The sequence below is a fragment of the Henckelia pumila genome, chromosome 3 (assembly GCF_033568475.1).
Source record: "Henckelia pumila isolate YLH828 chromosome 3, ASM3356847v2, whole genome shotgun sequence".
In the NCBI taxonomy this organism is placed as follows: Eukaryota; Viridiplantae; Streptophyta; class Magnoliopsida; order Lamiales; family Gesneriaceae; genus Henckelia; species Henckelia pumila.
Genome location: NC_133122.1, coordinates 179,399,094 through 179,469,558, shown reverse-complemented (window position 1 = coordinate 179,469,558; position 70,465 = coordinate 179,399,094). Strand labels below are relative to the sequence as shown.

The 70,465-nt window shown below is 36.6% G+C and overlaps 9 protein-coding genes across 13 annotated transcripts in view; 5 read left to right on the top strand and 4 right to left on the bottom strand.

The window, feature by feature from the left end:
- The window catches only part of LOC140887624 (reticulon-like protein B8), a 4,533-nt gene extending 4,513 nt beyond the window's left edge, over positions 1 to 20 (top strand). For both annotated transcript variants that reach the window (XM_073295008.1, XM_073295007.1), the window contains one exon: positions 1 to 20. This exon is cut by the window's left edge and continues 339 nt beyond it. The gene's annotated coding sequence lies outside the window, so the exon portion shown is untranslated.
- Positions 21 to 12,173: 12,153 nt separating this feature from the next.
- On the bottom strand, positions 12,174 to 21,293 carry LOC140891065 (uncharacterized). Of its 2 annotated transcripts, XM_073299320.1 has the most exons (8): positions 20,803 to 21,293; positions 20,690 to 20,713; positions 19,651 to 20,398; positions 17,673 to 19,006; positions 13,674 to 13,738; positions 13,521 to 13,544; positions 13,158 to 13,230; positions 12,174 to 12,553 (listed from the first exon to the last, which is right to left on the bottom strand). In XM_073299320.1, exons 4-7 carry the CDS (start codon positions 19,003 to 19,005, stop codon positions 13,174 to 13,176), a joined length of 1,479 nt encoding a protein of 492 aa, XP_073155421.1. In that variant the 5' UTR covers position 19,006; positions 19,651 to 20,398; positions 20,690 to 20,713; positions 20,803 to 21,293; the 3' UTR covers positions 12,174 to 12,553; positions 13,158 to 13,173. The 2 variants fall into 2 exon arrangements, with proteins under 2 accessions (XP_073155421.1, XP_073155422.1); XM_073299321.1 differs by having other exon boundaries at positions 12,174 to 13,230; positions 13,634 to 13,738.
- Positions 21,294 to 24,917: 3,624 nt separating this feature from the next.
- Positions 24,918 to 28,916, top strand: LOC140887380 (DEAD-box ATP-dependent RNA helicase 53, mitochondrial-like). The gene is made up of 8 exons (XM_073294601.1): positions 24,918 to 25,374; positions 25,774 to 25,901; positions 26,007 to 26,418; positions 26,572 to 26,670; positions 26,822 to 27,046; positions 27,629 to 27,790; positions 27,949 to 28,451; positions 28,692 to 28,916. Exons 1-7 carry the CDS (start codon positions 25,024 to 25,026, stop codon positions 28,438 to 28,440), a joined length of 1,869 nt encoding a protein of 622 aa, XP_073150702.1. The 5' UTR covers positions 24,918 to 25,023; the 3' UTR covers positions 28,441 to 28,451; positions 28,692 to 28,916.
- A 6-nt stretch (positions 28,917 to 28,922) lies between these two features.
- Positions 28,923 to 30,474, bottom strand: LOC140887382 (F-box/kelch-repeat protein At3g23880-like). Its single transcript, XM_073294602.1, has one exon. The coding sequence runs from the start codon at positions 30,472 to 30,474 to the stop codon at positions 29,374 to 29,376; it is 1,101 nt and encodes a 366-aa protein (XP_073150703.1). The 3' UTR covers positions 28,923 to 29,373.
- A 1,429-nt stretch (positions 30,475 to 31,903) lies between these two features.
- LOC140887379 (auxin response factor 6-like) lies at positions 31,904 to 39,825 on the top strand. The gene is made up of 14 exons (XM_073294600.1): positions 31,904 to 32,003; positions 32,103 to 32,215; positions 33,545 to 33,643; positions 33,721 to 33,777; positions 33,859 to 34,017; positions 34,110 to 34,194; positions 34,748 to 34,838; positions 35,294 to 35,458; positions 35,526 to 35,648; positions 36,345 to 36,420; positions 37,008 to 37,155; positions 37,256 to 38,391; positions 38,979 to 39,169; positions 39,337 to 39,825. Exons 1-14 carry the CDS (start codon positions 31,949 to 31,951, stop codon positions 39,539 to 39,541), a joined length of 2,703 nt encoding a protein of 900 aa, XP_073150701.1. The 5' UTR covers positions 31,904 to 31,948; the 3' UTR covers positions 39,542 to 39,825.
- Positions 39,826 to 42,045: 2,220 nt separating this feature from the next.
- On the top strand, positions 42,046 to 44,450 carry LOC140891207 (protein DETOXIFICATION 41). 2 transcript variants are annotated; one of them, XM_073299578.1, is made up of 9 exons: positions 42,046 to 42,269; positions 42,342 to 42,409; positions 42,542 to 43,086; positions 43,166 to 43,252; positions 43,327 to 43,383; positions 43,465 to 43,703; positions 43,784 to 43,902; positions 43,988 to 44,074; positions 44,312 to 44,450. In XM_073299578.1, the coding sequence occupies exons 1-9, from the start codon at positions 42,101 to 42,103 to the stop codon at positions 44,378 to 44,380; spliced, it is 1,440 nt and encodes a 479-aa protein (XP_073155679.1). In that variant the 5' UTR covers positions 42,046 to 42,100; the 3' UTR covers positions 44,381 to 44,450. The 2 variants fall into 2 exon arrangements, with proteins under 2 accessions (XP_073155679.1, XP_073155678.1); XM_073299577.1 differs by having other exon boundaries at positions 42,046 to 42,409.
- Positions 44,451 to 44,490: 40 nt separating this feature from the next.
- Positions 44,491 to 49,955, bottom strand: LOC140891206 (pentatricopeptide repeat-containing protein At3g59040). The gene is made up of 7 exons (XM_073299576.1): positions 49,732 to 49,955; positions 49,128 to 49,440; positions 48,388 to 48,678; positions 47,425 to 47,673; positions 46,586 to 46,710; positions 46,029 to 46,127; positions 44,491 to 45,217 (listed from the first exon to the last, which is right to left on the bottom strand). Exons 1-7 carry the CDS (start codon positions 49,794 to 49,796, stop codon positions 44,638 to 44,640), a joined length of 1,722 nt encoding a protein of 573 aa, XP_073155677.1. The 5' UTR covers positions 49,797 to 49,955; the 3' UTR covers positions 44,491 to 44,637.
- A 3,034-nt stretch (positions 49,956 to 52,989) lies between these two features.
- Positions 52,990 to 55,689, bottom strand: LOC140891556 (transcription factor PIF5-like). Of its 2 annotated transcripts, none has more exons than XM_073300109.1 (7): positions 55,179 to 55,689; positions 54,317 to 55,076; positions 54,140 to 54,238; positions 53,989 to 54,054; positions 53,772 to 53,837; positions 53,392 to 53,703; positions 52,990 to 53,298 (listed from the first exon to the last, which is right to left on the bottom strand). In XM_073300109.1, the coding sequence occupies exons 1-7, from the start codon at positions 55,256 to 55,258 to the stop codon at positions 53,206 to 53,208; spliced, it is 1,476 nt and encodes a 491-aa protein (XP_073156210.1). In that variant the 5' UTR covers positions 55,259 to 55,689; the 3' UTR covers positions 52,990 to 53,205. The 2 variants fall into 2 exon arrangements, with proteins under 2 accessions (XP_073156210.1, XP_073156211.1); XM_073300110.1 differs by having other exon boundaries at positions 52,991 to 53,298; positions 53,392 to 53,694.
- A 10,124-nt stretch (positions 55,690 to 65,813) lies between these two features.
- On the top strand, positions 65,814 to 66,257 carry LOC140890066 (uncharacterized). Its single transcript, XM_073297822.1, has one exon. The coding sequence runs from the start codon at positions 65,814 to 65,816 to the stop codon at positions 66,255 to 66,257; it is 444 nt and encodes a 147-aa protein (XP_073153923.1).
- Positions 66,258 to 70,465: the final 4,208 nt, after the last annotated feature.

The following is a 70,465-nucleotide window of genomic DNA, read 5'->3' as shown; positions in this document are numbered from 1 at the left end:
ACCTAGAAATTCTATTACTATCCGCAAACGATGCAAGAACACATCTGTAAAACATAACAAAAAATTATATTTAAAATTTAGAAATATAAGAATGCTAAAATTATAATTCGCAAGTTCAGTAACATCTATTATATGTAACTAGTGTATGGACGCAGGAACGTAGCCAGAAAAAAATTTAACCCGGAGCTGGCTGTTTCGGTAAAAAGTTCAAATAATATAAATTAAATATTTTTAAAATAAAATATAATAAAAAAAACTAACGTATAATTAAAGAATACTTGCAAAACATTTATAATGGTAAAAATATAAGCTGTTAAAATATGATGTTTCAAATGAACTGACTCATAAAATTTTTTGGTGATTGTAAAAGATATAAGTTTCACATATATAACATACTAAATTCTCCTCTTCAATATCAATATTTTTACAATATACTAAAAAAATGATGTTTTAAGTAATATAGATTAGATCATATATACCATGAAAAAAAAATCACATGTGAACGACTCAAAAAAATCTAATCAGTTATAATAAAAAAATGAGAAATTTTTTTGTAAAAAAAAAAAAAGAATGAAGAAATTAAAATGCAAAAATATTTTATTTCAAATGAAAAAAATGCAAAAATGAAATAAAAAATTATATAAACTAAATCATTTAAAAAATATATATATCAGCAAATCTGATCACAATTATTTTCTAGAAACCCATGGTTTTACACATCAATTAATTTAAGCGGTTAAAAAACAAAATCTAATTTAAAGAAACACAAAAGTCCAGATAAAAATTGAACGTTCGGAGTGAGTGAGAAAAAATTTGAATGGAAAAAATAAATGAAGAAGAAGAATGCGTTTCATATGCTTAATTCACTTTTTTTTGAAAAATAATTTTATAAATCAATTAGCGCAGATCCCACAAATATATTTCAGAAAAATAAGCTTTACCAAGTCTACACAAATATGTTTTAGAAAATAAATTGAACTAAGTATTGGGCTAACCAAAAAATTTAAGATGGGCTAATATTACAATTTTAAACTTAAATAATTAAATATACAATATAACTAATAATTTTTTATTTTTTAGCATGGGTTGGAGCACATCCCAGCCTTTGGAGTGGCTCCGTTCATGTATGGACGCACACGTTACGTGCTTGTACAGTTTTTTTTATAATTAATTTTATTTATATTCAAATAATAATGATATTATATATGTAAAAATTATCGAAAAACTGTAATTTGAAATATCGAAATATGAAAAACAAAAAACATAAACAAATCATATAAGGGTAATTATGACACAAAAGATGGTGTCATCTTTTCTATAATCCACGGATTACTTGTATCTTATTATTATTTTATATATTACTAGCTACACACACGCACTGTAGTGACCCAGCATGGAATCACATACTAACTGATAACTAATAGCATGCATTAAACTTAATAAAGCAAAAATGTTTAACAGAGTAAAACGTGTGGAAACATAATCCATAATTTACATATCAGCTTAGTAAAACAAATCAAGACTTAATACTGTAGTGATACAACCATATCGAAAAGCTTAAAAGTAAACATTATACAGCTATATCGAATCCCGCTGTATAAAATATCCCATGTAGGCTCCTGCTCCCTAGTCCTCCCTCGAACTACCAGCTCCGTCCATCCTGCGACCTGCCACGTGGAATGGGGTGTCCAAGATAATAACTAGGACGTGAGCGCTAACGTCCAGTACATAAACATGAGTAAACATATGTATATAATGCATGCAATATGATGACTGATAAAGAGTCATCTGAAAAGTCATGCTCAGTACCGGTGCCACATGAGTGCTGCCACCGCACGGATCAACCTCTGGGTGCAACCACACTCGTCTAGTACACAAGAGTAGTCAGACATACATGTCCCCGCCGTCGCGGTACTCTCAGTGACATACTATCGAGTATAGAGCTGAGCGACTCTATAATCAGGTATATCAAGGTATATGCTCAACGTGTATGTGCACATGATATATGAGTATAGAAAACGGTAAAACATACATCATGCCACATAATAATGTCAAATAAATGCAACATATAAACATGTATACTCGTTGGCAATCTCAGTCAATGTGTGCGTACATCTAGGCTAGTTCAAGTATAGTAGGTCATAGGTTCCAAACCTATATTCAAAGTTCATCGTATCACTACACAAATTCTATAAGTCTTAACTAAGCTAATAAGTACTCCCAAAACTTCAATAGATTCCCGGACCATACCTTCGTTCGTAGTAAGCCCTTTGGAGTCGCTTGTCCTGAATGACTATAACCATACCTTGGTTATTTCAGAACTTCTTATAATAACCGATAGGGCCCTCAAGTGTATAACCCACACTATAAAACTGATCGAAGAAGGAACTCATGAATTAGTAATCAAAAATGAATCTGAAGACCCCTATTTATAGGAAAAAATCCGCCAGAGATCGGAACCTCTGTTCTCGAGATCGGAGCTTCCAATCCGTGCATGTGTGACACGTGGCGATCGAAACTTCCGATCCGGCGATCGGAGCTTCCGATCTGCTCTACGTCCAACACTTGTCAAAACCTGTGGCTGAGTCATCGGTCATTGCCGGCAGCTGGAGATCGGAACTTCCGTTCTTGGATCGGAGCTTCCGATCGTACCTTAGTTCCGAAGTAAACAAACCCTTTCCGGTGCTTCTGATCAGCAGAGTTCGGAACTTCCGATCTTGGTTCGGAGCTTCCGATCCTGTCCATGCTTGGAAGTCCAATTCTTAATTCTGAAGTCTGATTGAACCCTGAAATTGGTTAATTACTAATCCTTAATCATGTTTAACATATTATTATCTTAAAATGGGTTCTAGGTTACTACATTCTCCCCACCTTTAGATATTTCGTCCGCGAAATAAATTCTAAAGACAAATTAAGATAACAATATGATACATCAAACCATGTTTTATTACAACAACTGTAATTACATTGTTACATGGTAATCAAAAGTACAAAGCAAATAAATCAGGATATTCCGCTCGCATACGGCTCTCGGTTTCTCAAGTTGCTTCTTCAACACCTCGACGCTGCCACTGTACCATCACTAGTGGTATAGTCTTGTTCCGAAGAACTTTTTCTTTCTTGTCTAGGATACAGAGTGTTCGTTCAACATATGACAGATCTGGTTCTAGCTGAACGTCAGTAGGCTGGATAATATGTGACTCATCAGCTATATACTGTCGAAGTAACGACACATGAAAAACATCATGTATACTGGAAAGATATGACGGTAACGCCAAATGATACGCAATATCTCCGATCTTATCCAGTATCTGGAAAGGCCCAATGAACGAGGTGACAACTTGCATTTCACACCGAATCTCATCACCTTCCTGAAAGGTGATACTCGCAAGAACACATATTCACCAGACTCGAACTGAAGTGGCCTGTGGTGAATATTAGCATAACTGGCTTGCCGATCTTGAGAAGCTTTGATCCTCCGCTTGATCAAATCTACCTTGTCTACAATCTGCTGCACCAACTCAGGACCCTCGACTTGTCGTTCTCCTATCTCATCCCAAAATAACGGAGTACGACATCGTTGACCATACAATGTCTCGAAAGGTGTCATATCAATACTACGATGATAACTGTTATTGTAGGCAAATTCGATCAAAGGTAATTGATCCTGCCAAGATAACCCAAAGTCCATGATAAAAGAATGTAACATATCCTCCAGCGTACGAATAGTGCGCTCTGACTGCCCATCAGTCTCCGGATGATATGCAGTGATCAAACTCAAAGTGGTACCCAACGCCTGCTGAAAACTACCCCAGAAACGTGAGGTAAATCGCGGGTCTCTATCACTGACTATGCTCACTAGAATCTCATGTAATCGCACTATATCCGGGATGTATAAGCGTGTCATGCGATCATAAAAATACTCCTGGTTGTAAGGAATAAAGTGTGCTGATTTCGTCAAACGGTCAACAACGACCCAGATAGCATCACACTGACGTGAAGTAATAGGCAAGTGGGTGACAAAATCCATAGTCACGTGCTACCACTTCCATTCGGGAATATCAAGATTCTGCAGTAATCCACCTGGTCGTCGGTGTTCAGCCTTGACCTGTTGACAAACCAAACATCGAGAAATAAATTGATATACACTCCACTTCATTCCTTTCCACCAGAATCTAGTTCGCAATTCCTTATACATTTTCATGCTTCCAGGATGAACTGGCAATCGACTCTTGTGAGCTTGAGAAATAATATCATTCCCGAGCTCCGCAACATCAGGTACAACCACCCGATTCGATAAGCATAGTACATCATCTGATTGATAATGGAATCCAGATGTATTAACTCCATTGGCTAGACGTGCCAAACGCTGAGTCTTAACATCAGATATCTGAGTGTCTCTAATCCGAGAATACAATGACGGCTCAGATAAAATAGTATACAAACGAATTCCATTTCTTCCTTTCTTGTGCTTGAGTGTAAAACTCAATGAACAGCACTCCTGAACCATATGAGATATTTCACTAGTCTGAAGTGCAGAAAGTCTCACCTGTCGACTAAAGGCATCAACGGTAAGATTAGCAGAACGTGGATGATATTTGATTTCACAATCATAATCCTTCAGGAGAACCATCCAGCGTCTCTGTCGCATATTCAACTCCGCCTGAGTGAATAAATATTTCAGACTCTTGTGATCCGTGAATATCTCAAATTTCTCGTTATAAAGATAATGCCTAGAAATCTTGAGTGCAAATACAATGACGACTAACTCGAGATCATGCACTGGATAATTATTCTCAAGCGTCTTCAACTGTCGAGAAGCATATGCGATAACATGTCCATGCTGTGTCAGAACACATCCTAACCCCTGACCAGAGGCATCAGTGTAGACAACATAACCTCCCGATCCAGAAGGTAGAGCTAGCACAGGTGCAGTTGTAAGACGTTTAAGCAGCTCGTGAAATGACTCCTCACAATCCGAGGACCATATGAAGGCAACATCTTTTCGTGTAAGCTGAGTCAAAGGCCTAGTCAACTGTGCAAAATTCTCGATGAACCGACGGTAATAACCCGCTAGACCCAAGAAACTTCGAATCTCAGCAACCGTCGTCGGATGAGACCAGTTCAACACTGCCTCTATCTTACTTGGATCAACATATATTCCTTCACTAGAAATCACATGACCGAGAAACACTACTCGATCAAGACAAAATTCACACTTGCTCAATTTCGCATACAACTGCTCGTAACGTCTGCAAAACAATCCTCAGATGTTGTGCATGCTCATTATTGTCATGAGAATAGACAAGAATATCATCAATGAAGACGATGACGAATCTATCCAGATATTCTCGAAATATCTGATTCATCAGATTCATAAAGACTGTCGGTGCATTCGTCAAACCGAATGGCATTACCAGAAATTCATAATGCCCGTATCTGGTTCTAAAAGTAGTCGTAAAAAAACATAAGTACCCTGTAATTGATCGAACATATCATCAATCCACGGCAAAGGATACTTATTCTTGATGGTGACACGATTCAACTGCATGTAATCAATACATAATCGCACCGATTTATCCTTCTTCTTGACGAACAAAACAGGTGCTCCCCACGGAGAAACACTCGAACGAATATATCCCTTATTAAGCAGATCCTGCAACTGCTATTTCAATTCCCTCATCTCTGACGGTGCCAGACGATAAGGTGCTCGGGATATAGGCGTTGTTCCTGGTACTAGATCAATACCAAATTCAACCTCTCGAACCGGAGGAAAACCAGGAATCTCATCTGGGAATACATCAGAAAACTTGCTGACCACCGCTAGCTAATCAATACTCGAACTACTCGTGGACATATCAACTGCATAAATGAGGTAGCCCTTCCCACCTGACTCCAAGACATGACATGCCTTCAGAGCCGAAACAAGTGGCATCGGAGGTCGCACACCCTCACCATAAAAGTACAAGTTATCACCTTCATCCGGATGAAACTGTACCAGACGCTGATAACAATCCACAGTAGCATGATACAAAGTCAGCATATCTATTCCCAAAATACAATCAAAATCTGCCATCGCTAAAATCATCAGATTAGCCGATAACACATGACCAATGACCCTCAAACTCTAGAAGGCAACTCATCACTAGACGTTTAGTTACTACCTCCTGCTCCAGCGGAGTAGATACAACTAAATCCAGGTCTAATGATACATAAGGCAATCTATGCTTCTTAACAAAGCGACTAGAAATACAGGAATGCGATGCTCCAGTATCAATTAAAACAACTGCAGGAATACCACATAACAGAAAGGTACCTGCCAACATGCGATCGATTCCCTCAGTAGCCTGCTCCTGAGACAGAGCAAATATCTGCCCTTGTGACTGTGGACGATAACCAGAAGAACTCTGTGGTGTTGGCTGCTGACGTGGAAAAGTAGAAGCCTGAGATCCCACCTGTGATTCCGATCCACTAGCAGAACCCATACGCTGAGGACAATCTCTCCGCAGATATCCCTGCTCACCACAAATATAACAAGCACCAGTAGTCTTCTGACACGAAGCTGCAGGATGCTTCCCACCACAGTGACTGTAAAACTCCTCCTTCTTTTTCTTATTCCCAAAACGGAACGTACCTCATGAACCACGAGAACCAGACGAAGTAGTAGTAGAAGAAGACATAGGTCCAGATTACACAACAGATTGAGCCCTAGGCCCAAGAGATCCACTAGGCTGTCCTGGCATCATCAACTGTGCCCGCCTATTGCTGTTCTCCACTTGACGACAATGGTTCACCAAAGTCTCATAAGATGTCGGATCATCACAGACGACAACTTGTGAATAGATATCTTTATTCAAGCCTTGCAGAAAGATATCATACTTGGACGCATCACTGTCATTGATATGAGGATTGAAAGGTAACATATCAAGAAATAGTTGCTGATATTGATCAATAGTCATTGATCATTGCCTCAGAGTCATCAACTCCATAGATCGTGCTTGACGAATAGCTGGAGGAAAATATAACTTCTGAAACTGCTGATAGAAATCCCCCCAAGTCAAATGTCCTCTCTCCGTACGTGCCTGAGTAGCCTTGGCATCCCACCATAAGCGTGCTCGATCTTCTAGAACAAATTCTAGAACTTCCAGTTTTTGTTCTTCAGTGCAATCGAAAGCTCGAAAAGCACTTCGAGTTTAGACATCCAACCTCTTGCTTGTTCAGGATTCTCGCCTCCCACCAAGGGTTTCGGTCCTACTTGTATGAACTTATTGATAGAGGAGCGACGTCTACCCTCATGAGGATGATGTCGATCCTCATGATGATGGCGATGGTGACGATGATGATCACTTTCCTGACCAACACTACCATGGCTCTCATCACCTCTCGCGGCCATATCCTGAAAAGATTTGCACATTTAAAATCCCAAATGCGCAATAATTACTCAAGACTAGACTAAATCCCAAGTACTAATTTTCCAAAATCTAAGTATGCTCTAATACAAAAAATGTAGTGACCCTGCATAGAATCATCTACTAACTGGCAACTAATAGCATGTATTAAACTTAATAAAGCAAAAATGCTTAACAGAGTAAAACGTGCAGAAACATAATCTATAATTTACATATCAGCTTAGTAAAACAAATCCAGGCTTAATACTGTAGTGATACAACCATATCGAAAAGCTTAAAAGTAAACATTATAAAGCTATATCGAATCTTGCTGTATAAAATATCCCATGTAGGCTCCTGCTCCCTAGTCCTGCCACGAACTACCAGCTCCGTCTATCCTGCGACCTGCCCCGTGAAATGGGGTGTCCAAGATAATAACTAGGACGTGAGTGCTAACGCCCAGTACATAAACATGAGTAAACATATGTATATAATGCATGCAACATGATGACTAGTAAAGGGTCATCTGAAAAGTCATGCTCAGTACCGGCGCCACATGAGTGCTGACACCGCACAGATCAACCTCTGGGTGCAACCACACTCGTCTAGTACACCAAAGTAGTCAGACATACATGTCTCCGCCGTCGCGGTACTCTCAGTGACAGACTATCGAGTATAGAGCTGAGCTGCTCTATAATCAGGTATATCAAGGTATAGGCTCAACGTGTATGTGCACATGATATATGAGTATAAAAAGCGGTAAAACATACATCATGCCAAATAAATGCAACATATAAACATGTATACTCGCTGTCAATCTCAGTCAATGTGTACGTACCTCTAGGTTAGTTCAAGTATAGTAGGATCCTAGGTTCCAAGCCTATATTCAAAAATTCATCGTATCACTACACAAATTCTATAAGCCTTAACTAAGCTAATAAGTACTCCCAAAACTTCAATAGATTCCCGGACCATACCTTCGTTCGTAGTAAGCCCTTTGGAGTCGCTTGTCCTGAATGACTATAACCACACCTTGGTTATTTCAGAACTTCTTATAATAACCGATAGGGCTCTCAAGTGTATAACTCACACTATAAAACTGATCGAAGAAGGAACTCAGGAATTAGTAATCAGAAATGAATCTGAAGACCCCTATTTATAGAGAAAAATCCGCCAGAGATCGGAACCTCCGTTCTCGGGATCGGAGCTTCCGATCCGTGCATGAGTGACACGTGGCGATCGGAACTTCCGATCCGGCGATCGGAGATTCCGATCTGCTCTACGTCCAACACTTGTCAAAACTCGTGGCTGAGTCATCGATCATTGCTGGCAGCTGGAGATCGGAACTTCCGTTCCTGGATCGGAGCTTCCAATTGTACCTTAGTTCCGAAGTAAACAAACCCTTTCTGGCGCTTCCGATCAGCAGAGTTCGGAACTTCTGATCTTGGTTCGGAGCTTCCGATCATGTCCATGCTTGGAAGTTGTTACGCCTTAAACGCATACAAATCTCGTGTTATGAGATTAATGTTTTTAATGCATTAACAAATCTCATATTATTATGTTTTGATGATTACAAAACTCGGTTAATTGTTACTAACCATTTAAAGTGAGACTTTGCAGATTAGATCATATTAACAATCAAATTCTTGGAAGTTACTTTGAAGTTGTAAAAGAAATGGACAAGGACAAGCCAATATTATAAAGCAGAAACTTGCAAAATTCACCGGGCACTTTCCAGTCATTCAAATCAGATCTCCAACAGTGAAAATCCAGATCAGGATGTTCTCAAGCTTCTCTCCAAATTTCATAGCAATCCAACGGCTGGATATGGAGATATGATTTTTTTAACAAAGCTGCACAGTACTTACTTCTGCAAGGAATGAACTATGAAGACTCAACTTCAGAAAATACTTGGGAATGCTTCGGTTATTAAAATCCGATCTCCACCGATCACATGGATTTACATGATGTTTTAAAGTCTGTATCCAAATTTCAAATCAATCCAACGGCTGGATATGGAGTTATGATTTTTGCAAATATGTTGAACAGTAGCTATTTCTGCAAGGAGCTAACTGCTGAAGTATCGGATTCAGAAGACTACTGGAATCGATGGAGGCATCCAAATCCAATCTCCACCAATCACTATCAATATCAGGATGTTACAAAGATTGTGTGTTAATTTAAGGCCAATCCAACGGATGGATTGTGAGATTAGAATTTTTGAAAAGTAATGCTCAGAACAAAAGCGAGAACGTGATTTTGCGACTTCCGAGATTTACTGGACGTGTTTGATTCTTTCAAATTCAATCTCCACCGTTCAGATTTAATATTGAGATGTTTTCAAGCGACTGTCCAAATTTGAGCTCAATCCAACGGTTAGATTGAGAGATATGATTTTTCCACAAAATCTGCTCAGTGCTGAAAAAAGAAGGCAGCGGCGCCTACACTTTGTCTCTACTCCTTGGCTTCCCAATAAACGCTCCAAGCACACAAATTCAAATTCAAATCTTTGCCAACTATAAATAGAGGCTTGCCAAGACCATTTAGAGATATCCCAACTCATTTCTTCTCTCATTTGCAAGCAATATTCTCTCTACCAAAGTGCTCAATCAATATTTGAGAGTTATTTGTGAAAATAGTTTGTGAGTTGGTTGTGCTATTGTTGTAAACACTTAGTGTGAAGCCAAGTGTATTGTGAGATTGTTGTAAACACTTGAGTGTGAAGCCAAGTGTTTGTGTTGAGGCTATCCTTGGAGCCATTAAGGCCAAGTATTCGAGTTGTATCGGCGCGGTGATCGTGTTGAGTTGTAAAGGCTATCCTTGGAGCCATCAAGGCCAAGTGTTCGAGTGCTAGTGGATCCTTGGTTAATCGTACTTAACCAAGAAGGGGAGACGTAGACGATTTATCGTCGAACTTCCATAAACAATTATTATCTCTCTTTTACTGCTTTATTTACTTTACGCATTTATTTACCGCTTTATATTTGATTGCTTTACTAGTCTTCCGCTTGAGTTTAGTATAATCGCTTTAAATTGCTAAAGTTGCCAAAGAACCTAATCCCCCCCCCCCATTAGGTTCTAACAGAAGTCCAATTCTTAATTCTGAAGTCTGATTGAACCCTGAAATTGGTTAATTACTAACCTGAAACGACCCTAACCTCTAAACTTAAATTTAAATAATAAAAAAAATACGGATTTATAAAAAAATTTGCCATGACTTGTTTGAAAGTAAACAAAGCCACTCTGTCACACACAACAATTCTAACAAAATGAAATAAACGACTGGTAAAAATCCTAACTGCGATAATCATAAATCACGAAAGGAAAAAGGCAACCCCACACGGTTGCAATAATAGCAATAACAATTTGAAAGACTAAAATTTAAGCACAGGGAGAACACATCCTGGCTAAACTGAAAGTACTCAAACTAAAATTCTTTACTACAATCATAGTCTTATGCAGAACATAAAAGTAGCGACGGTCATAGGTCCTTGCACCACCGGCGGCTTCAACCCCGAGGATCCTGCCCCTCAGTCCCTAGGAACTCTTCCTCACCTGGCAAACAAACAAGTATAGTGAGTCTAATGACTCGGCAAGTATAAACAGTGTAATAACAAGGGTTTAAAATAACTGCAGTAATACTCAAAATACTGTACATAATATACTTGAAACTTAAGCTGTAAAAATGCGCATGCTACAAGAGAATGAGACAACATGTAAATGATGAACACACGCCAACTCACGCTATGCAACTCTTAAACTTTCTTAACTTATCTGAAACTCATGCATGACTGAAAACTGAATGCAATAAGACGAGTCAATTGATATTTAAACTGAAACTGAGAACTTAGATCCTTGAATTGTGACCATGTGGTTTCTATCATGATCATGGCTGCAGTGCACTATGCCGCAAGGAAGTCAGGATATCTCCCAAACTCGTCTTGCCCTGTGATTGGTAAGGGAGGCCAAGATTTCTCTTAACCCCACACATACACGTCTATATTTGATAAGGTAGGCCAAGACGTCTCTCAACCCCACACATACACATCCTTTGGTAAAGTAGGTCACAACGTCTCCCAACCCCACACATACACGTCATTTCTATAGTCACAATCATCTCATTTCGTTCATAAAAATATTTCTTTCATACTTTATTTCTTGCCTTGATATAAAAACTCAGCATGCATATGTAGATGTAATGTACTTGAAAATATTTACTCAATGATCAAGCAAGAGACTCAAACATACAAACATGCAAATTTAGGAGATGAGAATCAACACAAAGTTGTGGACATAGGATGGGAGAGTGGCTGCCCCTAGGTGCTAAGACCCATACTTAACTCTATTGCTCACAACCAAGGCATAACCCGAGCAATCGCACCCAAAAGCCCATATCTCATTCTTACCTTAACCGAATTCGACCTCGCTCGAACCAACACTTTCCATACACTACAAACAACCCCTAGGACCAGATTGTATCCTCATTTGACACCTCAAGCAATGCATACACAACTCAACTTTGGACAGCCCCTTATTTCTTCCAAAAATTCTGCACCGACACCTCAACTTCAAAGACCCATAATTCATTGAATACTTAACTGAAACGAGCCCATTTTATACCGACGCGACCACACCATCATAACCTAGACTTAGGACCAATCCTAACCACGCCCAGATCTCGTTCAGTTCCTCCCCTGCCCCAAAAACAGAATTGGCCTGAAAGGGCCCGTGTCCTGATTTAATATTTAATGATCAAACAACCAGGATTAATTAATGTAAACAGCGAAAACGAGTTAAAAATTTGCGTTTGGGCCTACAGAAATTTCGGCATGACCTATTCGTAAATAGGACATCCCAAAAACTTGTACAACACAACCAACAATATATACTCGAAAATAGAGTCACAACTCCAATTTACACACCTATAGCCGCACTGGCCAGGACTAAACACATGCAGAGCCGGCAAGGCTCGATCATACAAATAACAATTCAAAACAAAGTCCAAAACTATTTATACAGATACACAGGGCATCACCCCGGCAAATATAAAACTCGCTAAAATGATATATATACATATATATCTGGGAACTCAACTCCACGCTCGCCTCACTGGGTACCACTAGATGACGCTCCACCAGATGCGTCAAATCCCCCTGGATAACCTGCTATGGAATCACAAACAACCACAGCATAAAAAGAAAACAGGGGTCGGACCCCAGTACGACGAACTATAAAAATTACGACAAATATAACTGACATGAATAAAATCAAGTACAATGCAATGAAATGCAATGTAATGCGTGACAGGTATCAATGAAATAGGAATACCAAAAGGAGTCCAAATAATCGTATCACAATAAACTCAGTGGCCACCCGTGCCAGGAACGCAGCAGACCTCGAATCATCACTGCTAATCCATACACGTAGCATCGGAGGGTGACAGGAGCGACCCGTCCAGCCTCATGCTGTCATCAGGAGTGTCGTACGTAGCATCAGAGGGCGACAGGAGCTACCTGTCCGTGCCTCATACTATCTCAGGAGTGCACTAAAATAATGTCACTCGCTCCATGATGACTCAATACATCTCAAGAGATCAATATCAATAGTAATCAAAGGAGTCAAGGCTCAACGTGCTATGTAAATTTATAAATTAGTGAATGCAATCATATAATCCACGTAAGCACATAAAACACATTATCACTCATTACAAAATATTTAATATCATTACATGTCATTATAGACGTCGTAATATAAACAGCTCATACGTACCTCAACCGACACTTAATTACCACAGAAATATCTCAAGTATTTCTCGGATATTCCAATCCCAAATTTTCAGAATCTGTAATTCCAGAAAAATTGCTCATAAATCCTAAAATTTATATTTAATATTAAAACATCCTATCAATAACCAAATATCGAATTTACGACTCTAAAAGTCGAAATACCAAAAATATCATAATCTGAATTTTTCCAGAAAATTCCCAAAAATTCTGAAATTTATATATTAATTTCTAGCACATCTAGAAATCCAAACAGTGATTTAAATAGCTCTAAACTTCAAAAATCCCAATTTAAATAATCTGGAAATTCGAAATAATGCCCCAATAATTTCTGAAAAATAGTCAATACCTCCAATCGAGTCCGGTATAATACCTACAACCAATAATAAATCAAATATCAATTATCGGATGTCAATTGAATCGAAATACCCAAAATTCAAAACCCTAAATTCAACATTATACCTCAAAGCTTGGAATTAAAGGGTTAAACAACTAACACAACCCCTAAACTCCGGCGACGATCGGCGGCGGCGAACGGCGGCGGACGGCGGCAGCGAACGGCGGCAGCTGTGCGACGGGTTTTTCGGAAACTTCACTAAAAATATGAAATATGGGTACCAAAAGATAGCTCTCGTCGCGAGGATTCCGGAACTATATTTACTTTTGAAATCCGGCCAAAAACGAAGGAGATACGGAGATTTGAAGCGATAGGAAGATTTTGAAATTGAAAAGAAACGGAAAAGAACAGACGGGCGAAGGCGGTGGAAAAACAAATGGAGGAGAAAGATTATGCGTTATATATATTATGTATTAGTTTAATGTGTGTCTTATTTTATTCATTCGGGGTTCAAACTGGACCCGGTTCGAGTTATTTCAACTCCTGTGTGCTCTATAAATAACATATTCATTTAATATCGTCTATAAACCGATATTTAAAAATCAATATTTTTAACACACAAATAAATTAATAGAGTAAAATCGGGTCCTTACATTTCTCTCCCTCTAAAAAGAAGATTTCGTCCTCGAAATTAAACACACATCAAACTTATATACAAAGTGGTTAAACATCTACCACTGATAGTACATAGGGAAATCAGAGTACAAGGCATAATTCATAACATTGTCAAACAAATGAGGCCATTCTTGACGCATTCGAGACTCCAATTCCCATGTAGCTTCTTCTCTTCCATGTCTACTCCATTCTACCATAACCAAAGGAATCGTCTTGTTCCTCAGTTGCTTTTCTTTACGATCAAGAATCTGCACTGGATACTCAACATAGCTAAGGGAACTATCCAACTCCACATCATCAGCCCTCAAGATATGAGAAGGATCTGGTTCATACTTCCGCAGCATAGATACGTGAAATACATCATGTATCGCAGACAAACTCTGCGGCAAGTTCAAACGATACGCTAAAATACCAATTTTCTCAACAATCTCGTATGGACCGATATAACGAGGAGCTAATTTCCCTTTACGCCCAAATCTCATAGTACCACGAAATGGTGATACTTTCAAGAAAACAAAATCGCCAACCTGAAATTCTAAAGGTCTACGTCTGTTATTAGCATAGCTGGCTTGACGATCCTGGGCTGCTTTCATTCTTTTCCTGATCAGGTCAACTTTTTCTTTCATCTCTTGAATAAACTCTGGTCCTGACAACTGTCGTTCTCCTACTTCTTCCCAACATATCGGAGATCTACATTTTCTGCCATACAAGGCTTCAAATGGTGCCATCCCGATAGATACATGATAACTATTATTGTAAGAGAATTCCACCAAAGCTAAAGATTCTTGCCAACCGCCACTAAAATCCATCACAACAGCTCGTAATAAATCTTCAAGTGTCTGAATAGTTCTTTCAGATTGACCATCTGTCTGTGGATGATAGGCAGTACTCACGGCCAATTTAGAACCTAAAGATGATTGCAAACTAGACCAAAACTTAGAAGTAAATCTGGGATCACGGTCTGATACTATAGTAACTGGCACACCATGCAATCGCACTATCTGATCAATGTACATTTTCGCCATTTTCGTATATGTCCACGTACGATCATATGGAATAAAATGGGCAGATTTAGACAATCTATCCACAATAACCCAAATGGCATCACAACCACGATTAGATCGAGGTAGGTGTGTCACGAAATCCATAGTAATGTGTTCCCAATTCCACTGTGGTACTTCAAGACTAAGTAACATACCACCTGGTCTCATTCTTTCAGCCTTAACTTGTTGACACGTCAAACACTTAGCCACAAAATCAGAAATATCATTCTTCATACCTTCCCACCAGTAATGGGCTTTCAAGATATGATACATCTTTCTAATTCCAGGATGTACACTATGTCGACTACAATGAGCTTCTCGTAGTATATTGTCTTTCAAATCTATCAAATTCGGAACCACAAGTCTACCATTATAACGCAAACATCCATCAGAAGCAACAAGAAATTTCCCTGACTGACCAGCTGGAGTTAATTCTTTCAAATGATGAATATATGGATCAGTCTTTTGTGCTTCTTTGATTTTCGAAATTATTCGTGGTTCAACTTGTATAGATGAAACTATGAAATGATTACCTTTAGCTCGATAAGTCCATCCTGAAGTTCTCAAATGCTCATGAACTTTAGAAATAGTTAAAGATGCCAACATCTTAGTATGAACTTTTCTGCTCAAAGCATCTGCAACTTGATTCACGTTTCCTGGCTGGTATTGAATATCACAGTCAAAATCCTTAAGCAGTTCCAACCATCGACGTTGTCTCATATTCAAATTAGACTGTGTGAATAAATATTTCAGACTCTTATGATCAGAATAAATCACAAACTGCTCACCGTACAGATAATGACGCCATATTTTCAATGCATGCACAATGGCAGCCAATTCTAAATCATGAACTGGATAACGAGTCTCATGTGATTTCAATTGACGAGATGCATACGCAATCACGCGTCCATTTTGCATCAAAACACAACCCAGTCCATTCAAAGAAGCATCTGTACAGATAACAAACCCACCTGAGCCTGAGAAGGTAATGCTAGTACTGGAGCCGTAGTCAATTTCTCTTTCAAAGTCTGAAAACTAGCTTCACATTCCCCAGTCCACACAAAACGTCGATCTTTTTGCGTTAATATAGTCATAGGCCTAGCTATTTCAGAAAATCCCTTGATGAAACGCCTATAATATCCAGCCAAACCCAAAAAACTACGAATCTCAGAGACATTGGTTGGTCGAGACCAATTAAGAACAGCTTCAATTTTACTAGGATCGACAGATACTCCTTGTGCTGATATCATATGTCCTAGAAATAATACTCTGTCCAGCCAAAATTCACACTTCGAAAACTTAGCATATAATTGTGATGTTCTGAGTTTCTGAAGTACTAACGTCAAATGTTCTTTATGATCCTTCCTTGACTTAGAATAAATCAAAATGTCATCAATGAAAACGATAACAAATCGATCTATGAATTCCCGAAACACACGATTCATTAAATCCATAAAAACTGCTGGAGCATTAGTCAACCCGAAAGGCACAACTAAGAATTCATAATGTCCGTAACGCGTTCGAAATGCTGTCTTGGAAACATCTTCCTCTCGAACTCGAAGTTGATGATATCCGGAACGAAGATCAATTTTAGAATATACAGATGTACCCTGCAACTGATCAAACAAGTCATCAATTCGTGGCAAAGGATACTTATTCTTCACAGTAGCCTGATTCAATTGTCGATAATCGATGCACATTCTCATCGTTCCGTCTTTCTTCTTCACAAACAAGACTGGAGCACCCCAAGGTGATACACTTGGTCTAATATAACCTTTTTCCAGCAAATCTTGCAATTGCGTCTTGAGTTCTTTCAATTCTGCTGGAGCTAATCGATATGGAGCTCGAAAAATAGGACTTGTCCCTGGCATTAATTCAATGCTAAGATCTATTTCCCTTTGAGGCGGAAAACCCGGAATCTCATCAGGAAATACATCAGTAAAATCCTTAACTACAGGGATATCTGAAACTTTCAATTTCTCTTCCTTCGTCGCATCTAGAGCATAAATCATAACTCCTTCATTTCCTATCGACAATAATCTAAACATTTCCATTGCCGATACTAATGGAATGCGAGATTGTGAATCACTACCATAAAAATTCCACTTATTGCCATAATACGGTCTAAATCTCACAATGCCATGAAAACAATCAACCGTAGCTCTATAATTCATCAGTGTATCCATACCCACGATACAGTCAAAATCAGACATAGCTAGTTTGATTAAATTAGTTATCATGATCTTATCCTCAAATCTAATCACACAATTCAACACTATCTCATTAGACATCAAGAAAACACCAGCAGGAGTAGCAACAGACACAGTATCCAATAACGGAGTAAAAGCAATCTCATGCTCATCAGCAAATGTAACAGATAAAAATGAATGAGATGCTCCTGTGTCTATCAAGATACGTGCAGGATACTCAAAAATATAACAAATACCTGCAATAACTCCCCCAGGTGCATCTTGTGCCTGATCCTGAGTCAGAGCATGGACTTGAACCTGCTGTGGACCTGGAAAACGCTGCTGACTCTGAGGAGATGGATACCTAGGCTGCTGAGTGGACTGTCCTGGAATATAAGGCTGTGTAGGAACAAACTGTGGTACAGGAGCATATGGTCTGAATGATGGTCGTCCAGGAAACTGGCCAAACTGTTGTGGCTGAAATTGCTGTCTTCCAGCATTTGGACATACTCGAGACGAATGTCCAGCCTGCCCACAAGTATAACAAGTTCCTGGAAATCCTGTACAATGTGCACTCAAATGATTACCACCACATCTGTCACAGTACACTCTCCCAGATGATCCAACTGAACTTCCACCACGACTACCACTGGAACTGGAGGAACTAGACTGTGGTTTCTTTTTAAATGGCTTCCCTCTAGCTTTAAACCAAGGCCTTTTCGCTTGCTGAGAAGATTGAATAGGCTGATATGAAGGTAAACCCATTGGTGTCTGTGAACTGCTTCCAGCTCCTTGAGGAACAGATGCTGGGATTGATTGTGGTTCACTCCTTAGTAGACTTGCTTCAATTTTCTTGGCCTTTTCTACTGCTTTCATATAAGTAGATGGAGTTCCAGTAGTCACCAAAGTATGGATCGTTCGTGTAAGCCCTTTCAGAAAATGTGAAAGCTTTGACCGATCATTCTTTGCAACATGTGGGACATAAGGCAGAAGAGCAGAGAACTGAGAAGCATATTCAGCAACAGATTTATTGCCTTGCACCAACAGATTAAATTCATCTTCTTTAGCAGAATAATAAGATGGTGGTGCATATTCTTGTGCAAACTGCTTACAAAATACTTCCCATGTGATCTTTTCACCAGAATCAGAAAGTGTTTCTGCTGTCGTTTCCCACCACAGTTGCGCTCGGTCTTTCAGCTGAAAAGGAACTAACTTCAGTCGAATGTCATCAGGATATTCTAATCCATTAAACATATTGTTGAGACTTTTCAACCAACTAGTAGCTTTCTCACTTCCTTCATTGCCAAAGAACTTTTGCGGACGCAACTCCTGAAATTGAGAAATTATTAATCGTATTCCTCCCATTTTCTCAGTCAATTGGGTTACTGGATCAGCCTCAGCCTGAATCGCTTTTCCTTTGTCAGGATTTACCCGTGGTTGTTGTTCCACCTCTAATTCCACATCTTTCGGAGGCTGAACAGCTGGTCGACCACGTCTTCCCCTGACAATATCATCAAGATTTCTAACATTTATCGCTGCAGACTCTTCGACAACTTCCTTCCCTTTTCTACCTCTTCCTCCTGGTGCCATTCTACAAGACACAAGGATTTAAATACACAGGCAAAAATATCTTAACGAATAGAAAACTATGATAGAAATTCAGAGTTCTAATAGAATTCATAAACTAATTCTAAAGCCAAGAACTACTGGTTCTAACAAATACGTTCAAAAATAAGCACCACAAGTAAGTCACGTAAGAACAAGTAGTCACACACATACGCAACCATTTTGTTAGTGTCTAAACTCGAGTGTCCTAGACTCTAATTCGAGCATATCCCAGTATATGCTCTGATACCAAATGAAAGGGCCCGTGTCCTGATTTAATATTTAATGATCAAACAACCAGGATTAATTAATGTAAACAGCGAAAACGAGTTAAAAATTTGCGTTTGGGCCTACAGAAATTTCGGCATGACCTATTCGTAAATAGGACATCCCAAAAACTTGTACAACACAACCAACAATATATACTCGAAAATAGAGTCACAACTCCAATTTACACACCTATAGCCGCACTGGCCAGGACTAAACACATGCAGAGCCGGCAAGGCTCGATCATACAAATAACAATTCAAAACAAAGTCCAAAACTATTTATACAGATACACAGGGCATCACCCCGGCAAATATAAAACTCGCTAAAATGATATATATAATATATATCTGGGAACTCAACTCCACGCTCGCCTCACTGGGTACCACTAGATGACGCTCCACCAGATGCGTCAAATCCCCCTGGATAACCTGCTATGGAATCACAAACAACCACAGCATAAAAAGAAAACAGGGGTCGGACCCCAGTACGACGAACTATAAAAATTACGACAAATATAACTGACATGAATAAAATCAAGTACAATGCAATGAAATGCAATGTAATGCGTGACAGGTATCAATGAAATAGGAATACCAAAAGGAGTCCAAATAATCGTATCACAATAAACTCAGTGGCCACCCGTGCCAGGAACGCAGCAGACCTCGAATCATCACTGCTAATCCATACACGTAGCATCGGAGGGTGACAGGAGCGACCCGTCCAGCCTCATGCTGTCATCAGGAGTGTCGTACGTAGCATCAGAGGGCGACAGGAGCTACCTGTCCGTGCCTCATACTATCTCAGGAGTGCACTAAAATAATGTCACTCGCTCCATGATGACTCAATACATCTCAAGAGATCAATATCAATAGTAATCAAAGGAGTCAAGGCTCAACGTGCTATGTAAATTTATAAATTAGTGAATGCAATCATATAATCCACGTAAGCACATAAAACACATTATCACTCATTACAAAATATTTAATATCATTACATGTCATTATAGACGTCGTAATATAAACAGCTCATACGTACCTCAACCGACACTTAATTACCACAGAAATATCTCAAGTATTTCTCGGATATTCCAATCCCAAATTTTCAGAATCTGTAATTCCAGAAAAATTGCTCATAAATCCTAAAATTTATATTTAATATTAAAACATCCTATCAATAACCAAATATCGAATTTACGACTCTAAAAGTCGAAATACCAAAAATATCATAATCTGAATTTTTCCAGAAAATTCCCAAAAATTCTGAAATTTATATATATTAATTCTAGCACATCTAGAAATCCAAACAGTGATTTAAATAGCTCTAAACTTCAAAAATCCCAATTTAAATAATCTGGAAATTCGAAATAATGCCCCAATAATTTCTGAAAAATAGTCAATACCTCCAATCGAGTCCGGTATAATACCTACAACCAATAATAAATCAAATATCAATTATCGGATGTCAATTGAATCGAAATACCCAAAATTCAAAACCCTAAATTCAACATTATACCTCAAAGCTTGGAATTAAAGGGTTAAACAACTAACACAACCCCTAAACTCCGGCGACGATCGGCGGCGGCGAACGGCGGCGGACGGCGGCAGCGAACGGCGGCAGCTGTGCGACGGGTTTTTCGGAAACTTCACTAAAAATATGAAATATGGGTACCAAAAGATAGCTCTCGTCGCGAGGATTCCGGAACTATATTTACTTTTGAAATCCGGCCAAAAACGAAGGAGATACGGAGATTTGAAGCGATAGGAAGATTTTGAAATTGAAAAGAAACGGAAAAGAACAGACGGGCGAAGGCGGTGGAAAAACAAATGGAGGAGAAAGATTATGCGTTATATATATTATGTATTAGTTTAATGTGTGTCTTATTTTATTCATTCGGGGTTCAAACTGGACCCGGTTCGAGTTATTTCAACTCCTGTGTGCTCTATAAATAACATATTCATTTAATATCGTCTATAAACCGATATTTAAAAATCAATATTTTTAACACACAAATAAATTAATAGAGTAAAATCGGGTCCTTACATGGCCTGCCCATAGAGATCACACCTTACAACTCTTCTACTTGGAGGAAACCATCCCAAGCCCTTTTCCCTTGCCTTTAACTCCTTCCAAACCACCAAACACACCCATGTGTCTTAGGACTTTCCACAAACACTTAGGAAACCCTCAACCTCACTCTAACTCCACATTTCGAAAATCACATGATCATGCACCAAAATGCGTCAAACTCATGAATAATCAATCAAGACCAATGCAAATCATTAAAATGCTTCAAACTCACTTCAATTCCAGCCCTTACACATGCAAAATTTCGAATTCTAGGGCACATAACTTCTGGAAAAATCGAAATTACATCAAACATTCAAAATACCTCATGCCTCCAATCACAAATCACCATACAACAACTTAAAACCCAAGCTAAAACATAAATTCGAAAATCACGCATACAAATCTGAATTTTCAGAGGTAAAATCGAGCCCTACATGTTGAAAAATCATAATTATTTCGAAATTTAAGAAAAAGTTAGGAGCAAGAACATAATAGCTAGCTTGAGTGCCCAAGAAATGCTCATACTTGCCTTGCCTACCAAAAACCCAAGAAAAACGAAATGAGAGGATGAAGGCTGGAAACACTTGACTAACTTCAAGAACAACCTCCCTAGGTGGTCCTCCTCCGACGGCGGTGGTGGCAGGAGGCGGCGGCGGCGGGAGCTTGGAGAATGGGGCGGCCGATCAGAAAAAGAGAATGGGAGAGGAGAGAAGAGAAGAATGAGGCGGCTCTTTGATTTGTTTGGAAGACTAGGGTTTCCCAAAAATGTTTTATTGTGTTTAAAATTGAAGTGTGTAGTGTGTACATGTGTGTGTAAGCATAGGTGTAAGTAATTAAAAGTAGGTGTGAGTGTTGCTTTAAAAGTACAACTTTAAAGTACTACAACTTTGCCTACTAACTTACACTAATAAAATTTCTAAGTTTAAAAACCCCAAATTAAAATATTAAATTGGGTTTTACTAATCCGGCTTTATGAAAATTCTAACTTTTGAAAAAGTTAAAGAATAGGCCCAATATTGCAATAATAAGAAAAATTATTTCTGATACCCGGAAACTTCTAACTTCCGAACTCTCATCTAATTTTCTCTGACCTCTCTACTAAACTTTTAAAATAACAAATCTTGGAATTTACCGCCAAAATTCACCATCGCCAAGCACCGGAACCGGAAGTCACTGCCTCAAAAATTTCAATAATAATAACTTAAAATATTTGAGCACTTAAACTTTTAAGGAAACTTAAGCAATTAAAAAAAATCCAAACAATTAAAATCATAAATATTAAAAATGAATTTAGGCACTATCTTAGGAATTAAAATCAACACTTTAAATATTTTGATGTCACTGCAATAAATGAAATATTTTAAAAAAATAGCAGAGCGATTAAAATAATTTAAACAACTAGAAAAACGTTTAAAATTAGTTTAAATAAATACACAAGCAGTATAAAAACCTTTAAAATGATTTGGATAGATAAAAGAATTTAACTAAATAAGCTAGGCATTTAAAATCATTTAAATGAATAAACTAAATAATTAATTAAAATCATTTAAATAAGTAAGCTTATACCTCTAAAATATTTAAAATAAATAAGTTTCACAACAAAATCATTTGAATAAATAAATGATATTCTATTAACACATAATTCAAATAAAGAATTTAAATCAATTAAACTTAAAAATAATAACCATAATATTTATTTAATTTAATATATGCGAATTAGTAGATTTGGATTTTAGGTACTACATAACCCTTAATCATGTTTAACATATTATTATCTTAAAATGAGTTCTGAGTTACTACACGCACACACGTTGGTGTGAAATATAATGTATAAAAAATAAAAGGTAGTGAGAAAAGTGGAGAAAACATGGGCTTGGGATGAGAAGTTGGATGAGAAGTTGGATTTAAAATGAGTCATGTAAATTACTATATTGTCATTCAATTATTTTTTATCAATAAATAAAATTGAAGGATATTTTACTCTACACACATAAATTACCAAATCAGTTACTATAAGGGGTTGATGCTTTATTAAATGGTAAGATTATAGTAGAGACCATCTAATTAACTAACTTTCAATTAATTTGTGAAACTTGATTTGAAATCAGTGTTCTAAAAGGCACCGTCTAGATCCGCCTATAAGATATAAAAATTATATTTTATAGTAAAACTCATAAATATTCAAAGTTATTTATTATTTAAGTTTAAAAAAAATCGCCTAGGCCCCGCCTAGACGGTCGCCTAGGCGGTTAGGCGCTAGGCGGTGGGTCACCGCCCGCCTACCGACTAGCGCTTTTTAGAACATTGTTTGAAATTATCATTATATCATATCTTAATTTAATTTTCAATAAAACCAAAATTATTAAACAAATTAGTCATTTTAAATGGCTTTTTTTTTTAGCCATTAAATATTTTGTTATTTACCAAATGACACTCACTTTATAAAATTGATATATCTATTGCGTTTTTATGAATATTTGTTTCAAAAAACGTTATATTTTTTTGTATTTTAAAATTTATTTTTATTTTTTATTTTTGTTAAAAAAAAACGATCTATACGAGCATACAGTGCATGAACGAAATACTAGTATAGGATAGATACAAGAGCACCTTATATTACCAACATGAAGTCATGGTATAATTTTGAATTTATCTAAAATACCATTTGTTCTTAAAAAAAATACTCGGTCCTTCTAAACTCTCATTTATCTTCTCACGTACGTATGATCATCTTCCCATTATCTTACTACACACAATTATCTTAGCAAAAACAAGCTCCACTTTATTTCGTTTCTTTTTAAACAAATGTTATTTCTCTCATTATTTTTTAAAACAAAATTTTATTTTGTCACAACTCACACATATCCATGACACAGACAATGCGTACCTCGATTGCTAATGTCCATATATAAGACATCATAAATACTTAGATTTTATGAATTGCGAATATACTAAAATTTATTAACAAACAAATGAGTTTTTATCCAAAAAAAAAAAAAAAAAAGTTTTCAAACTATATGAAACAACGAGTTAGAAAAAGATTCAGGTGAGAATTAAAGGGCTAAGTGGATTTTTTAAGAATAATTTCAATTAAACCTATATAAACCATTAATTTATTCGATCCATAAAACATACACCAGATAAAAACGACATGAGCATATGACATTAATTAAATACAAATTGTTTTCTATGCCTCTAAACGAATCAATTATTTTTTTGTGTATAAGTACAATTTCTATATAAAGTAACTGTCCGCATAATAGACTGAACTTAGATATGGACTCGAGAAATGCTTATCTAGCTAGAGCAGAAGAAATACAAAAAAATTTTCTAAATCTACCTACATAAATTTGAAAAACTACCAGGAACCGACGAAAATCGAACCTAAGATCCATTTATCTGAAAACCTAAATCCAAGTCAAATATTTAATTTTATTATTATAAGAAATTAAGAAAACGATGTGTTTGGGTGTTTTTGTCATTTCACGTTGAAAATATCCAACGAAGCGGTTGCATGTGGGAAGACAGTCAAAAACCCTCTTCACTCCCTGTGATTACTTATTATTTATCAGACGTCCTCAATAAACCCTAACAAAACCCAACCCTCTCTAGGGTTTTATATTCCCGACCACCACTCCTCAAAGCTTGATTGATCGCATACAAGAAATGGGTAGCCTCCTCTTGCTCAGGAGATCATCATCTGCTACTTCATCGAAGAGGTTGGCTCTCACCGCTCTCACCCATTTCTTCCCGGAGAACCCACCACCGCCTTCGTCAAATGCCCTCATTTCTCCGCAAATTCCCTCTACCAGAGCTCTGCCTAAGCCTTCGTCGTTTTTCCACTCGACTCTCAGGGGATTTCATTCCGGCCGGGCTTTGTGGGCGGAGTATGCCGTCGCTGACTTATCCGATGACGGGCCCGCTGATGATGGGCTTGAGATTTCCAAGCTCGGGATATCGCAGGAGATTGTCTCGGCCTTGGCTCGAAAGAGTATCCAAAGGCTTTTCCCCATTCAGGTAAACTCAACACGGGATGAAATTTGATATTTTTCTACACTTTGACTCTATATCTCGCTCTTCCGGACCTTTAGCCCTAGGGTGCCCCTAAAAAAACGAAGTGAATGGGCATGCCTAAAGCACGATAAAAAAAAAGAAAAAGAATAGAATAAACGGAGAACAGGGGTTGCTGGGAAGCAAGCTATTGCTTTCTTGAACTTTTTAGTGTGTTTGAATTCACAAATTTGGAATTGAATAGAAGGGATTAGCATTTGAGTGGAAAAAACCTAGTGGATGATGGATTTTACAAGTTGCATTTTTCTTTTCGATTTTCCTTTCTTTTGTACGTCATCTCTTAAAGTGGTTGCTCTTTTCGATTTGCAAAGCAGATAATATATTTTTATTCCTTGTCAATTGTAGAGGGCTGTTTTGGAACCTGCTATGCAGGGACGCGACATGATTGGCCGAGCTAGGACGGGAACTGGGAAGACTCTAGCTTTCGGAATTCCCATCATGGATAAAATAATTCGATACAATGAGAAGCACGGGTTGGTTATATGTGATGAAAATTTTGAGTAGTTCAGTGTGTTAATTGATTCAGAATCATCAATTGTTACAGGCTAAAATCTTTTGTAATGCTTATTGTCATCCAGACAGGGTCGGAATCCTTTGGCACTTATATTGGCTCCTACCAGAGAACTTGCTCGTCAAGTGGACAAAGAGTTTTCTGAATCAGCGCCAAAATTAGATACTCTATGCGTCTATGGTGGTGTTCCTATTTCAAGCCAAATGAGTACTCTTGACCATGGTGTTGATGTGATCGTTGGCACTCCTGGTCGCGTCATTGATTTGATTAAGCGTGGTGCTTTAAATTTGTCAGAGGTGCAGTTTGTTGTTCTTGATGAAGCTGATCAAATGCTTAATGTGGGATTCGCGGATGACGTTGAGGTTATCTTGGGATATATCACGCAGAAGCATCAAACCTTGATGTTTTCAGCTACAATGCCAAATTGGATTTTGAGACTTACACAAAAGTTTTTGAAAAACCCAGTTACCATTGATCTGGTGAGATGAAGATTCCGTTATTTTGCATTATTATTTTTGGTTGCTTTGAGCAAGTTCTACAGCTACTATTTGGATTACTTCCAGCCTTCTTTTAAAAAAAATTCATTTTTTTAATCTTCACATGAACTTATTGATTGCAAATATGTACTGCAGGTGGGAGAATCTGATCAGAAATTAGCAGATGGGATTTCCTTATATGCGATTGCTGCCGATATGCGCGAAAGGCCAGCTATCATTGGACCTTTAATAACTGTATGAATGTAGATCTTCAATTTCTGACATGGTTGACTAGATATTTGTTATGGAAACTGCATTTACTCTGGCATTTAATTTTACTATATTAAGAGGCAGTTATAATCTGAAATCGAACTTTTTTCTACTTTATATTCATATTATATACCAGGAGCATGCAAAGGGAGGCAAATGTATTGTATTCACACAAACCAAGCGTGATGCTGATCAATTGGCATATGCCATGCAAAGAAACTTGAAGTGTGAAGCATTGCATGGTGATATTTCACAGAACCAAAGGGAAAGAACTTTATCTGCTTTTCGAGAGGGACGCTTTAATACTCTAGTGGCTACTGATGTAGCTGCCCGTGGCCTTGATGTACCCAATGTTGATCTGGTGATTCTTCTTTCTATTCTCATGTGTTCTTGTTTATGGTGCATTCTGTTTGTAATAATAGGCTATTACACAGAGAAAATAGGTTATTTTCTACTGTCTAAATTTTAACTTGAGTATCCACAGTTATAAATGACCTCAATTAGATTTCAGTTGCAGTTGTGGTGTCTTACAAAATATGCATGGTTTTTATAATGCTTGAAAAGAAACCTTTAGCAAGGTTTTCTCTTTTGACTATCCCAATTCATGGAACATGTGTTGCCATTCTTTAATATTAAGATAAAATGTAAGAACCACGATTTGTGACAAGAATCATCTTTGGTGTACGGGCGTTATGACTACAGTTTTGTGGTTCTTTTGGCAATTAATCAACCGAGTTTTCTATCTTCATAATATGAGGTATCTCATGTTTGTGATGCGTCCTATAATTTTAATCCTGTATCGTCTAAAGCATAGTAATGGTTATACCCATAGGAGAGCAGCTAAATGGAGATGCAATATTAGTGTTGCCTTTGTTGGAAGTCTTGTCTTTTCCTTTCTTTGTTCCTAGGGCTGGGGTTAAAATGGATGGATTATTTTGATCAGGTGATACATTATGAACTTCCGAACTCTTCAGAGCTTTTTGTTCATCGTTCTGGGAGAACAGGTCGTGCTGGGAAGAAAGGTAATGCGATTCTCATATATTCTGCACACCAATACAGGGAAATTAAGGGCATCGAACGTGAAGTTGGTTGCCGGTTTGTCGAGGTAAGCTGTCAATTATGTATAATTACAACTATAAGAGGCGTGTCTCATAAGTGGTATCGACTCCAAACTTTCAGATCTGCTGAAGAAGTCTAGTTTTTAATCGCTTGCACGTTGGTTTTGATCACATGATTAAATTCTTTACAATTTCTCTGTATTAGCTTCCAAAAATAGCTGTTGATGCTGGAGCCTTGGACATGTACGGTGGCATGGATCGTGGTGGTCGTTTTGGTAATGCGGGAGGTGGTCGACGTGATTCTGGATTTGGACGTTCTGGCGGTTCTGGCAATTCTGGCCGTTTTGGTGGGAACGCTGGTTATTCTGGTGGTGGTCGTGCTGGGGGATTTGGTTCGGGACGTTTCGGAGGATCTGGTGGGGAATTTGGTGGACAGGGTTCTGGCCGCTCTGGCAATTTCGGCGGTTTTGGGTCTGGCCGTTCGAGTGGTTTTGGAGACCTAGGCGGCTCAGATCGCTCAAGTGGTTTTGGAAACTTTGGTGGTTCTAGTCGCTCAAGTGGTTTTGGGGATTTTGGATCAGATCGATCCAGTGGATTTGGCAGTTCAAAACCTGGGCAGAATCGTTCAAGCCGTGGCGGTGGTTTTTCTGATGAAAATAATGATGGTAAACAGAATACGGGGAGGAGATTCTTTTGAAGCTATTGAAGGTAAGTTTTTAGATATCTACATATCATAGATCTTGCATGATCTCACAGGCTTGCCTTGAGAAAGTTTGTGTCAGGTTCAGTCACTTTTAAATTTTGTCCAAGATTTTTTGATTTTTTACATTTTAAATTTATTCGATATAAAATTTATTGATGATTATTTAGCATTTTTTGGTCACCGTAGCTGTTTATATTTCTATGTTCCTTTTATTGTTTCTAATGAGCCTGTGTTCATAATATCAGTACTACGGTGCAAACTTGATACGACAAGTAAAGACTAAAGGTTGCTTTTGAGGACTGGAGTTTGTCTTCGTGATTTGCCATCTCGAATCCACCTTTAGAAGAGTCTTGCTATGGTTCTAACCAGTCATCCAACCGCCTTGATGGTACTGTTCATAATCTTGTTAATCGAAGAAAATTGCTTCAATTGTGGTTTAGCATGCTCTTAAATGTAATTTGGTTATAACCTCCGAGGTTCTTGTTTTTTTTCTTGTTTTTAATCATCTATATCCGCTAGTGCCAGTCAAGCTTGGAATGACATCAGGAAACAAAAATAGTCACTGCTTCAGAATATATACGAAGAGTGTGATTTATGTAGGACAACATATCTAATGGTTATTACTCCAATAAGCATGGGTTTTGCTGTGTCGGTTTTTGTTGTGCATTCTGGTTTGCACTGAATCTTTATTAAGTTGTCATTGTCACTTCATACGGGGATATATAGAAGTATGATATAAACATTTGCTACTCTGTAAGATTTAATTTCTTGTTCATTTGTCTGAATAATGAACCAGAAGGGTACAAGATTGAAGATTCCTTCGACGAGTCATTCGATTACTGAGAAGACTCTACAAGAGTAGACGTCTGAAACTGTATGGCACTACAAATACATATAATATAACAATTTAAAGGAAGGGAAATTGAGTTACAAAACTGCGTCAACTTGGTTGACTGGAAATAGGCTCTCTTTATGAACGATAACCTCCAACCTATTTCTTTTCCCATAAACTCCTAGATTCTTGATTTCTTTGTTACAAGGATTATAAAGAACCAACTCACCACAACTACTTTCCAGGATCCACTCCCAATAATTCCAAAATCCCAATGGTCTGTGAATTCTTGGAAGAGGGCCAATACTCGACACCTTGGTCCAAGAATTCGCAGCACCTGTTAAGTCATCCAATACCCATATGTTGAAGGTTTTATCAAATTGCTTGATAGAATACACAATCAAAGCGATTGATTCTTTAAGGGTGAAAATTGCTCTTGTAATCCTGTCTTCTCCTCCCAAAGCTTCAATCCCCGACGGCAAAGGCGTCTTCTCAAAGATTTCTTGTCGCATATTGAATGAAAGTATCACCTCAACACTGCTATCTTGAGCCCACCAACAAAAGGTTTCATTCTTGTAAACCATGCTCCATGTGTTATAGTACATAATATTTGCTGGCATGTCACTGCCATGTTTCTTCCATGAATTTGTCTTGGAAGAGTATATCTCAACATGATTAACGGGGCGACTCTCATGAGACACACAGAATAAGATCTGTATGACTTTGAAATCGTTCGTGATGGGATCAAAACCTATTCCGAGATCACCACCGCGTATTTTGGCATCAGGAGGGCGTGATACTTGCGACGCTAACAATAATTTTAGGTCCCCTATAGCTGGATTCCATAAAGCAATATTGTCATGAAAACCATATAGAGCAGCAATGCCATTACAAGGCCCTATCAATCTGACATGGCCGAATGTGTCATTCAAAAATGGGGAAAAGTCTCGATCAACGAAAGTCCCATCCCCACCATTTTTCAACAGCGAGATGACTCTTTCGTTTGTGATATTGTCACGTTTAATGACTAATAAATGATCCCCCTCTTTAGAAGAGAGATATTTATAGTGTTTGGTAATGAAACTAGGATCTCTAACAAGGACATACCATGATTTGCACACGCATCTGAATCTGACCAATGATTTTACTGGTAATCTAGATAAAATTTCTACAATTACATCTTCCGACAAGTTCATTGCTCAAAATCTCTCTTGCCCAATCTCTCAATATTTCCCAGTTTTTATGTTCATTACTTTGACTTCATTTCCATTATTTAGCATAACTGAGAAACAAACCGAACTACCTTTGCAAATTCTAAACCCTCCACATATTTAGCATTTTCCTTGGAATATGGAACACCTTGGAGCATGCACAATTTTAGAACTAAAAACGAAAGAAATGTGCAATAGTACCTATATATAATTCATTCATAATAGAAAGATAATTATGGAAAAAACCAGTCATTTTTTTTACCATTTATCTTTAAAATCACAACAATAATAAAGGGTCAACTTTTTCACAAACTACTACTTTTTTTTTCATTTTTCCCCCTTCTTTTTAAATTTATATGTATTGCTAAATAATAGTTACATGCCCGTCGTTGGGGCATGAATATAAAATATATGAGCCAACTTTGAATTAGGATTTGGATAATTTGGCAATCTCAAATGCCCAACACATGTCTACTTCCACGCCAGATTTGTTCAAAAACATTTTTGCTTCATCATCAACCCTTGAAATTAGATACAATGGAATTGTAATAAAACCTAAATACCTCATTAAAGTCGAGGGAAATGAGATTGACGTCACATGAACTACAAATCATCGGATGTTGATATATGTTTTTATTAAATCGAGTTGGAATAAATTTTTAAATATTTTAAAGAAACAAAATATATGAAATCTAAAAAAGACATATTCCCATTTTATTTTATTTTTTACCATGGTCTGGACTCAGGTAGGATAATTTCAGACTTGACAAAGACTCGAGTTTTCACCATGCCATGAAATCTAGTACAAAAGAAAAGGTAGATCTTGCGATGGATAAATGTTACCCTGGAACAAGATTTCAATAATTGATATACTTTCCTAAATAACCTTCTCTTCGGCGTTTCACTTCTTTATGCTTTCTTTTTGGTTCAGCACTTCCCCCTCAATAAAGAAAAAAAATGAGAGGATGGTTGGAAGATCTGAAGCTCATTTAAGCTATCAGCACACCCAAAGATCTTAATAGTGGCGAAAAGCTACTCATTATCTTCTTCCTTTGCTTTTACTTACTTTAGTTCATTTATTCCTCGGACCGGTCCTCTTCTTTCCTTTTTCTCTTTTCTTGTACGAGTGTTTTCAAACTTGCTGTAAAAACTTCAAGATCTGCTTTACTTTTTGTTTTCCTTGAAGCCCTGGTGAAGTTTTTGGTGGTTGTAACCTGCTTCATTTCTCCTTTTCCCATTGTTTGAGCTAGAGACGTCATAAACTGGAGAGTGATGGGCGGCTCGTGTGAGTTTGGATGAAAAAGTTGGTTCTTTTTGTTCGTTTAGGGAGCGAGGTGGGGTGGGGTGAAGTGGGGGTTTCAGGTCTTATACCTTTCCAAGTATATGATTTTTCATGAAGCCCTTTTGTTTTTAGGGCTATTGTTTCTTGGGTTCTGGCAGTTGTCTTTTTATTTGGAATATGAAGTTATCTTCTTCGTCTTCCACGTCGGGCTTTGATATGCAGCCGGGGGAAGGTCTGCTGGTTTCATTGTTGTTTTTATTTGTTTCAGACGATATTCATTTAGCTTTATTTGCAGTATTTTTTATATGTGTGCTTCTTATGTGACTGGTAGAGGAGAGGAAATGCTTGAATTCGGAGCTGTGGCACGCCTGTGCAGGTCCCCTGGTATCGCTTCCACAAATGGGGAGTCGTGTTGTGTATTTTCCTCAAGGACATAGCGAGCAGGTTTCTTACAATTTCATCCAGCAACTTCTATGGTTCAATAAAGAAATGAATTTTATGTAGTATTGGCTAGTCAATATGATTTTCATGGAATGAATCAATGGTGGGGTTGGTAGTTTCTGTAGTTAGTTTAGTTGATAGTTACCATGGTTAGGCGAAACTGGCACAATAACGCAGTTCCAATTCCCATGGAAAGACCACGGAACAGTTGCGGTTTTTTCAACTTCCTTTTTGTTAAATTCTTCATATTTTTAAATTTCAAAACATTTATAACCTGTAAGTAATGTTTTAATTTTATTTAACAGATTAACTACCAAACATCAAAGGTAATGGAGTGTGAGGGCATTCCAATCCAATCACTTAAAATTACATTTAAGCATCTCTTACGTTCCAAAAATAAAGCTGGTGGTTTAGTAGCATCAATTCCACTAAAGGCCTGGTGTCATCTGGATAATAAAAGATGACTAGGCGGTATGTTGACGAATTGGTCCACTGCAAAAATGAGATTTCATTAGTTAAGGAACTTGAGAATGTAGTAAAAAAACGGAAAGAATCTACCATCTTTGAAAATGAGGTTTGACTATGTTAAAAAGACAGTGATATTACTTGCAAGCATGTCTTAGTGGATTAAATATATGCCAGGGTTACCTAATATTGTAATCGTCATTGATCCACTTGTCAATTGATGAGCTAAAAGTTTAAATGAAAATATTTTATGTTGAAGTACTTATCAAGTCAATCAATACATGATAGTAATGACGTAATAAAAGGGATTCATAAATTCATAAATCAATACATCTTAAGATTCAGTGTCTATTAAAAGATCAATGATCACATTATTAATATCCAACAAGACTTCGACGGAAAGCTGATGATTTCAATTTTGCAAAGGAATGGAATTTTTTTCTGAAACTTTTTTATTTCTTATTTATTACCTTTTCCCAATATTTATCTTTTTAAACTTATTTGTTCTTCTATTTTTTCCCTTTAACTTTTTACGCAATTTAGTTATCCGTGGTATAGCCAATATGTCAATTTCCCAACAATTTGCTGATATGTCTCCCGTTGAATTGTGCCTGCACCTTTACAAAGTTGGAAATATGGAACACTAGTAGCAAGTTGTTTTTCCCAATACACAGACTAATCAATGTGATTCTGACATTCAGTCGCTGTTGGAACACATATTACCAAGCTCGTAGGACACTTTTTTACGAAAGCTTCAGCTGGTTGAAAATAATTTCGCGCATGAGATTCCAATTATTATTTTAGAATGACGATGCTCGTAAAACTATTGTGCCCATATTGTAAATTTGATCAGTGATTTGTATATAGGTTACTGCCTCGACGAACAAGGAAGTAGATGCAACTATCCCTAACTATCCTGGCTTGTCACCACAACTTATCTGCCAGCTTCACAATGTTACAATGCATGTATGTCACTTTTTATTATGTTTCTACTTTTGACCAACACTATTTTTTATTAATGACCTAAATTCGCTATATTGCAGGCTGATGTTGAAACAGAAGAAGTATATGCGCAGATGACTTTGCAACCGCTTAGCCCTGTATTACACTTAAACTTAGCATTTATGAATTCTATCTAGTTACTGTTGGTCAATAACTACTAACCTTTCAATTTTGGTTAGCAAGACCAAAAGGACATATGCCTGCTGCCGGCAGAACTTGGCTCACCGAGCAAACAGCCAACCAACTCTTTCTGTAAAACATTGACAGCTAGTGATACCAGCACTCATGGAGGATTCTCTGTTCCTCGCCGAGCAGCTGAGAAAGTTTTTCCTCCTCTTGTAGGTTTCATCAGTACTTTTATTTACTGGTTTTCCTTGAATTTTTTATTAATTGCGGACCTTGTTGGTTTAATTTATAAATGTATTTTCAGGATTACTCGCTGACACCTCCTGCACAAGAATTAATTGCAAAAGATCTTCATGGCAATGAATGGAAGTTCAGGCATATCTTCCGAGGTTTGTTTCAAGAATGGTTTGTCCCAAACCGCTTCAATGTTTTTATAGTAACTGTTGTTAAAGAATGGAATGCTAATTTTATTACATGGTGATCCACATCGTAAAATTATGATTTTCGAGGTTGATGTGTGTTTGCACATGTGTTTGAGTTTGACAAAGAGCGGGAAATAGAGCTCAATCTCAATTGTTATTGAACAATGTATGAGTTGATTGTGCTTTGAATAATTAACAAATGATGTTGAACATATTTGATTTGATAAGAACATCTGAGGAGAGTTTAGCCGCATTCACGTTTGTTGGATGGACATTACTAATTTTTCGGTGTGACACACATTTTGGACATTCTGACAAGAGTACATTTTTTTGATGGATTTGATTAATTGAGTAGGTTGTAGTGTTCTGTCAGCATTTTATTATTGAGGTTACAGTTATGGGGGCTACTGATGAGTGATGGGATGCTGACATAATGGCACCTGCATGCCAAATATGTTGACGAATTTTTCTTGGTGGAATTTCATTCTGAAATTGCTTATAGATTGGTTCACATGTACAGGTCAGCCAAAGAGACATCTCCTTACTACAGGATGGAGTGTTTTTGTGAGTGCAAAGAGAATTGTTGCTGGAGATTCTGTTATATTCATTTGGTATGTTTTCTGGATTTTTCGTGCTCCGTAGAGATAAGCTTAAGGAGCTTTTTCATGATAATGCTTTGTTTCTGCTTTCGACTCCGAGCTTTCTGTTTAGTTGTTAATTTCAATAACCTAGATTAATATAGCAAAGAGGTTTAACATACAACTTTGGTCTCAATTATTTTGGAATGGGGTTGATAATGTCGTTTGGAAGGTGAATGGTTATTTATCACTTGATCATATTATCATCACAAGGCTAATCAACAGCTCCACACATAGTTTTATTCATCTCATAATCTCTCTCATCATATCCAATAACTTGGTAATCATGGTATGATTTCGTAATCTTATCACTCTAACCTAGACAACCTTATAACTTTGTTGCTATATCCTTTTCTTCTTCTTCTTCTTCTTCAAATTTTTTTTTTCTTGGTTTTTGCCGTTTTGACTCTATTTTACTCCTTTATCAGGAATGAAAATAATCAGTTGCTCTTGGGGATTCGGCGTGCTAATCGTTCCCAGACTATTATGCCTTCGTCTGTTCTGTCAAGCGACAGTATGCACATTGGGCTTCTTGCAGCAGCTGCCCATGCTGCCGCAACAAATAGTCGTTTCACTATCTTTTATAATCCAAGGTGTGTTTCTTAATTTTATTATTTTAGGTAACTTGCTCCTTCACATGTTTGGTTATTCTATTCTCAGGGCTAGTCCTTCCGAGTTTGTGATACCTCTGGCGAAGTATGCCAAAGCAGTTTATCACACCCGAGTTTCTGTGGGGATGCGCTTTCGGATGCTTTTTGAAACAGAGGAGTCCAGTGTCCGTCGGTATGTCTAAAGCTTCCTGCATATTAAATGCATGCAGCAAATGAGAAAGAAGTCCTCTTTTTGATCTCCATCCTCATTTTTTTTCAAACTTGCGCATTTTGAATCTGTACATTATGTTTTTCTGAACACTCTCTTTTGTGTATAAACATAATCCTAAAGCTTTTTATTTGAGTGAAAATATTTTAATCTGGTTGCACTTTTTAAAAATATAATTTTACCTTTCGAATATATATTCCATCGGTAATTGGCATTATTACTTTTTTCATTCTTCAAAAAATAAAATCTAAGTTTTATGCATATTTATGGGAAATGGGTTGGGTTGTGCTTTGAAACTTGTTGTGACCTCATTATGTCATCATATATTTCCTCGGTATTTTTTCAAAACAAGCTGGTTCATTGTTTTCCAAAGCATATCAACTTTAAAAAAACATGCGATTTAAACCTTATTCTCATACTTTAGAAGCAAAGGCATCACTGTGCCTTCAATCATTTTTACTTTGGAAAGCAAAACCTGACGCATCATGGATTGCGAAAATTCTAATTCTTCAGGGTTCAATACTGAATATCAAAGATTTAGGCGAATATGTGAAAATATTTCTGCAGTCACTTCAAAATATTAAGGTTGTGTATACTCAATCACTCATGGATGGATGAAGTGGTATGCACACTACTGAATTTTTGTTCGTTCGAACATAGGTACATGGGTACAATTACCAGCATAAGCGATTTGGATCCTGTTCGCTGGCCGAATTCACATTGGCGTTCGGTGAAGGTATATTCATTGCCTTTTCTCTTTTGTTGTCTCTGCTACTGAGACGAAGACAAAATGCCAGACCAAGACCCGCTTTGTGAAGGCAGAAGTTAGATCACAGAATCTGATGTCACTAACTGTGCTGCTTCAGCTTCTGAAATCCCTTGCTTAATCTATTCGATGTCCTTGAACAAAGAGTCCTCTTTTGTCCACTGCCTCTTTTTAATCTAGAAATCCCTTTTAAAGTTCTCCTGAATTGGTTCTTTTTGTCATTTTCTTGTTTATGTTTTCCCCTATTGTAGAACTAGAAACACTGGTGATAATTAAAGCTGTGATTGTTGTGGACTATGGTGCTGGTTTATGGTCTCATGAGTGGGTGCTTGTGTTCTTTTTATTGAACGGCTCCTTGGTATTGTTGAGACTTAAAGTAGCCCCAAAATCATGAAATCAGCTGGGGCCTTAGCCTCAAGGGGCCTTAGCGAATCAACTTGTCTTCTATGTGTATCCTATGTAGCTTTCCATAGGACAGTTGTGCATCTTTTCTGTGTTGTCTTAAAATTGTTGAGAATTTTGATTTTGAACATATGTATCCTGCATTTTCTATTCAGGTGGGGTGGGATGAGTCAACTGCTGGGGAGAAGCAACCTAGAGTTTCTTTGTGGGAGGTTGAACCTCTGACGACTTTTCCCATGTACCCTTCTCCATTCTCCCTCAGATTGAAACGACCATGGCCGTCTGGTCTTCCTTTCTTCCCTGGTTCGGTTTATGATAGTTGATTGAGAAAATTGTTCATTTTCTTCATGTTTAATTTATATTTTGATACGCTCCTTTTAAGTGTTAATTTTGTGCCATTCAGGTCTTAGAGACGGTGATACGAGCATGAATACTTCACTTGCATGGCTTCGTGGGGGTATGGGAGATCAAGGGATTCACTCGCTAAATTTCCAGGGATTTGGTGCATCTCCCTGGATGCAACCAAGGCTCGATACTTCCATACTTGGCTTACAACCTGATGCCTACCAAGTGATGGCGGCAGCTCCACTTCAGGAGGCAGGGTCATTTGATCCCAGTAAACTTACCAATCAGCCATTGCTGCAATTCCAGCAAAATATTCCAAATATTTCTGCTTCACTGATACAGAATCAAGTCCAGCAACAGTCCCATTCTCAACAGAATTTTCTTCCTAACTTTCCAGAAAACAATGTTATTTCTCAGGCTCAAATTTTGCAGCAACAGTTGCAGCTCCGTCAGCCATTTAATGATCATCATCAGCAGCAACAACTGCTTCAGCAATCTCAGCAACTGCATCCACAATTTCAAGAGGAACAGACCAAAAAAACCATACCAAGTGGCTTGCAAATGGGTTTGACCTCTGAGCCTCAGCTCTCACCTTTGCAGACCTTGTCGGCAACAAGCCAGCTACAGAACTTCACAGATATCATTGGTAACCATATGACTTCATCTAATAATTCTTCCATGCAGAGTTTTCTAAGTTCCTTTTCCCGTGAAGGAGCATCCCACCAAGTGAACCTGCTTGGTCCCAGTCCTATAGTCTCACCTTCGTCATCTTCAAAACGAGTTGCGTTAGACCCTCAATTTCCTTCTAAGGTTTCTCAATTTGGAGTGCCCCATCCAGAAGAATTGATGATATCTCATTCCAAGGTCTCTGACCTTTCAGCCTTGTTGCCGCCGTTTCCTGGTAGAGAATTTCCAGATTTCCATGGTGCGACAGATACCCATAATAATTTGTTGTTTGGAGTTAGTACAGACACATCGGCGATAATGAGAAGTGACATGTCAACCCTTAGAAACACTGGCAATGAGAATGAATCACTATCATTGCCATACGCACCCCCTGCATTCGCAAGTGCTGCAGGCACCAACTTTCCTCTTAACTCCGACATGACAACCTCAAGTTGTGTCGTTGAATCAGGTTATTTACACTCAGAAAATGTGGATCAAACAACCCCATCACATGGAACCTTCGTGAAGGTGAATAAGCATGTTTTTTTCCCACGTATTTCTCAACTATTTTGATAACACCCGTTTCTTGTGGGTCTGGGGAAGCAACACTTAAACACTATAGGTGTGCTAATATGTTAAATTTCTTTGATTCTGATCTTTGTTCGAGTTTGGCGCTTTTCTCTGTAAGAAAATTTGAGAAGTGGACATGATCTTGGCTTCTCATAATGATATGCGCATGTTGAAGGATTGGCATTATTCCCTCGACCTTTTCTCGCAAAGGCTCCTGTGTGAAAAATTTATTTTAGTTCCAACTCCATGTAACACTGCCGTTTTACCGAGAATCTGAGATGCTGTTTCTTTAAGGTTAAGAGAATCATGTCTTTAAGTTCGTGAACCATTTATGTTTCCTTTATCTGATGAACCGACCTATGTTACATGTGTTTATAGGGTCATTTGGCCACCATAAATTTTCTGATATCACATTCAGGGGTGCACATGGTGGCATACATGGCTATCCATGCTTTTTGCTCTCAGAGTGATTGGTTTCTTTCCCGTTTGAATGATGCAACTATTTTTGTAGCAATACTCTATTGATTTTTATGTGTAACTTTCAGGTTCACAAGTCAGGGTCCTTTGGACGGTCATTCGATATCTCCAAATTTAGCAGCTACCATGAGCTGCGGAGTGAGCTTGCTCGCATGTTTGGACTTGAAGGCCTGTTGGAGGACCCTCAGAGATCAGGCTGGCAGCTTGTATTTGTTGACCGAGAGCATGATGTCCTTCTCCTCGGTGATGACCCTTGGCAGTAAGCTCTTCTCTTCTTACATTTCTCTCTTGCTTTTAGCATTCTGTTTGACCTAAACATTTGTACATATGCTGCAAACTCATGCACCTTTGAGATGGACTCCAAAAATGTTATTTGATTACCACCTACTGAACGTCATTAATAGAGTTAACCTTTTTCAACTCCAGGGAATTTGTGAACAACGTCTGGTATATCAAAATTCTCTCCCCTCTTGAAGTGCAGCAGATGGGTAAAGAGGGCCTAGATCTTCCTAACACTATCCAGACACACCAGCTCTCCAATAGTGGCAATAGCTGTGATGATCATATGAACCGGAAGGACTCCAGAAGCATCTTAAATGGGATTCCAACCGCCGGTTCACTTCATTACTGATGACTTGTAGCCAATTGTGAAAACTATGCTGAATGTTTTTTGTAGACCAAAATATTCTCCGTTGGTCTTGGTCAGACAATTTTTTACATACTGTTTTAGGCCAATGATGGTATGTAATCTGTTTATCTAGTTAGCTTATGATCATTTGAAGCTCTCCTCCAGATGATTACCATGTATATCATACAATGGAACCTTATCCTTTGTAGAAATAATTGACATTATCGGAACCGTAAGATGTATTCTGTTGTTTGCAATTTGCATGAAGAAAATGCGGCTTCACCTTCTTGACTGTTCCTTGTGTTATCAGGTTTTTCCATGCTTATCAAATACAAATAAGAATGTCAGGAATGTTGTTGGCTTGTTCCAGGGAAATTGCGAAATCGGTAACCCAAATTTACTTATTTTGGTCTTTCAAAAAAAAAATTAAAAAACAATTAATTAAAATTAGGTCTTAGTTTTGTAATAAGGGAAATGAGATATATCACTTTGTGAAATCTCGGATTTGTAGATGACCTACTATGAAAGTTTTTTGAGTTAGTGGTCCCTTGTGATTCTAGATACGTACAATACACACTTTTTTAACTAAAAAATGACTAAAATGCCCTTAAATGACTTTAATAAACTATTTTATCTCCCTTTATTAAAAATTTAAATTAAAACAACAATGCATTAACTTATATTTTCAATTAAGTTTATTTATACAATCACTTTAATTAATTTAAATATTAAATTTTATTTAAAAATAATTAAACTTATTACTTAATTTAATGTAATAATACAATTTACTATTAACATATATTTAACGTATAACAAATATTAATATAAAATAATTATATATAATTTTCATCGTTATTTAACTAAAATTTGATTATTTTATTTAATTAAATATAGAATTATAAAAAAAAATAATTTAATTATTTATTTAAGCAAGAGTATTTTTGTCATTTTTTAGCTAAAAGAGGTGTGTATGCTATAAATTTTGAATCATAAGAGATAATTAACTCAAAAAACTTTCATATAATATTATTAGCAAACTCGAAATTTTACAAGTAGTGATACATACAATTTTCCCTTTTCGATGCACTGCACGAAGGTCCGCATGGGGTACTTCGACCTAGAGAAGGGGTAATTTTTCATGGCCATGAATGGTCAATTTTCATGTGAGCCCACATGTAAATTGTATGTGGCCCAATCATGACCATGCAATCTGCAGAGTGGGTGCATGATATGCTTAGGTGACTACAGAAACCGACGATTGCTTTTCATTTTATTTTAGTTTTTTTCCCCAAAAAACACGACGTTAGTATGTGCCGAAGACACTGCACACCTTCGTGTGGGGGTGTCGGTTATATAGTTTTGCAAGTCATGTGTTTTATATTTTGGTCCTTATTTATCAGTCATACTATGATGTTCGACACATCATCATTTTGACCATATGTGAGTGGTATTGAGCTAGATTTTTTTTGGTTGGATTGAAATTAAATTTTTTAAAAATAATTAATCAATAAAATCTTAATAATATAAAAATATTATGCTATAATAGAAAAATTAAGTTTAAATTGATCGACCAAAGTTAAAAGAATTCGAGGTTTGGCAAAATCCAGTTAATAATTATATAATTATTATTTTATTGATTTATTTTAAAAAAATTATACAATGAAGTCGTTCTTTTAACATCACTCGACTGTGTTTCTAAATGAATTAATCCTTCAGCTTGATATGCTAATCTTTCTTTGTCAAACGAAGAAATTTTTTTTTTAATGACAGTGAAACGATGAACTTTTTTTCCCCCAAATTATATAATTTTACTTTGGAATGCTACATGTACACGGATGGTTATACGTTGGACTTGAAATTACATAACTATCTTTAATGTATTTTTGAAAGAGTTTTTTTTTAAATAAAATGGAAGGATAATTTTGTAATCTCAAACGTAATATGTAACTCAATGTGTAACTTCTATGTACATGTAGCATTTTTTTTTTATATTTCAGCTCATAGATAAAATGATACTCCCTCAGTCTCACTCATTTATGCTATGTTTTTTTTTTCATCCGTCCCAAATATATACTAGTTTTCATATTTAATGTCATCTATCCTATTCTTTTACCAATTTACCCATATAAATTAATACCATTAACTATTTGTAAATTATTTTATCCTATTAAAATCTTCATTAAACAAGGATAGAATGAAAAATTCCGTTCTTAAATTTACTTTCCTAAATATATATTTTTAATACGTGTGAAAACATAAGCTCAGCTCGCGTATTGATATGGGGCGGAGGGAGTATATAGCTAGCTAATTTTACGTGATGAAATTATGAAAGTCCCATGCATTTTATTTGACTTCACTCAAAAAAGACACTACTAGCAGGTCATCTCTTAAAAAAAAAAAGAGAGTTCAGTCCCCACGCCCCCCAACCACCAGCAGAGGCATCGACCAAGAATGTTAGTTGCATTATTTCACTCTCCAGCTTCACCTGTCATTCGTTTTCCTTGTTTGAACTCCACATATTAGCCAGCAAAGGTGGTGAAAGATTGTGAAAAATTTCATAGCATGGCTTCCGAAGAGTACCAGCCATTGTTGCTTGGGCTTGACTCTCACGCACAGATTCCAGATTTGTCAGCAGCTGAAATCGAAGAATTTTTGGAACAGGGGCCTGTGGCTGTCCGGTGGTACCCTCGACTCATAGCATGGGAGTCGAAACTTCTCTGGCATCTCTCCGGTGCTTCTATCATAGTCTTGCTGTTCAATTACATGCTCAGCTTTGTCACCCTTGTGTTTACTGGGCATTTAGGTGCACTTGAGCTGGCTGCTGCCTCTGTTGCAAGTGTCGGAATTCAAGGTCTTGCTTATGGTGTCATGGTATATATAGGAACAATCTTAACTCTTCTAGCTTTGCAGGATAAATTAGAGCAACTCCCTTGAAATTTGAAGTTTCAATAATCAACAAACATATATTACTTAAAGATGTTTAATGTTGTGTTATGTTCGTAGCTAGGGATGGCAAGTGCAGTTCAAACGGTATGTGGACAAGCTTACGGAGCGAAGCAATATGGAGCAATGGGAATCATTTGCCAGAGAGCAATAGTAATGCACATTGGAGCAGCTGTAATTATCACATTCCTGTATTGGTTTTCAGGGCCAGCGCTTAAAATCATAGGTCAATCACATACCATTGCTGCACAAGGCCAAGTTTTCGCTCGCGGGCTCATCCCTCAACTCTACGCATTTGCAATTAGCTGTCCCATGCAAAGATTCCTTCAAGCTCAAAACATTGTTAACCCTTTGGCCTACATGGCTGTAGGAGTATTCTTCTTGCATGTTCTGCTAAACTGGCTCGTTGTTTATGTTTTTGACTATGGACTTCTTGGGGCGGCTCTAACGCTTAGTTTTTCTTGGTGGCTGTTAGTCATTGTTCAAGGGATTTACATTAGATTCAGTCCATCTTGCAAAGAAACTTGGACTGGTTTCTCTTCTAGTGCTTTCAAAGGGATATGGCCTTATTTTAAGCTAACCGTGGCTTCTGCGGTTATGTTATGGTAATGGTACACTGGAAAATCAAACATCTGTTCAATCCTTCTTTCTTGTTCCTTATAATTGTCTTATTGTTTGATGCAGCTTGGAAATATGGTATTTCCAAGGTCTTGTGTTTATCTCAGGCCTACTCCCTAATCCAACCATCTCTCTGGACTCTATTTCTATATGGTAAAATCCAGAAAATCTCTTGGTTTCTTCAACTTTAAATGTACCAGTTCTCACTTGTTCCCTCTAAATAACAGCATGAATTACTTGAACTGGGATATGCAATTTATGCTGGGAATAGCAGCTGCGGCCAGGTGACAATTTCTGGTTTCTTTCATCATCTAAAAGTCTTCCTCTTAATCTCTGTTTTAAATTTTCTTTTGTGGCGATTGCAGCATTCGAGTCAGTAATGAGCTCGGTGCAGGTCATCCTAGGGTAGCCCAGCTCTCAGTCATCATAGTTAACACAACAAGTACCATAATCAGCATACTCTTCAGCACAATCGTGCTTATATTCAGGGTTGGATTGAGTAAACTTTTCACAAGTGATTCGCAAGTCATTGAAGCAGTGTCTGATTTGACTCCACTACTTGCCATCTCTGTTTTCTTAAATGGAATTCAACCTATACTATCAGGTAACATGGATGATTCATTTCCTAGTACTTGAGAAGACGTTTTGGTAGGAATTAGGAATGAATGTCTTCTCATCTTTCAGGTGTTGCCATTGGTAGTGGATGGCAAGCTGTGGTAGCTTATATTAACCTGGCCACTTACTATATCATTGGTTTGCCCATTGGATGCATTCTTGGATTCAAAACAAGCTTAGGAGTAGCTGTAAGTTTTGCAGTTTTTGAATTCTGGCACGAATTTTGGTACTTCGCATGTTTACACGGGAGAAAATTCATGGCGGGTTTCTCAGGGAATTTGGTGGGGGATGATCATTGGAGTTGTATTACAAACCATACTTTTACTTGTTGCAACTGCAAGAACAAACTGGACATCTGAGGTAATCTTTGGTTTTGCTTTGATGTGTCTCATTGTTTTTTGCTTGTTTTTTTGCATTAATTGCATCGACGCAACACTTCCTACAGCAACGCCTAAACGCAAATATGACCAATTGCTCGAAAAATTACGAGAGTACAGCCTCACATTAGACCAGGGGAACCTGCAAGTTTTTAGCCTAACCCCAGGCAGGCCTTCCAAAATTGACCTTTGAGCCCATTTTTTCTTCAATTGTTTGCAGGTTGCAAAAGCTGCTGATCGGTTGAAAGAATCTGCCCAGGAAGAGTTACACCTTGAGGAAAATATATGATATCATAGAAAAGAAGTGGTTCAGTTTCGATATCTGCTGTCTACCTTTGGTTGCTGCATCTTTAAGCTCTTACGTAAAAATATCTATGTCACAATAAACTCTTGAAAAAGACCGAGGCCCCAAGAATACAGCTAACATTTTGCACTGGATCACTTTCAAAATTGAAGCCCGGTTCCAATTGTTCTACCAACCACTAACATATAAGAGTTGTAAAAAATAAAAAAAAACACAGCTTTACAGATGAGATTCTCACAATCTCACATGTTGGTTACCTCGATAACCACTGCTATATGTTTTGTCAAATCATCTTCTTCATCTTCAAATGTAAATCTTTTTTCTTCATCTTCATCTGCATCTTCAACTTCACTGTCATCATTCATATCATTCACTTCATCACTACTGACATCTTTTAGAAGCCGTTCAAATGTCCGACTTTCTACTAGTTGATTAGCTTCCATTTGTTCTTCTGCTGTTTTTGCCAAAGATAAGAGAACATTCTTCGCTTTCTGATCAGGAGGGATGCCACTCGATAGCATTTCATTGTACCAAACCACTGCACCACCAAAATCCTTGTTTCTGCCATAAGCATCCATGATTGTGGTGAAAATGGTTGGATTAGCATTGATCCCGGCAGCACGCATTTCATCATATTTCTCCATCATCTTTTCGAGATTGTTTACTTTGGCGTAACCTTTTATCAGAGTTCCGTGGGTGACAACATTTGGTTCCAATCCATCTTGTTTAATCCTTCTGAAAAACTTCTCAGCACCTTCCATATCAGATGCATTAACATATGCTGAGAGCATAGTTGTATAGGAACAAAGATCTGGTGTACATCTGCGGAACAAAAACGAGAATCAAATTATCACACTACACTGTTGAGTCCATTATTCATTCCAAATGGTATATTCATCGATTCCATGTGTAATCAGCTAAACAAGATTGGCCAGTAGATGAATAATAAGCAAGACTCGTAAAATTAAATTCTCTACAAACACGTACGTATTCCAAATAAAGGAATTTCAATGAACGATCAGTCTATCAGCAACTAGATCATGTTACTTGATAATGGAAGGAAGATCCTTGTGCCATGACATGTACTATAGACCAACTTCTAAACAAACTCAATTAAGTGAGTGGAGGGCACACAGGTGACAGTAAAAAAAGGGGTTAGCGACTAGCCAGAACTCTTTCATGTTAATGAATCCCTAATCCCAATCACCATTTGGAAAGTAAGCCATTCAAATCTAATTCCCTCCTAAACTCTTAAAAGAAGGAAGACCAAAATCAGAAAACAGCTAACTTACAGCCATCCAATATTTCCGTTAATTTTTACCATGCCGCCTCCATGAATCTCATTCACAGCATTTCATGTTTAAACCATGGGGTTGAAATTAAGATTATGATTTCTGGGATTTCGTTTTCTCAATTTTTTCTATCCTTGGCTTCAAAAGGAATCTACTTACACAAACAATGATTTTGTTTCATTATTAGCCTATTACGAGTTTACGACATAGCTGTATCTAAAGTTCAAATCAAAAGTGAGGTAAATGACAAGAGGTTAAGGAAGCAGTGCACCAAGGAATCATTCAATAATACCTGAGAATCAAGTAAGAAGGGGAAATAAACTATATAAGAAAAACATCACCTGTCTCTCCCCATGCTCTTGAAAACAATTCGTGCCTGCTCCACCATTCCTGAGATTGCAAACGCATCAAGCAAGATGTTGTATGCTTTCTGTGTCGGCCTGTTGGGAGAACTATATAAGTTGAGAAAGTAGACATATATTTGTCATTTTGTCTAGCCATTACAATCAACTGACTTCACAATTATCAACTGAATATTGATGGGAACTAGAACATGGCAGATTGAGTGTTTACTTTTTGATTTGGCATAACATAGGTTCCAATTACGGGCTTTTAGATTCACAAGGAAACAAGAAGTTGCTTCAATATTTGGTGACTTTTTAATGATGCTGTCTCTGGTTCACAAAGATGTGTTTATCGCTTTGGTGGTGTGGTTATTTTAGTTATGTGTACAAATAATGGAAAAAAGATCAGCTGCATTTTGTTTTACAAGAGTAAGAATGCTTTATTGAGTCGGAGTTGAGGATGTAAGAGTCTGAATTATTATTTTCATTTTGCCAAAAATAAAGGTCAAATGGACTGTACAACTTGGAAATGAAGATATTATTGGGAATCACACCTAAGGCCAGCATCAAGCATCTCCTCAAATACAGCCAATGCCTCTTCTTCTCTCCTAGCTTTTCCATAGGCATTAATGAGCAGTGCATAGCTTACAACATCAGGTCGAATGCCAGCTCTTTGCATCTAGAATTACAAAGTTTCATAAAAAAGTTGGTGAATTGTCCACTTGCACTATGCAGCAAAACATGGAAAATTACCATAATTTAACTCTGAATCCAATTTTACACTGAGGGACAATTTCAATCATCGCATGGCCCTAAAAATACTGAATTGTCAAACTATTTGTTCTTAGAATAGCATGATGGGATACGCAGCAAACCCATAGAATCTGCAGGCACCAATCAGATACAGCAGTTGGATTCTTTTCTTTAGAAGTGTTTCTATCTATCAGTCAAAAAGTATACCGAGTTACCATAGAGTACAGCTGGATTTAGATTTAGAAGACAAAACATAAACAAAAGCTACAAAAGCTTTCCCTGAATTCTCGACCTGTTTAAAGTCCCAATAAGTTCCTCCATTAAAATATTTCAACACCTGATGTTTCTTTAGCAAGACTGAATCTAGACTAAAAGTAAAAATATTTCTCCAGTGTGCGTTGACATGTCCAACACGTCTAAGCTTTATGTTTGAAGCACACCCTCCCTATACAAAGTTGACATCATCAGGAAATTGTTGTTCGTGGCTTAGACCATCTATGCACCTCAAAGTAACATTTTAGGCCTTTTGATTGCCATTCTCCAACACTCGCTCTCAATGAAAACAAAGCAGAACAATTTCAGTTAAATCATATGAAAAAAATAGCAGGCTGAATGAAAATGCTGATACTTTTGAACCTACCTGGTCAAACATATTAGCGACCTTCTTGTAGTTAGTTTCAAATGACATCAGGCTATTATAAGTAACTGTCGTTTGCTGAACTCCTCTCTCAGGCATCAATGCAAACAGTTGTCGAGCTTTGTCGTAACTTCCAGCCTTCTTGTACATGTAAATCATCATGTGGAACATTTTTTGGTCTGGTTTTAAAGGTGAAAGTTCTTTATCTAAAAGGGTTTCAAAGATTTCCTCAGCTTCTCTAAACTTGTCTCCCTGCAGCAGCCCAATGTTGCAAAAAAGGTTTCAGCCGATAGTATCATCAATATATAGGAGCACACAAATTATCCAAGATATGCTTCTATAAATGAAAAAACGCACCCTTATTAATAAAAAAAATCAAGTCTTATCACACAATTAAGAACAGAATCCTGAAATAATTTAGATGCATCATTAAATCAACAATAAAATCCGAAATATAGGGAAGAAGTCATGTTTCCTGTGGCATCTATCATTTGGAAAATTCATAGCAGCTAAGAACCCCCCTCATAGATTTGTGACTCTCGAAGCTCTTGAAATTTCGCTCTTAAAAGTGTTACAAGCACCATAAGCAGTCCTTTTGCACGATCATTTTGAACCAGTCATTCTTTTCTGATTCATTAAGGATTTACAAACAATAAACAAATCAATACTCCAAGTCACATTGTTAATTTGATAAAAAAAACTGAGATGTTAGGTAGAAGAACTCAAAGTTCATAGCCTTGGTTAATATTATAACAGCATCCTCCAGTAAGCACGACGCATCAATAGGAGACCATAAATTGAGAAACCTACTGTTGAAATTTTTCTTACAGACTTTAGTCAAACTAATAGTTACTTGCTGTAAAACTGTAAGATCATTCTTCATATTCTGAAGCTTCACAACAGCAGTAACACGTTATAATATGGTGTGCTACACATAACATTGTTGAAATTAATGGATTTCGTTACCTTAACAAATGTATTAAGAATAATCTGATATGTCACAGCAGAGGGTTCAGGGCCTGAAGATTGCATCCTTCGAAATATAGCTTCTGCTTTATTATATTGACCCCCATTTCCATATGCCTCCATAAGAGCGGTATAAGATATGACATGAGGCGCATATCCTTTTTGGTTTATGTAGCTTAGAACCCTCTCAGCTTTATTAAAATCTCCTTGCTTTCCATAGGCAGTTATGAGCATCAAGAAGTCCATCTCCTTAAAATCCCACCAATGTTGGGTCCGAAGCCATTCAAGAATCTAGAAAATAAACAAATAAATGAGTGAAACAATGTAAAAAACATGTGTGCTCCAGGAAAATTTGGGCCTCAGAGATTCTGCAAAAAGAATAATTAGAAATAAATTTGAAGTGAACCCAAAATTTTAAAAAATAAAACAAAAATTTCAAGTAAAAAAGTCCTTATAACACCAAATTTTACCCTCTATCGGAAAGTTTTATTTAGTTCTTGCTTACCAAATATTATATGCTAAATGTAAAATGTAAAATAAATATTTCTATCATGATAGAATCCAGTATCTAGATATCTTCAACTTTTAAAATTTATCAGCAACAACATTGGAACTTCAAATGTATTCATTCAAGAATTCATGATTGTATTTTATCTGCATACAAAAAATACAAGTAGTAACTCAATTTATTCTAAATGTGTAAAAGACATAGATTAGAATCACCACGACGCATTACACACCTCACCAACAAGGTTCCACTTCTTGAGCTGTTTAAACCGAACCAGGGTCCCTACAACCAAGTCTTTAGGGAGAGGCTCGCTCTTGGGTCTCCGGCTCCTGAGCACTGCAACCGCAGAATCCGATTCCTCAATTTCAAGCATTATTTTTCTCCAGTTCTTCTGGTCTGCTTCGTCCGCAGCATCCTTAAAAACCTCCACTTTCTTCCTCCTCTGCATGAACTTTCTTGGTGCCAACATACCAAGACAGACTACTTGTGCCCTCTTACATACGTGAATATTGACACCAACTAAATTCTCACAACCATTCGATTTACTGCAAAGTAATCACACGCATTTAGGACATCTTTCACATACAACAGCAAAAATCAACCTTTCTCCAAAGTACTTCAAAACCACCACCCATACAAACTAGCTCCCATATCAACAAACATATCCAATTTTCCATTTTCCCGGAAATAGCAGCACACAAGTAACAAAAACAATACAAAATGCTCGTGTGGCATTAAAAAAAATTTTGAGCTTTAAGAAAAAACTTCTACATATCGTCGGAATTTCAGAGTTAAATTAACATACGGAAATGTGGAACAAGAGAAATAAAAAAGACCTTGAAATTCTAGGGGATGGAACTGAAATGAAGGATTCAAGAAAAATTGTTGAAGTTTGAGGCATTTGTTTTCAAGAATCTCACACTCCACAGCTTCAGCTCAGCTTCCAGACTCAACACGCGAATTCAACGAGACAGCAGGCCGCCCGCAGTTCCGATGGTAGCTCTTGATTTTTCTAATTTTTAGATATTTTTGTGGATAATTCCATTTGTAGGAGAGAAAAAAAAAATTATGTAATATCCTCTGGTTTTGGGAGTTTGTTCATCGCGGCCTTTAAAGGTTATAAAGTTTTACTTTTAGTCCCTGAATTTCTAGTTTCTAACCAATCTGGTACATTTGCTTTATTGGCCAACCGCTCTTTTTTTTTAAAAAAAATAAATAAATAAATCTACATTTCGAATTATTCAATTTTATTTCATAATCTGATCATTAAAAATTTCTAGAATACAGATAAATAATTACGTGTTAATTTTATTTTTTTATGCTAGATTCGATTATTTCGGACGAATTAATTATAAGGTTGTGAACCTGCGATTGGGTTAATGTGTTTGATTTTGGGGAATGAATTATTGAGTGTATTTAAACTCGTCCTTAATAAATTTTTTAAAATTAGAATTTGAAATTATTGATCAATTCAAATAAGTCAAGAATTTAGAAATTATGAATTTAAAATTCATCATTAACATAAATATATTTGCTAAAATACATGTGTCAATACGTTTTGAATTTGGATGTATTCAAAATTTATCATAGTTTTTAATTTAAGGAATGCTTAAATTAATTGAATAAATTTGAAATTCACCTAACTAAGTTCCTCCAACGTCACAAGTTACTCAATCCAAATATTAAATATGAATAAACAGTATGTTTCGCTGCATGATTTAAAAACGGGTAAAGATATTTATTTATTCACAAATTCAGAGTGAAAATTATTATTATTAATATAAAAAATAATATATATTTTTTTTATAAATTGAGTTGAATAAAATATCTATCTCACAAAATTAATACATTAATTAGACGGTCTCACAATAATTTTTTGTTTTGAAAAAAAAATGGCTTTTTAGAAAATCATTTCTCGAGGAAGCAATGTTTTAAAGCCATTTCGATGTGTGCATCTAATATTAAGACTAGATTGTTCGGTTGAAATTAAGATTTGGTTGGTAGTGAGATTTCTCCAAAACACCTTCAAGACATATGAAACATGAAAGATAACGAGACTAAAAAATTATGTTAGCAAATTTGAAGTTGAGGCCAAAGAAAATTATGTTCTTAAGAAAAATTTGTCCCGAACATATTGCACACGAGATATGACAATCGTCTCCCGATATACAACTTCAAACTCATGATAGTAACACTACAAATCACAAGTTGTACAACCAAATCTCCATGAATAGAAAGAAGAATAAGAAGAATGCATGCAATATGAGTGCAGAATTCTTTTTAATCTTTGTATGTATTAAGGAGTGATCATGGTAAAACTTTACGATTTTTTTTAAAAAAAATCAAACCGAATTGTTATATGCGGTCAATTAGTATTTAAAAAAATTATCACAGTTTTACGTGTAAAATTAGTCTTACGATTTTGAACAGTTTTGATCGGTTTACGATTTTTTTAATGAAAAATATTAGAAGATATATTCAAATTTATTTGAAAATAGTAACAATACAGTGTCTTTCATTTTTTTTAAAAAAATATCTCAAATCGTACAAAAATAAAACTAGATCAAACAATAGTCAATATTAAAAACTAAGGTAATAATTATATTGAGCACAACAAAACATTCACAACAAAAATGGCATTTGCACTGTATTAATTTTTTTTACTTTCAATTTTCAAACAAAATATTTGAAGTAAAAGAAACAAATTAATATTCTAACAAATAAAAGACTATTTTGAAGAATATTTAAGAATAAGACGAGTTTCTTTGTAGGAAGAATAATTTTAAATAGAGTTGAAATATATTGAGGGGAGACTTTTTTTTTATTATATCTTTCTTATCTTTTTTTTAAAGGTTATTATATCTTTCTTATTTAATCTTCATTCATTGAGTTTTTCAATATATTATAATCTATACTATTATACTCCCTCTGTCTCATATATATTGTTATCTTTTCTTTTTCACACGTAATAAGAAAAAGTTATTGGAAAAGTAAATTTTATATAAATTTTCTATTTTATCTTTATTTAATGTATTAAAAAATGATTGCACAATTTTCAAGGTGTAGTTAATAGAGGTATATTAGTAAAGAAGTATAAAAAAATATTACTAAATATGGTATATGACTATATATTTGAGACAAAAAAAAACGTGGACAATATTATTGGAACGGATGGAGTATAAAAGATGAGCCTACTTTACTAACTAACTTTGATGACATCAAAATTTCTTATTCCGTAATTATCCTTTCTTATCCACTATCTCACTAAACCTTCCACTCACTATTTTTTTTGCTTTTAAAAAAAATTACATATAAAAAAACCTCTATTTTACAGATGCAAAACATGTGCATTTTTCACTAGTAAAAATAATAGTTTATGAGAGACATTTTTTTTAGTTGCCGAAGAAGATTGGTTGTAATTAAGTTTTGAACTCAAGACGCGGTAAAAAAAATTTGCGAAATAAGATTTGTTATCTCTCCCTATATATAAAGAATCTTTCCCTTAGACACTATCTTTTTATTTTCCGAAATTGCCCTCATGTGATAAAAAAAATTACAATTTTATTTTTATTTGTTTTTTTTTTCAAATTTCGATATTTCAAATTTTCATATTTTTAAACATAAACATTATAAATAAGATAAATTGATAAATAAATTTAAAATTTATTTTTATATTATATCATAAATGAGAAAAAAAATAAATTTAAATATAATATTTATATATAACATATAATATTAAATATATTATATGATTTTATACACACGCAATGCTTGTGTGTGTGCGATTATGCTAGTAATAATTAAACGTGGAGCTCGAAATCTAGTCTAGTCTAAAATTTGAGAATTGACACCAAAAATAGCAATAAATCATCGGCACGGTACAACGATTTATGAAAATGACAATCCGCTTAATTTCCTACACACGTACTCGAAGGAGAGGGGACCAAATCTAAATCCAATAATAGAAATTAATATAACAGGTTATATGGTCAAGGATCATAGAGTATTCACGCATATTATACCTCGTTAACTATATATAACATCATTTTCATTCCGAACATCATTTACAAATGAACAAATATTAACCACAATTGATTTTAACAAAATAATAACAAGAATAAGTCGAATTACATTGCTGAATGCTGAAAACTTCAGTCTTAAAAATGATAAATTAAAACAGTTCAACTTTCAAATTTACATTCCAAGATCACAATAATTTTACCTGTAACAGGTTTTATTGTTTAACAAAAAAAAAATTAATAATAATAATTTTTTAGACATGTTAGCAGAGATTGCGGCTGTCACTCGCCTCACGGAACAGATCCATTGCCATTTCCAGTTGGTGCTGAAGCATGATGATTTTGCTGTGATGAATGTGAGCCGAACCCGAACATGTTCATAGGCTACAAATAGTAACACAAATTTAAGTGACATTTTAATGACAAGAATCCGAGAAAAAGGAATATTTATATCTGTGGAGAGATTGTGTAACGAACCTGTGAATTGGTATTTTGCATTGAGCAGAGAGCCATGTAATTAGCATATTGCTCAGCAAAGCCTGGATTTTGCATTTGGTTTTGATAGTTCACAGGATTCAAACCCGGCCTCAGGCCGACCGTAGCTTGATTTGTCGTGGGATTCATCGCCATGGCTTGATCAACGAGTGGCATCCTTGATAGATGCATCAGATTGGGGATTGAGGGAATCGTCGCAGGGCCGATTCCCATTCCTATTCGAGGCATGAACTGTTGCATGCCTGGAAGCACCATATGTGACATTCCACTTCCCATCCACATTAACTGGTCATACTACACATAGTATTTCAGACAGGCAAAAAAAGAAACCAAAATTTTCTTTTAGATACCAAATTTTGTACCTGGATTTGGGATTGAAGGGATTTCATGTATTCGATCGCCTCGTCTAACATGGATGCTTTATCTGACTACATAACAAGACATCAACATTTTATCAAGTATTTGGATTACCTTACACGAAAAAAAAGAGCGGACAGTTTCACAAGTTACTGCATAACTTCCAGATACCATATGAATATATTTTTTGTCACAAATTCATATATAACAAAAAGAAAATGCCTTATTGGAGTGAGGGATGAGCTCTTGCAATGCCCTCATCTTCTCGTTGATCCTATCCCTCCGTCTCTGTGAATGAAACAGGAAAAGATCAGAGGGATCGGTGTGAAGCAGTACATAAATAAAATCATGAAGTGAAACACAAGAATCCGACCCTTTCGGATAAGTTGTGCACTTCAGCTACACGGCTCTTACGATTCGTTCCAGTTTTTTGAAATGTCTTGTTCCCTGAAGCTGACTCGAATTCAGTAGCCTGCATCATAGGTTTTTAGATTTCAGCAGTATTTCATTGGACAAAAGATACATAAAACTAAGAGTCATGAGCATATACATCACTTGGGCATTCAGATCCTGTCACATTTCTGCTCTTCCTTTTGTGGCAACTAGTGTCATTAGACTGATTGCTGGTTTTCCAGAAACTACTGCCGGATCCTCCATAGGACGACGAAATGGCTTGGTCGTGCGTCTCTCTTTCCCTGTTTCCACTTCGAGGGCTCACATTTCGTGTATGGTTCTGGTTCACCCCTGCTGACAGAGTTCCTCTACCGATACCACAGCTAGATGCAAGCTGATTGCTGCCACAATTGCTTGACCCTACCGTCCGAGCCGATAATTCATGATTCTCACTTCGTCCCATGTGATTGTATAATGGCCTTTTACCTGTAAAGTCGAGATTACCGGCTTTTCTAACGTGTCCGGAGCTCTGATCTTGGAGGGCTGAGTCTAAGGTTTCAAATCTTGGAGGTGGGGCAAAAGTTGGCGGTTGTGAAGTTTGGTAAACATGGTTAACTGCCGATGCTCTAAACCTGAAAGGCTTTTCGCATTCCATGGACCCGGAGTGCTTGTCATCCTGAACCGCGGTAGACTGGGGATTTCCAGACATGAAGTTGGAACAGAACTCCTTGTCGAAAGCCTCGTCAATTGGGCAATGGATCCATGAGATCGTCTCATCATCTTGAATCGTAGTTGTTTGGTCATTCTCGTCAACTTGCTTGGACTTCAGGAGATCATGGCTCGGTTTTCGTCGAGTTTGGCTATGCAAAACCACCTCCCCATTCTGCCATAACAGCTCCACTAGCCCATTATCTAGTCTGCAGTTTAGCCAACATAATTTTGCAAAGTCATGAAACAAATAATTATGTCATAAAACAAAAAATTATTCAAGGATATCTTCTTCTTTTCTTTACACTTACCCCAACTGCCTTCTCTGATTAGGCACGGCGACATGACCTTCGACTTCAGCGTTCCAATCAGGAAGATAACTAGCATCCATAGCTCATCCGAGGATCGGAGAAACGAAAACTACCCGGAAAAATTTGTACAGGAAAGGGAATCTCTGAAAAAAAAGGGGGGATGAAAACAAAAGGCCACCTCAGAAGATTTTATCCCAGTGGATAATATTTGAGCTTCATTACTTGTTCAAGAATCAAAATGTAATCTTTCTTTGGTGTTTTGATGCCAGCATTGGACTGAAAAGGAACAGACAGGTGCCACTGACTACAGTTGTTTTCAAATGCTGCAGTTGTAACCTTGATAAGGACATGTGCATATATGAGGATTGGGAAATTTTATGTTACACCAGTTTAGTAATTGCCCAAGTTTTGTGGGGGTCGATAATAGAGCCGACTGCGGAGAGCTGGAGAGTGAAACTATTAGATCTTGAATTTGAGATTTCGTTTCAAATAATGATCTTCATTGTGTCAGATAAGCTAAAGGTGGTGTGTTTTTTCTATGCTTGATTACAATGTTATGTGAGTAAATTATTTTGTTAAATTTTGTCATAATCAGGCATATATAGAGAGAGACAGGCAAACAAATGGCCACCAATTGCGACCATGCTTGCTCTAGAATCTGTTATTCCAATCTGTACATTCATGTGGTACCATTTGCATATTCGATAAATCACTATGGCGGCATGCAAATTGCAAATCCACTTTCTTTCCATTTTTTCCTTTTTTTTTAAAAAATAATAATTACTTTTTACTAGGTGACTTAGCCGTGTTTGCAATCTCTAAAAACATGTGATTATAGATTTTTTTTTATGTGTTCACATGATGTTGCAAACACTCCATATTATGAATTTATGATGATCGTTAAAATGATTTAGGAAGTGTTTGCAATAGATTGTGATTTTGTAGAAGTGATTAATTTATAGATTATAAAAAAGTTAAGAAAAATTAAAAGTTGGTAGTGTTTGGAAACAAATGTGAAAATCTAAAAATCAAAGTTGGGTAGTGTTTGATAAATAAGTGATTAGAGTGATTTTAGCAATGACCTTCTTATTAGAATCACTTTTGGAAAATCATAATCACCACATGACTAGCTTTTGGATTTCAATTAAGTTAAACATAAGCTAACACATAATCTAGGTTTAAAAAACACATGAAAATAATTTTTTTAAGTCAAAAACTAACAATCACTTTTTTTTAGTGATTGCAAACACTCCCTTAGATTATAGATTTTTCAAAATCACCCTCCAACTCTAATTCATTCGTCCACTCATTTTAGGTTATATATTTACTTTTTCATTTGTTCCAGTTATATATAATATATAGTCTAGTTTCTATATTTAATGCTATCTTTTTATACTCTTTTACCAGTTTGCACTAATTAAATTAATATCCATTAAAATCTTAATTAAATAAGGACAAAGTAAGAAATTGCTTTAGAAAATTTATTTTTCCAAACATTTTTTTAATATGTGTGAAAACACATACAAACCTAGTTAAATGAGTTAGACGAAGGCATGGCAGGCTCCAAGGGGATGACTCAAATTTTTTTAATTATTATTTTTCGTTTATCCATTTAAAACTTTAAGGGAGTCTATCAATTATTTTGTTAAAAATTTGAAAAAGTTGTCAATTTTTTTTGTATTTTTCTCCTCATATGTTTTGCCTTAAAAAACTCTATTTATTCTATAAAAAAATTTTTTTTGTTAAATTGATGCATTTGAGTTAGTGTTTAAATTGTGTCAAATATTATGTCATTGTTTGTTGAATGTGATTTTCTTGTCTATTTGTTTATTGTGGTTGATGCTTATATATTTTTTATTGACCTTTTTTGAATCGAAGATTATAAGATACTGTAATTTGTTTATTTGGTTCTTAGATTGATTTTTACTTAATATTACTTGCATATGTTAGAATTTAAATTGTAATTTTTGTGACAAAAATAAACTATTTACGCTTCTTAATTTGATGATTCATATTGCATTTGTATTATATTTATCTCTGACTCGTGAGATTAGAAAGACTTCATTGAGTTCTTTTTTAGTTCTATTTTATTTTTCTCTTCTTCCGATGAAAATAAATGTTTATGTCATTATTTTTAGTTGCAATAATTTAGAATTTTTATTATTAAATGAAATGATCATGTAGATATTTAATTAAAAAAATTTATTATATGACATTCTCCTAAAAATTAGCCTAAGGCCTTGAATTTTCTGGAGATGTCCCTGACGAAGGGAGTAGTTTATAGCGAGTTATTATATAATTTATATTCAACATGACTTATTCTAACGTTTGTGTGAGAATAATAACTTTAGTAGACGAGCCGTTTATCTTCTTTACATCTTGACTTATCATACACTACAACAAAAATGCTGAAAGACTACGGTGAAAAAACGTAGTTAATTGGGGGTTTAAAACCGTAGTTTATAGACATGTAGTTAAAAGTATGGTCATAGACTACGGTTAAAAACTGTAGTCTATAACAACAAAAGACTACAGTTTTTAACCGTAGTATTTTGTCGTTAAAGACTATGATTTTTAACCGTAGTCTATGAACGCACTTTCAACTTTAAAAACCGTAGTCTATAACAACAAAAGAATACGGTTTTTAACCGTAGTCTTTTGTCGTTAAAGACTACGGTTAAAAACCGTAGTCTTTTCTATTACACTTTTAACTACATAACTTTTAACAACGGTTTTGAAGACCCCTTTCATAACGATTTTTCACCCTTGTCTTTTTTATGTATAAAACAAAAAAAATACAATTTCCAATATTATAAATTCCTCATAATTTGAAATTTAAAAATAAAATTTAATATACAATTTTTCAGTATTGTAAATTACTCAAAATTAAAAATTTTGAATCCTAGTTTCATACACACTAAAAAATAGAGTAAAAAATGGTCATAAATTCCTAATCTTCCTAATCTTTCTGGCTCTGCTAAAACTAGCTCGAAGCCTGGCTCCCTTGCTTTTGGAGAGACTTCCCCATGATTGGTCAAGACACATGTTTCTTTCCTTGTTATGATCATGATACGTGGCCTCGACCCTGTCAAGTTATCTCCTTTGCTTGTTATGTTATGAATTGACATAGCCCTTTGTTCTCTTCAAGGAATATGTTTCTCTAATCCTGTGTCCAATGATCGACTACAAGACAAACTTCCGTCATCTAAAATATATGCATACCTCTGTTGTAGATCCGTTATCTCATGTAGTAACTCCTTCTCCCTATCGCGAGCAGCCTCTAACAACAAAAATGAAATAATATTAAGATTTACTTTTCCGAAATAGCTTAAAATATAAGTATAGAAAAATGCATATGCCACAGCAGAATAAAATACATTTACAGAAGCACACAAAAACCTAACATTTTCTGACCATCCCCTGCACATAGAAGAAACTATAGAAAGACAAACAACAGATGAGACTAGAACATACAACATGAGAAAACAATATTTAAGCAGCAAATGCTGTCACACAATCCTGTCCGGGGCGGGTAAGATAAGACGATGAAGACGATGAATACGGTAAGAATGACATTTCTTACCGTAGAAATGACAATTCATTTCTTGTCAACCTGCCACAAATTCGGAGAAGAAAACCTTCAATATTTTAAATTACACAAAATTCAAAAATAAAATTAATATTCAATTTTTTTATTATTACAAAATAACTCAAAATAAAAAATTCAAATTTTGAATGATTTCATGCAAACTATAAAATAGAGGAATTCATTATTTAGTAACCTTCATTACACTTGCAGAATCAGTATCTCTGGCTCCCAATGAGGACTTCGATCTGGATCCATTTTGATGTGGTTTCGCTACCCATCGTTGTATGGCTAACAAATTAACTAGCATTTGTGTTGTTTCTGCTTTGGAGTTCATTCTACATGCATGAAAAATTCAGACCGTGTAATTGGATCATGCCTCCCTGTACATGATTTTTTTTTTGATAAGAATGCCTCCCTGTACATGATCACCAAATAATTCCTTCAGAAACTCAAATGTTCTCAAAATTCTCTCATATGGATAACCGGGGCTACGGAATATCCTTACGACTCAGAAGAACCTACAATTTAAAACTACCTAAACACCTTAGAATGATCTAATTAAGAAAGTTCTGAATAAAGGTATTTGTCTGATCGAATACATGAGCTCAAGCAAGCTTATATTATCCCAACTCAGTGCACCGTCGAAAGGGCCTCCCGAAAAAGAACCCGCATGTTTGGGGATACCAAGAGCTGTAGCAAGCAGAAGATAAGAAGATTTTCCTATAGCATATACGTCATGAACTCCTCTGTTGCAATCAATAATATATGTGCACGAGCTGCAGAATGTATATACACTTCACCAATACATTTATATTTCAGAAGCTCCCAATCAAATATTACCTCGTCTCATTTATCATTTTCTAATAATGCATCAACCTATTCTATAAAATTTAAGTTGAGTCACAACCAAATTATGGAGACTCAACCAAAGGAAAAACCAATAAGTCACGTATATATATTTGAAGAAACAAGAATTAGCAATCGCATACCCAAGCAATAGAAGCTTCAAGAATTGTTCCAATTTGTCCAAAACGCTGAGAACAGTCACTATAAACAAGAATTAATTAGCTATCACATACCCAAGCAATGAAGCTTTAAGAATTGTTCCATTTTGTCCAAAACGCTGAGAACATACTAACATCCATGTACCTCTCTCTGGAGCAGGAATAAATTCTAAAAACCAAGATGAAAGAACCAGACCGCCTCCTAAACTAATGCCAACTAAACCACAGAGAATGATCTGAAAAATAAGATTTGGGGGAAAATGCACCTACAAAACCAGCTTCAGATGTTGCCTTGTCCACCTGCAAGAAGCCAAGAAGTGTTTCATTGAGAAAATATATATTAGCCAAGTGAGATATAAAAATGGACATTAAAACACTATACACCCAAGTCATTGATCAGTAAAGTGTGCCAAATATCCAGTCCCATTTCAAGGTGAAGCGAGAAAGAGAAGGAAAATGAAGTTCGAACTTCGAACTTCTAACAGGAAACTTTCAAACATTTCTCTCATTTAAAATTGACATTAAAACTCGAACGGTTTCGATAACAAAGAGATCCAAGCATGAAAGCAGAATCCTTGAACTTCAAGGTGTCGTCTTCTACATTTTCTTGGGTATCGAGTTTTGCTGTCCCAAGTAACCTGAACAACAAAACTTGGCACAAAATAAAGGCAAAAATCAAGAATCTTAGCACCAATTATTACAGTAATGCATAGCTTGATCCAGGTTAATTGATTTAGAAAGCAAGAAACATCATGTATACCATTAACAAGAATAACTTCAAGAAGTTTCAAATAAATAATAGCCTAAACATAAAATATAACATTAAACTCAAACAAAATGCAGTCAATAACGTGAGATTTAAAATCTTCATAACATGTACAGTTAGTGTTTGGAAAATTGTAGCCAATATAACATATACATCAACAGCTTGTAAATTCCAATAGAGCACTCGATAACAACAATTGGACTTGTGCAACTAATTTAGGATAACTGAAGTTTACTTGTTTTTAGAAACAAGTAATCGACTATATTGCACGCAATAATAGTCATGATAAAGCAAGATTACACAGGTCCAGAAGAAAATGCATTCAGGAAAGTATTTTAATTGATGACAATCATATATGGGATACGGCAGATTTAATGATGCACTTGTTTGCACTAAAACTTAGGCAATAACTCCTACAAGATACTCAAGTTGAATGATTGGTGGTTAGATCTTTTGGTGTAATGCAATACACACGAGAGCCCAGATGATCGATTGCAAGACCTGTTTTTTCGCAGCCAGTAGAAGAACAGAGATTCACTAATCTACATCTCCAACTCATTAAAAATGCACCTGAAATGAGTCGACGTCACAGATTCAATCAGAAACTTGCCTTCTGTTTCAACACAAAAACATCACATTCAACAAACAATCATAAATAGAATCTTGAATCTCAAATATCATGGACATGAAAAGAAAAAAAAACTTTTCAACGTAAAAAAGCTTCCCGAAAATGCCATTTAAGAGTTGAGACAAAGCCCATAAAGATGCAAAGTAAAACATACGTAGAAAGAAACCCAAAAACGAAATGGAACGTACCCGAAAATTTATATCTCCTCCTCAACGATTCCTCTGCCCGACGAAGAAAAAACCCAAAAACAAGAAAGATCAGAGGGAACACAAATCAGACAATTTATAACTTGGACAACATAAATGATAGGTCCATAAAGTTGTTTCATGCACAAGTCAAAGCAACAAATCGAGAACCATGCCATAAATTCATATCAGAAGACCCTTTCATAGGCACACCGTCAAAATGTAAAATCTGAACAGAACTAGAACCCAGCAATTATAATTGGGTACCAAAGTGAAGCAGAAACATGAAAACTAGATCATTACTTCCCTAAAAATAGAACAGGCGAGAAAATTTAGGGCATATTAGTGGTTAAATACCAAAATCCGTGCGATTTTGCTTTAGCGAGGTGGCCGATTGATACGGCGCCGGTTGCTGATTTTGGTTAAATACCAAAATCCGTGCGATTATGCTTCGTAAATACAGCAGCAGAAAATGATTGAGAAAGAAGCTGGACCCAATTAATGCTTAGAATCGATTAAAACGAAGGGGGAGAAACTTAGAATCAAAGCGCTGTAATCGATTTAAAAAAAGTACCGAAACTTAGAATCGATTACAGCAAAAGGAGAAAGAAGATGATGAATGCGATTAGGGCGCGAGTATGGTCGTCTTTCACAAAATAAGCCCCCTTATAAAAAAAAAATAAAAAAAGTCCATAGACTACGGTCCCAAAAACCGTAGTCTATTTAAAAAAACGCTCATAGATTACGGTATAAAAAAATCGTAGTCTATTTATTAAAAAAAACATTCATAGACTACGGTACAAAAAACCGTAGTCTATTTATTAAAAACAACACGCTCATAGACTACGGTACAAAAAAACCGTAGTCTATTTATTAAAAAAAACACGCTCATAGACTACGGTACTAAATAACCGTAGTCTATTTATTAAAAAAAACGCTCATAGACTACGGTTTTTAAAAACCGATGTTATAGAACACAAACAACAATGGTTTTTACAAAACTGTAGACATATATTTTAAAAAACGCCCATTAACTATGGTTTCTGTAAAAACTGTAGTTAATTGTAAAAATACTACGGTTTTATTAAAAATCGTAGTTTTTCTGGTGTAGTCTATTACTAAATTCTTTGTAGTGATAGGATTCGTAACTCCGACCATATCTTCCAAGTTTTGCATCGTTCATTCGTTCTATATCCCACAAAAAAACACAAGTCAATATCTTGGCACATTAATTGTAGCAAGTAATGTGTTTATAAATTATTATGTAATTAGAAGACAATCCAATATTTGATTACTAGCTAGACTATTATTCCGGGGACAATGTGAATGAAATACGTGTGGATAATCAACAAAATGGATTGCTTCACTTTAATTTTTGCTGTCACATTAAATTTCTCAACAACTAGGGCTGTGGGGGTTTCGCTAATTTGCAGGAAAATAAAAACAAGTAAATTGAAACGAGAAGATATTTGTCTCAATAATGTTAACACTGGACCGCTAAGAATAAATACAATGTTGCTTATTCGAATTTCATTTGATTTTCTCGAGAGTCGTCTGAAGGAAGCAATAATTTACAAGGAATCAATTTTTCCAAAAATAATGTTTAACCTACTCAACTTCTGTCATGCATGTCCATTTTAGTAGTGTACGAGGTATTTAGTAGCAGAGTAAATTTGAGTAGAGCTATAGAGATGTGTGAAAATATATATTCTTTACGAAGATTACGTGGATTGAGAAGCTCATGAGAAAAAAACAGGTATTGAAAAGTGTTTTTTTCCGAGGCTAATAATTATGATTTAGAGGTTTCTGTAGTGATCCAAATTCCGTTTTGTAAGATTTAAATAGTAAACATGATTAATGGATCATTATATGTGAAAAATAAGTGAAAAATCAACTCTAGGACGTCCGAAAATGGTCTGTGGAATCCGGTGACCTGAGTAATTCGGATCCAGATGAACTGGTTCGGAAGCAAAGGGTCAGTTCGGACCGTCCAAATAGTGTTCGGAGCTTGCGAACTCTAGTAGACACGCATATAATATAAGTAAGGAGTCAAAAGGAAGTTGACAAGTGGCGAGATCGGATCATCCTAACACAACCGTCCAGTGAGATGTCAAAGTATTATTGACATGTGGAATGCATATGAGATCGGATCGTCCGAAGTGCATGTGTCACATGAGATTGGATCGTCCGAAGTGCATGATCAGATCGTCTGAAGACAATCGGAACTTCCGAAGCAAAGATTGGAGCGTTCGAAGACAGATGTCAAATACGTGTCAAGACATCATGATCAGATTGTCCGAACCCGAGATCTGAACATTTGAACTCCACCTATAAATAGGTCATCCGAGATTCATTTTTCAATTTTCATATAGAATTTGTTGAGTTCCTATCACTTTCAGTATACTTTTTGAGTGTTTTTAGCCATATACTTGAGGCCAGGCGATAACAAGACGCTTCTGGAATCGTAGCGAAACTGTGCTTGAATTTGGGGTCTTCTCCATCAGCGAGCTAATGATGGATGCACGTATAGTCCTAGATCTTTGGTAGCAATTAGAAGTATCTATTAGCTTAGTTTGAAAATTTTAGATCAGTCTTAGTGATATGGTAATCAGATGAATGTAAGCTTGGACCATAGACTTTGATTACACTCGACCTATCTAGTAAAGATATGTAAGTAATGACTGAGATACTAGCGAGTATGCATGCATATATGTTGTATTTATGTGTCATGATGCAGGTTTTACTGCTTTATGCATATGTTGCATGTACATATATCATGTCAAGCATGTATCTCATTCGAGATAGTCGTTCTAGTAGGGTCGCTTAGCCTTACATCTTTGATATATGATCTGACACCGAAAGTTACCGTGATGAATGGGACCGAGTCTACGGTGATCTAAAAGAGTGTGTGAGATAGTTATAGGATCGGACCCCAGATGATACTACTCATTCATGGCACCTAGTCTGAGTATGATTTATGTAGTTGATCCAGTATTTCCTTGTCACGTCATTTGCATGCATCATATTGGCTTGTATACTCATATTTATGTACTAGGTGTTAGTCTCTTGCGTCATTGGTTTTATCTTGGACACCCCATTCGACGAAGCAGGTTTCATGTTGGATGAGACAAGAGGCTCGAGGCAGTATTACGAGTGGTGCTAATAACCTTTCTTGGAGGTTCTTTACGTTTGTTTTCTTTGGGGTTTTAGATATTGAGCACTTCAATATGGTTTCTCTGTTGTTTATCTGTTGGTCGGTTGTATTCTGATGGATTTGCTTTGGGTTGATTTACCATTTTCCTCAAATTATTTCTCTGATTTAAGTTTCTGTTTAAGACAATTGCATGCCTAAGTTTTCCGCTAGTAAGTGCTACAGGTTGGGTCATTATATTCCCACTTCAAAATCACGAACGAATTGTTAGACGGGACAAGAGGGTGTCCCAAAATTGTCTCCCGATACCATGTCAGATATAAAATATACAAATAAGATAACAAAACCGCCACTCAAAAAACCAAAGTAGTGAGATCGAATGAAATTATAAGTCAGTATTCATAGGAAGAATATGAGGACCACACATATGAAGTAGAATACCATACGTGCAAGGCATGGGACCACATACGTAGGGCTCGTCTATGCCCAGACTCCAAGGAATCTACATCTACTCTTCCTCTTGGAGGGCAAGCCAGTCGGAGGGCTCACCCAATACCTAATAGCTCGTCCCTTACGGGAAATATCTCCAATCGTCGCACCTCCTTCTTGTCAAAGACCTCTTCACTTCTGACTCCTTGACATGTTCCACTTAGATTATCACCACAACTAGGGTGCATCTACTCGGGGTTGGACCCATCCAGGCAAGATTCCTACTTACCATTGACGGTTTATTTTTTTGGGTTGATAGTACTAGTAGAAACATATACGAGACCAATGTTTTGGATACGGGCTCATGTTGGGGTGATCCATATGTGGACCCATTCATAGGATATCAATTTTTTTTTTTTTAAAAAAAAAGAACCCTTAAACGAATCAAATATTACCAAAATGCTTTTTAAACTATGACTCCAGGAATAATGAAATTTGAGTGGAAATCAGTCGAATTAAAATTTGTATATTTTAAAAAACGTGAATTTCAATTATCAAACAAAATTCTTGCAAGAGTTTTCAGCACTAGGAATAATTTTGGCTATCGAATCCATCATATTGATTCTGTTAAGATTGGAAAAATCATGATTGCACAAAATCTCGGAAATGCTCAATCGTATTTCTTCAATATGGAATGTAAATATGTATTTACGATACATATCCATTAATTTAGGATCTAAATTAGTAGTTGTATATTATATATATTTCCCAGTGTAAACAAAATCAATAAGTGAATTTCATTTTCTTTACATGGTATCAAAGCAGTCACGGTCCTAATTCACCCTCACCAACAATTCTTTTCTCATCATCTTCTAGCCTACACATGGCAGGAAAAGATGAAACCCAAAAGCCAGCCAAGTCCGAGGCTAACAAATTTGATAATCCTAATGATCCCCTTTATCTTCATTATTCTGATCAACCGGGGCTAACACTCGTCACAAAACCATTAAATGGAGAAAACTACAGCAGTTGGAGCCGTGCCATGCTCATGGCTCTCAATATCAAGAATAAAGAAGGCTTTGTCAATGGCTCCATCAAACAACCACTGGAGACTTCCATCACAGAGCTTCAACAATGGAGGCGATGCAATAATCTCGTAAAGGCATGGATTTCCAATTCAATCTCACAAGATATTGGAGCAAGCGTGATATATTATGAAGATGCTCACGAAATTTGGAGCGATTTGAAAGATCGTTTTTCCCGTACCAATAGTGTCCATCTTTTCACGTTGAGGAAGCCATATACAACTGCAGACAAGACAACATGAATATTGCGACATATTACACCAAGCTTAAAGGGCTATGGGATGAACGAGATGCACTATATAGCTTCCCACAATGCTCATGTAGTGCTATGAAAGATGTCTTACAGTTCCAACAAAATCAAAAGACCATGAAATTTCTCATGGGACTTAATGATATTTATGCCACAGTTCGAGGACAGATTCTGCTCATGGATCCACTTCCCACCATCAACAAGGCTCATTCACTTGTTCTTCAAGAAGAAAATCAACGAGGAATACTGAATAAAGGCGCACCATTGACCGAACCATCGGCATTTGCTGTGAAAAACAATATGAAAAAATCTGAAAAGTTTTTTGCAAGCAAAAATCCACACGCCCAATGCGAAACTTGTCACAAACCTGAACACACTGCCGAGACATGCCGAGCACATCTGAAATGTGATTACTGTGGTTGGCCGGGTCACACCATTGACATTTGCCAAAAGCTGCAGAAGACTAGTTTTGGCAGCAACAAACTAAAGCAGCGAGAACAGAAAAATTTTCCCTCCAAAGTCAATCATGTAGATGTCAATGTACCAGCAGCCTCTAAACAATTCACTCTCACAGCTGACCAGTACCAAAATCTCATGACATTGCTCAACGGGAGTAAGTCCAATTCAATTGCTAATCACGTTGGTAATACATCGGCAATGACTGATCTTTCAGGTATGACTTACTGTGCTTTAATTATTAATGAAAAGACATGTTGGATTCTTGACACCGGAGCCACAGATCACATGGTTTATTCGGCTGATTTATTGACGACAAAATCTTGCGTAATCAACCGATCAGTTCACCTCCCTAATGGAACCACTGCCACTGTCACACATATAGGCAGTGTCCATTTTAACAATTTCACCTTGAAAAATGTGTTATGTGTCCCTTCCTTCAAATTAAACTTGATTTCTGTTAGCAAACTTGTGCATTGTTCCAAATACATAGCCACATTCACCAATACTACTTGTATGCTACAGGACCAACGATCGGGGAAGATGATTGGGACGGGAACTGATCAAAGAGGACTCTACTATCTTGATACTCCAGAAACAACCAAATGCAATGCAGTCACCGCAACGCCTTACCCCCCGAAACTTTGGCACCAACGCCTTGGACATCTATCGAATAAGGCATTTCGTTTGCTTTCTCATTCAGTTAGAGATATTAATTTTTGTGATATTTTTGATTGTTTAATATGTCCCTTAGCGAAACAAACTCGCTCTCCATTTACATTGAGCTCCATTCAAACCAAAACAGCCTTTGAATAATTCACGTCGATATTTGGGGGGGTATCATGTTCCTTCCATCCAAGGGGCACAATATTTTCTTACTATCGTTGATGACTACACTCGTTGCACATGGACATATTTGATGCATCATAAATCGGATACCTGTTCATATATTCTTAATTTCATTAATCTCATTGAGACATAATTTGGTTCGAAAGTCAAAATTCTCCGAAGTGATAATGGACCCGAATTTACAATGAAAAGTTTTTATTCAGATAAGGGTATAATACATCAAACTAGCTGTGTTTCCACCCCACAACAAAATGGAGTAGCTGAGGAAAACACCGACACCTCTTAAATGTAGCTCGAGCCTTGTTATTCCAAGCTAATCTTCCTAAGAAATTTTGGGGAGATGCCATTTTGACTGCTACATATCTCCTCAATCAAACTCCTACACCTCTTCTCCAAGGAAAAACACCATTTGAGATGATTTCTCACAAGCAACCCATATACACTCGTTTACGAGTATTTGGTTGTTTGTGTTTTGTCTCCATACATCATCACCGTCCCACAAAATTTGATCCCAGAGCCACCCGATGTATTTTCTTAGGTTACTCGTATGGCCAAAAGGGTTACAAAGTCTATGATATATCAAGTGGTAAAACTCTTGTTTCACGAGATATCATTTTTCATGAAAATATTTTTTATTTTTCACCTCCACCTTCCGCTGCCGCAGACACAATTCCTATACATCATCATTCATCTCAAAATGACGTTATCCCATGTTTTTCAAGCGCTGAAGAATTACCACTTGAACATTTCACCAGCAAGGAACCTTCTGATTCTGACAGTGAAGCTTCTTCCCAGATTATTCCCTCACTTACAAATTCACCAAACCCCAACCAGCCTACTTCAACCCGTTCCAAAATACCTCCATCACGACCCTCACGCACTACGGTAACACCAAGCTATGTACGTGAGTATCATGTTGGTATTCCTCTTCCATCAAGGAACGTCCCAACATCAAACTCGGCGTTGGTCGAAGCTCCAGGTACTCCCTATCCTCTCTCTAATGTTCTTTCATATGGTCGATTATCTGCCAAACACCATGCCTTCACCATTTCTCTTACAGCTGAAAAAGAACCATCTTCTTTTGCACAAGCTATTTGTGATCCTAAATGGCACATTGCTATGTAAGAGGAACTTGCTGCTCTCAAAGCTAATCACACATGGTCTCTGCAACTTTTACCTCCCGGGAAGAAGCTAGTGGGGTGCAAATGGGTTTATAAGATTAAATTGCGAGCCGATGGCACCGTCGAACGTTATAAAGCTAGGTTTGTAGCCAAAGGATACAACCAAGTCGAAGGACTAGACTACCGAGAGACCTTTGCTCCAGTTGCAAAACTTGTGACAGTACGTGTACTTCTTGCCGTTGCTTCGATTTGAAATTGGCATCTTCACCAACTCGATGTCCATAATGCATTCTTGAATGGAGATCTTGATGAAGACGTTTACATGTCATTACCTCCTGGTTTCGAACGAAAGGGGGAGACAAGGGTCTGCAAACTCCATAAATCCTTGTATGGCCTCAAGCAAGCTTCACGTCAGTGGTTTATAAAATTCTCTAGTGCTCTCAAACAGGCCAACTCAAACAATCAAAGGCTGATTATTCTTTGTTCGTCCGATCCCAAGGTAATAAGCTCACGATTCTCCTCATTTATGTAGACGACGTCGTCATTGCAGGGAACAACTTGCAAGATATTGAAGATACAAAATTATTTTTGAAAAATCAGTTCAAATTGAAAGACCTCGGGCAATTGAAATATTTTCTCGGAATAGAGGTTGCACGTTCTAAGAAAGGTATCACCTTTTCACAAAGGAAATATGCCCTTGAGATCCTTGAAGATGTTGGTTATCTTGGTGCAAAACCTGCTCATTTTCCTATGGAACAAAACTTATCCCTAAGCAACTTTGAAGGTGAATACATCAGTGATCCATCTTCGTACCGGAGACTTGTTGGTCGCTTAATTTATTTGACAATCACGCGACCTGATTTGACATATGCAGTACATATTTTGAGTCAGTTTATGGACAAACCACGAGTGCCACACCTGGAAGCAGCTCATCGAGTCTTGAGATATTTGAAACAAACACCTGGACAAGGAATATTTTTCTCTGCTGAATCCACAATCCAGCTGAATGCGTTTTGTGATGCTGATTGGGCAAGATGCTGTGATACTCGGAGGTCGGTTACTGGATATTGCATATTTCTTGGCAGCTCATTAGTTTCATGGAAAACCAAGAAACAAACAACCGTGTCACGATCCAGCGCTGAAGCTGAATATCGATCGATGGCTGCCACTTGTTGTGAAATTATCTGGTTAAAAACAATCCTAAATGATTTGGGAATCAAACATCCTCATCATGTCAATTTACATTGTGATAATCAAGCAGCGTTACACATTGCTTCGAATCCGGTCTACCATGAACGAACAAAGCATATAGAAATCGATTGTCATCTTTTACGGGAAAAGGTTCAAGAAGGTATAATAAAGATGACTCATGTTTCCACAACAGAGCAGCCAACAGACATCTTTACAAAGCCTTTGAGCTATCCGCAATTTTCTGCTCTACTTAACAAGTTAGGAACTGTTAATATACATTCCAAACTTGAGGGGGAGTGTTAAGATTGAAAAAATCATGATTGCACAAAATCTCGGAAATGCTCAATCGTATTTCTCCAATATTGAATGTAAATATGTATTTACGATACATATCCATTAATTTAGGATCTAAATTAGTAGTTGTATATTATATATATTTCCCAGTGTAAACAAAATCAATAAGTGAATTTCATTTTCTTTACAGATTCATTGAACAAGCGTTGTTAAATACATGGTTTTCTTTGTATAGTGTTGTATGAATAATGAAATTGAATTCAGGTATGGACTCAGGCTCATGCCTCTG

Coding starts and splice junctions, on each gene's coding strand:
- LOC140891065 (XM_073299320.1), bottom strand. CDS start 19,005: ATGGCACCAGGAGGAAGAGGTAGAAAAGGGAAGGAAGTTGTCGAAGAG. Junction 13,739..17,672: donor ACCTGGGGGAGTTATTGCAG/GTATTTGTTATA, acceptor CCCGTCGCACAG/CTGCCGCCGTTCGCTGCCGC. Junction 13,545..13,673: donor ATCGTCGCCGGAGTTTAGGG/GTTGTGTTAGTT, acceptor TATTGGTTGTAG/GTATTATACCGGACTCGATT.
- LOC140887380 (XM_073294601.1), top strand. CDS start 25,024: ATGGGTAGCCTCCTCTTGCTCAGGAGATCATCATCTGCTACTTCATCG. Junction 26,671..26,821: donor TCATTGGACCTTTAATAACT/GTATGAATGTAG, acceptor ATTATATACCAG/GAGCATGCAAAGGGAGGCAA. Junction 27,791..27,948: donor TTGGTTGCCGGTTTGTCGAG/GTAAGCTGTCAA, acceptor TCTCTGTATTAG/CTTCCAAAAATAGCTGTTGA.
- LOC140887382 (XM_073294602.1), bottom strand. CDS start 30,474: ATGAACTTGTCGGAAGATGTAATTGTAGAAATTTTATCTAGATTACCA.
- LOC140887379 (XM_073294600.1), top strand. CDS start 31,949: ATGAAGTTATCTTCTTCGTCTTCCACGTCGGGCTTTGATATGCAGCCG. Junction 32,216..33,544: donor CTCAAGGACATAGCGAGCAG/GTTTCTTACAAT, acceptor ATTTGTATATAG/GTTACTGCCTCGACGAACAA. Junction 38,392..38,978: donor CACATGGAACCTTCGTGAAG/GTGAATAAGCAT, acceptor TGTAACTTTCAG/GTTCACAAGTCAGGGTCCTT.
- LOC140891207 (XM_073299577.1), top strand. CDS start 42,101: ATGGCTTCCGAAGAGTACCAGCCATTGTTGCTTGGGCTTGACTCTCAC. Junction 43,384..43,464: donor GGAATAGCAGCTGCGGCCAG/GTGACAATTTCT, acceptor TGGCGATTGCAG/CATTCGAGTCAGTAATGAGC. Junction 44,075..44,311: donor GAACAAACTGGACATCTGAG/GTAATCTTTGGT, acceptor AATTGTTTGCAG/GTTGCAAAAGCTGCTGATCG.
- LOC140891206 (XM_073299576.1), bottom strand. CDS start 49,796: ATGCCTCAAACTTCAACAATTTTTCTTGAATCCTTCATTTCAGTTCCA. Junction 47,674..48,387: donor TTCTTAATACATTTGTTAAG/GTAACGAAATCC, acceptor GGGCTGCTGCAG/GGAGACAAGTTTAGAGAAGC. Junction 45,218..46,028: donor AAGAGCATGGGGAGAGACAG/GTGATGTTTTTC, acceptor TTTGTTCCGCAG/ATGTACACCAGATCTTTGTT.
- LOC140891556 (XM_073300109.1), bottom strand. CDS start 55,258: ATGGATGCTAGTTATCTTCCTGATTGGAACGCTGAAGTCGAAGGTCAT. Junction 54,239..54,316: donor GATCTGAATGCCCAAGTGAT/GTATATGCTCAT, acceptor CCTATGATGCAG/GCTACTGAATTCGAGTCAGC. Junction 53,838..53,988: donor TCATCCCTCACTCCAATAAG/GCATTTTCTTTT, acceptor CTTGTTATGTAG/TCAGATAAAGCATCCATGTT.
- LOC140890066 (XM_073297822.1), top strand. CDS start 65,814: ATGGCAGGAAAAGATGAAACCCAAAAGCCAGCCAAGTCCGAGGCTAAC.